General features: G+C 36.1%; 2 protein-coding genes across 2 annotated transcripts; one reads left to right on the top strand and one right to left on the bottom strand.

The window, feature by feature from the left end:
- The first annotated feature begins 6627 nt into the window (after positions 1 to 6627).
- Positions 6628 to 23875, top strand: LOC132548927 (neurexin-4-like). Its single transcript, XM_060212828.1, has 24 exons — positions 6628 to 6700; positions 7734 to 7886; positions 8078 to 8268; positions 9177 to 9318; positions 9750 to 9962; positions 10129 to 10307; positions 10709 to 10882; positions 11129 to 11290; positions 11831 to 11912; positions 12402 to 12557; positions 12723 to 12858; positions 13301 to 13407; positions 13697 to 13822; positions 14984 to 15196; positions 16758 to 17054; positions 18078 to 18263; positions 18543 to 18764; positions 19205 to 19447; positions 19722 to 19907; positions 20329 to 20471; positions 22346 to 22439; positions 22769 to 22891; positions 23349 to 23501; positions 23621 to 23875. Exons 1-24 carry the CDS (start codon positions 6628 to 6630, stop codon positions 23809 to 23811), a joined length of 3945 nt encoding a protein of 1314 aa, XP_060068811.1. The 3' UTR covers positions 23812 to 23875.
- Positions 23876 to 28727: 4852 nt separating this feature from the next.
- On the bottom strand, positions 28728 to 54359 carry LOC132548920 (aspartate--tRNA ligase, cytoplasmic-like). The gene is made up of 15 exons (XM_060212822.1): positions 54227 to 54359; positions 41574 to 41676; positions 41093 to 41255; positions 40108 to 40210; positions 38234 to 38336; positions 37709 to 37786; positions 37347 to 37515; positions 37109 to 37243; positions 36368 to 36515; positions 36018 to 36086; positions 33358 to 33478; positions 32694 to 32774; positions 31731 to 31842; positions 31010 to 31081; positions 28728 to 30556 (listed from the first exon to the last, which is right to left on the bottom strand). The coding sequence occupies exons 1-15, from the start codon at positions 54247 to 54249 to the stop codon at positions 30465 to 30467; spliced, it is 1572 nt and encodes a 523-aa protein (XP_060068805.1). The 5' UTR covers positions 54250 to 54359; the 3' UTR covers positions 28728 to 30464.
- Between the last annotated feature and the right edge of the window lie 3951 nt (positions 54360 to 58310).

The following is a 58310-nucleotide window of genomic DNA, read 5'->3' as shown; positions in this document are numbered from 1 at the left end:
CTTGGAACATGTATCTTTTATGTTTTGTATGAATACATATTTAGCATGTAATTTTTAAGTGTTTTTCATATATGTATACATTTTATGGTTATTTTCTAAATGCTTAAGAGTAGCTAAATGTAGAAATTCAAACAAATGCATGTGTAAATATTGCTTTTATTTCATCATTTATCAATTCTTTTTCTTAAGAATTAACCTTTGAGTAGTTATTGACAAGATCATTAAATTTGGAATGTTTTGTCAGAGTTTGTGTCGGAGATGGGTGTGTAGCATGGGCTTCCAATGGGAAGTTTGAAAGAGAAAGGGGTTATGCTAATATTTAAAAGGTTACTCCTCAATGTGTAAAGATGTATTACTTGTATCCTAATTCAACACAAAATGTCTTGGTGCCAATCAATTATCATTGTATAGAAATGGACGGAATGGATGTGGACAGGCCATGTATAGGAACATTGGAGTGATGAATTATCCCAATATTCAATACAGATAAAGGGAAACAATTCAATAGAAATCAACCAAAATTGAGAATATATGCATTTGCTACCTGGTAATTGTTTATAACATTTGCTTTTAATTAACAATCAACTTGTGAATTTCTTGGGTTAAAATGTGATATTAGTCATGATTCTGTTGAGTATTTTGTTAATTTTCAGTGATATAAGGTGCTATCTGTGATATTTTATTTATTTTGTTAATTAATAAAAACCATTTATTGATAATTTGAATGTGTTTATCATTCATTTCAAAATCCAAATACTGGAAAAAGTTCGGTATCTTTATTCTCACCTCAGTCCATAGAAGTTGTGTCACAGGGCTTTGAGTGCTATTCATGGCAATTATTTTTCAATTCACTTTCACAGTAAAGTGTTATGAAGGACAATCTTTATGTTATTGCCTTGTAGACATGGTGTAGAGAACGAAACATTACAGGTACTTGTGGACTCTATTTCAATAGCACTTAAAAATAACAAACAGCAGCCTTATCAAAAAGGAGTTTTTGAGTCCACAAGTACCTGTGGGATGGACCTAAATTAATGTAATGAATGATTTTGTCAATGAAGTAGAAGACGATAGCCCTTTTGGAATGCCTGGCCGTATTGTAAAAAAAACAATTTGAAGGGTCTGCAATAGATATTGTTTGTTCATATTTTCTCCATTTTATTTACTTTCTTTCCCGCAAAGCACAATTTCATGGTCTTTGAGTTAACTTTAAACATGGTATATGTACATGGCAGTTTTCTGGATCCTTTGTACACTACATACCTGTTAGGTGCCCACGAAGCTGAGGTTTTTACAGAATATCTGTAATTGTAATCCAAAGAATAGTGTTCTACTTTACAGTAATCACTTTCTGGAAGAAGTTTTACATAATAAAGAAACTTTGATTACGACAAGATGTTGGGAAAAGCACTCACATGCGGGCTCTTTATATTATTATTTAGATATTGAACGCATATTTAAAATTTGATATAGAGTACCTCAAACTGGTCCAGATTTAGAGGTCCTCAACAAACGTGTGTTCAACTGCTAACTTACGAAAGGCTAATCATTGCGCTATCCATGATATTGTTTGCCAATACATGTAATAAATACAAAATGTACATAACATATTCCTATTCTTTCTATCGTGCGTGTCCCCGCCCCTCCCACAACAATTAACTAAATCTGGTACATCATATGGCATCTGATAGTGAAAGGAATAAATTACTTTTCACTTACGTCTGGTTCCCTTTCGTATTATTATTGTCTATCTACATTCCAAGATGCTTTTCGTGTTTTATTTTCATTGTAAATTCCTCGGAGCTACAGGAACCGTTTTAAAATGCCTGGTCAGCGTAAAGTGATTCCCTCGTGTACATTTCAATTCTATCAACTCGTGTCAGCATTTGTTGAATCGAATACAAACTTCTTTTATCGAAGTTTTCGGCAAAAATCTGAAATTCTCGTCAATCTTTGCTACAAAAATTAAAGCAGCAGCATCATTCTACTTCTAGATTAGTTTTGAACACAATAGACATAAGTAAATATTTTAATTACTATTAAATTTACTGTTGATATGAAACTCTCCGCCGCCTCCCCCGTTTTGCTGTTTCAGTGATGCAACAGAACTTCTGAGGGTCATTAATACCATTTTGTTTAAGTCCTCGTAATAGACTAACTTTTTCTAGGTAGTTCGATATTTCAACAAGGAAAGGTATGCGCATGCTCACTTCACTTTCTACTGACACCTCAGTTTTGTGGACAAACTTAGCACATGCATGTTTTTTATTAGCATCCTCAGCCCCCAATCGACTGTCAAACTCATCGCTAAACCATAATTTGATTTAAATACAGATCTTATTTTACCACCTCAGCGTTCACTATGTACATTAATGAACGGAAAGTATTGGAGTGGTAAATTAACATCTGCATTTTAACCAGATTTCGCTAAACCCTGACAGAGGGAAAACGAAGGGGAAGTAACTATAGGAGATCATAATGTTGATTGGCAGCTACTGACGAAATGATCTCGCAAAATTATCATAGGCACATTACGCGTTGTACGAAAGCTATACGATAACGCTACCTACCTGTTTCTAGACGAAAAGGAATATGCCCGTCTGCTGACTTACCAAGCTAGTACATTCTAGAACTGCTGACTTACCAAGCTGGGACATTCTAGAACTGCTGACTTACCAAGCTGGGACATTCTAGAACTGCTGACTTACCAAGCTGGGACATTCTAGGACTGCTGACTTACCAAGCTGGTACATTCTAGAACTGCTGACTTACCAAGCTGGTACATTCTAGGACTGCTGACTTACCAAGCTGGTACATTCTAGAACTGCTGACTTACCAAGCTGGTACATTCTAGAACTGCTGACTTACCAAGCTGGTACATTCTAGAACTGCTGACTTACCAAGCTGGTACATTCTAGAACTGCTGACTTACCAAGCTGGTACATTCTAGAACTGCTGACTTACCAAGCTGGGACATTCTAGAACGTCTGACTTACCAAGCTGGTACATTCTAGAACGTCTGACTTACCAAGCTGGTACATTCTAGAATGTCAGACTTACCAAGCTGGTACATTCTAGGACTGCTGACTTACCAAGCTGGTACATTCTAGGACTGCTGACTTACCAAGCTGGTACATTCTAGAACTGCTGACTTACCAAGCTGGTACATTCTAGAACTGCTGACTTACCAAGCTGGGACATTCTAGGACTGCTGACTTACCAAGCTGGTACATTCTAGAACTGCTGACTTACCAAGCTGGTACATTCTAGAATGTCAGACTTACCAAGCTGGGACATTCTAGAACTGCTGACTTACCAAGCTGGTACATTCTAGAACTGCTGACTTACCAAGCTGGTACATTCTAGAACTGCTGACTTACCAAGCTGGTACGTTTTAGAACTGCTGACTTACCAAGCTGGGACTTACCAAGCTGGGACATTCTAGGACTGCTGACTTACCAAGCTGGTACATTCTAGAACTGCTGACTTACCAAGCTGGTACATTCTAGGACTGCTGACTTACCAAGCTGGTACATTCTAGGACTGCTGACTTACCAAGCTGGTACATTCTAGGACTGCTGACTTACCAAGCTGGTACATTCTAGGACTGCTGACTTACCAAGCTGGTACATTCTAGAACTGCTGACTTACCAAGCTGGGACATTCTAGGACTGCTGACTTACCAAGCTGGTACATTGTAGAACTTCTGACTTACCAAGCTGGTACATTCTAGGACTGCTGACTTACCAAGCTGGGACATTCTAGAACTGCTGACTTACCAAGCTGGTACATTCTAGGACTGCTGACTTACCAAGCTAGTACATTGTAGAACTGCTGACTTACCAAGCTGGTACATTCTAGGACTGCTGACTTACCAAGCTAGTACATTGTAGAACTGCTGACTTACCAAGCTGGTACATTCTAGGACTGCTGACTTACCAAGCTGGTACATTCTAGGACTGCTGACTTACCAAGCTGGTACATTCTAGGACTGCTGACTTACCAAGCTGGTACATTCTAGGACTGCTGACTTACCAAGCTGGTACATTCTAGGACTGCTGACTTACCAAGCTGGTACATTCTAGGACTGCTGACTTACCAAGCTGGTACATTCTAGGACTGCTGACTTACCAAGCTAGTACATTCTAGGACTGCTGACTTACCAAGCTGGGACATTCTAGGACTGCTGACTTACCAAGCTGGTACATTCTAGAACTGCTGACTTACCAAGCTGGTACACTTACCAAGCTGGTACATCCTAGAACTTCTGACTTACCAAGCTGGGACATTCTAGAACTGCTGACTTACCAAGCTGGTACATTCTAGGACTGCTGACTTACCAAGCTGGGACATTCTAGGACTGCTGACTTACCAAGCTGGTACATTCTAGGACTGCTGACTTACCAAGCTGGTACATTCTAGGACTGCTGACTTACCAAGCTGGTACATTCTAGGACTGCTGACTTACCAAGCTGGTACATTCTAGAACTGCTGACTTACCAAGCTGGTACATTCTAGAACTGCTGACTTACCAAGCTGGTACATTCTAGAACTGCTGACTTACCAAGCTGGTACATTCTAGAATGTCAGACTTACCAAGCTGGGACATTCTAGGACTGCTGACTTACCAAGCTGGGACATTCTAGGACTGCTGACTTACCAAGCTGGTACATTCTAGAACTGCTGACTTACCAAGCTAGTACATTGTACACTACTGATTACTTTTTAGTTCACATTTGAGATCCCTTTCTCGAACTGGGATCTTTGTTCCAATGCTTACTCCGAAACCGCTTCGGACATACTTTGTTATTCGAGTGGCTTTACCATGGAGACGGTTTCCTTTGGGAAACTTTTTCTCTCGGACTCAAGGAGGAATATTAGGGCGTCCTGTACGGCGTCTTCGTAATCATTGGTTACTATTACAATGCATATATTGGTTCTACATTTTCCATTTTAATGAGAAAACCAGAAATAATATAATTGTAAGAAGGAGTATTGAACTCTGACACTGGTACACAACCACACTGATTCTGTTTCAGTAATGGAATTGGATATTTTTCTCTCGAATGTTCGTAAAATATTGATCATATGATATTGAAACTCTTTACTGAGGCATCGTCCGCTTAACCAAAATGTATGATTTACTCGAGAAACCACCGTACACAAGTTTAATTTATAAAACCATCTCCCATCAACGTTATAAAGTAAACACAATGTACCGACGACTGGTGAGTTAACTGACAATTATATCACACTTTTTTTTTGTAAAAATGGGTCCGGATTAAAAATGTGAAAAAACCGCTCATATCTTTTCTACTTCCATTAGACTCTAGCGGACGTTGAAGCTACATTTTAAAAGCAGCATGATTATTATTTTTAATTAAAATCTAACCCAAGGTATCTAGGAATATCGCATTCCTGTCGAATTCTCCGACACGAATCAAACCCGCGGGTTTCTAGTGTGAGAATGTAAAACTCTTCCGATTGAACCAATGGAAGAGATGAGACTTATCTGGACATTTGTCACTGAAGTTACCATTTGGCTTAATAAATTAAAACTTTTGAATTGTTACTCGCCTTTCACTGAGTATGATTCCTGAAACGGACGTGAATAGGTATGAGGGCATGTGCGCGACCACGTGGCTTTTCCCCGGGTACTCTATTCTCCCCAAACAATAAGACCCCTTCTGCATTTCCATTCGGGCCGACCAGAATGCTTGTTATAAGCTTAAGGTTTGTTCCGCAATTAATGAATGATATTTATATTTTAAATATTTTGGTGTGCGTCATATTGATATACAAATAATTTACTTTGGTGTTGTTCATTTATTGAGAGTTATGCCCGTGTTCGTTGACCTTTCTATGGAAAATCGTGACCTCAAGTAATTGCTTGCTTCTCTAAATACGACAATGCCATCGGTCTGTCGCGTCGCAAAATCGGTCGGTATGAGAAAGTTTGGTTCACGAACAAGACCAGAAGCGCTGAAGTATCGCAACATTTACATTTGATGCCAATTACAATATTACTGAATCAGAACTCGACAGAGGTAGAAATCGACTGCACTGGGAGTACAAAAACCCGACTGCTCACTTCTGTGATCTGACCAGTAACATTTTCAAACTAATTGTGACTCGATTTGTTGTTGGGATCAGGAGCACACAAAAAGCATGCAATATCAAGTCGTGAGCGCATACCAATTATATCAGTACACTTTGTTTTTCTGTCACCCCAATCTGGTGTATACAGCTGTTAGTGAATTCACATGGAGTTTTATCACGTAAAACATATATATTGATGTAGAAGCATTGCTATGTGTTTGTTTATAATATACTATGTTCAATGCTGGATAAAACTTGACATTTAACTAATTGTAAGTGAAGTAACTGCATTATAATTGGATGCTTTATTCCTTAGTTATTAATCATATATAGTTATAAGTAACGGCACAAAAATATGCTTCCAGATATAGATATTAAGATGACAGAGCGACGTGTTAAATTGTTAACATTCTGATAAACTCCATAACTATGTTGAATGACTCACTGAGTTAATCCAATCAAATTGTGTTCCGGGTCACGTGACCCAGGTAAAGGGACGGAATCCACGCAAACACACCTGCGCTGGTCATGGCGCAGATGAAAGGCTTAATTTTAATTCTGGCAATAATTTGCCAAATATGCCACGGATATGTACGAGACAGTAAGTAAAATGTTACGTTATTCTGGTAAATTCCGTGATTTATTAATCAGGAGATGTGCATACCTGGTACAGGTAATTAACACACCTGGGTGTTGACCCGAATTCAACTATGTTCAAAATGGCGGAAAATGTTTTGATTTACAATAATAGCGGAAGTGGATATTTTTACCCGTATATCATATTTTTTGAACGAATCCATTATTCTTAATGAAATAATATGCACACGCATGTTAGCCTTTTCATGACAAAACATTCACGTGTATTCACAGCAGACACTAATTTTGTTGAGAGGAGTGTGTAATACGACCGTGATCAGTTTCGGACCCGGGGTATTGAAATTGTATAATGAATAGGGTTCCCAGATTTTGTGGTCTGAATTAATAAAGAAATAGCATGAAGCCCGACAAGGGTTACTGATAGCGACGGGTGCATGGTGGCCAGGAGATGGAAGATAGGTATTTCTTTCAAGAGTAACTTCTGGTCATGAAATCTGCCAGACACATTTTATAGAATCTCAATGTGCGTACTCATGTTTTATAGAATCTCAATGTGCGTACTCGTACAGTCTAAGTTTTAACTGTGTGTACATATACACTACACAAAAATATTCAATAGACCATTGAAGACAAGAATGTATATTTGAATAGTCAATATGAAATTTAAATTATAACGCCCTCATGTATTTCATATGTCTCCTGCCCAATACCAGACACAAAACATACAGATTTGTCCAGCTGTCCACATCCTTTATAATCGGGACAGCTGTACATATTTGTCCTGCTGTACAGTAAAGTACAGTAAAACGTAGAGTGTTTTTAAACAGTAAAAATTAGAGTGTTTTTAAACAACCTGTACTAGCTATATATATTTAAGTGCCTCCCCCAACCTGCTGCCATGTAGTTTATAAATTGTGATGCATGTAAGCTAGTCTTAACAAATAACTGTATGTGCTGATTTACACATAGGTCCATGCTGTTGCTATATAATTGAGACATGTCAGTAAAACATTTCGCACATTTCTCTACGTTTACAGAGACACCATATCGTGACACAGACTGTCTAGATGGGACTCCAGTGGGTATTGGTGTGGACAGTGGGTCCAGGATCCCTGATGGCAATATGTGGGCTTCATCATCAACCAGCAGTATCAGGCTTCCTGCTAGAGGCCGACTCATGGAAACTGCAGGTAAAGTTTTCATTAGAGAGCTTTTTGGTTGATAAGCTAACAATACTAAGAGAGAAAACATAAATAATGATTTATACATATAGTGAAAAAAAAAGAAAAGAAAATTTACATTCATATGGAATTGCATTAAAGATTTTTAAAGAAAGGTCTTGAATTTCTGTGAGGAAAGCATAATATTTTTGTTTATCCAGGATCCTGGACATCTAAGGTACAGAACTCTGCACAGTACCTTGGAATAGACCTGGGACGGGAATACCTTCTGACACGACTACAGACCCAGGGACGACAGGGCACTGACGAATATGTTACAGAGTTCATGCTTTCCTTCTCTGTCGACCGTAAAACTTGGCGTTTCTACTCCAATGAGTTTGGTATCAGAGAGGTATGTATGATTTTCATACCTTCAGCAGTCAAAATTATATATTTTCAGAACTTCTTGGTCAACCCATTGAATTAATTGGTCATGTGACTGAACCCTTCTTGCCTTTCATATGTGAATCCTCTTGTACTTGGCTAGGGATACACATATTGAGCCATTATATTTCTCGAAAGTTGTGTATTGTACCCGAACTCCCATTATTTTGTCTAACGCTTGCCAGACACAACTGAATCTCCAGATGCCCTGGTTGTCTGTTCAGGGCTTTGTGAGTGATGTTTTGGCTTATGTTTCCAGTACAGCCTTCCCAGTTAGTTGGTAGAGAAGTCTGAGTAAAGAATTATTACCCTCCTTCAACAGGTTCCAGTGTTCTAAATTTCTGATTAGTCATCTCATTTAAAAGAACTTTAGTATCGAAAAGACTACTTAAGGTTGTTACAAGAAAAAATAAGAAAATCTGTTGTTAAAATTTCTTCTACATGTATTTGGTTGTCTGCAGCTGTTCCAAGTCACAGAGATGTTTAATGATTAAAGTTACATGTATTTGGTTGTTTGCAGCTGTTCCAAGTCACAGAGATGTTTAAAGCTAATGCTTAGAAATTTTTTCTGGACAAGAAAGCCAGTTTCCTTAATATTCAGTTCATTTTGTTTTTTCTTTTTTCTTCTTCGAAGTTTGAAACAAGACAAAATAATTTGTGGTTAAATGTAAGAAATACAGACTACATGTTTTTGTTAAATATATGGTTATTTAACCAGGCAGAAGCTTCTGCTATGTAGTTTAATTTACAATAACAAGGATCAGGCTTTATTTATGCTAATTTTATGGTAATTTCATTGTCTTTAGTATAAACATATGTTAAGAACAGAATTTTGTTGTTATATTCTGTTGACTTTCGATTTGATTGTTTTGACAGATGTTTATTGGTAACAGCAATGGTGACATGGTAAAAACAAACACGCTGAAGTACCCAGTGGTGGCACGCTATGTCCGCTTTCACCCGTCCCGTTGGAACATGGTCATCTCTATGAGAGTGGAAGTACAGGGTTGTCCTTACAGTATGTAGTATATCCTCTTCATTTTGACTGAATTCCCTGTAAATCACACATCTCTTTGGGTAGAGAAGATGTAACTTAAGATTATAGATGTTCAGCCACTTAACTGAAATTCCATTACTCTTTATGATTAATTTTTTTAAGTGTTTAATTTTTTTTCAAAGATAAGTATTGACCAACAAATCTAACTAAATTGATTTTAACTGCCCTTCAGTTGGACATATGAATTCATGGAATAAGAATACTTACAAAATCTACATGAATAAACCCCCCAGTACGTCCATATATCACTTATGCTGAAGAACAAAAAAATTCTTCTTGTCAATCCAAAATATATCTGGTTTGACTTGTCTAGGTTTCTTTATTTCATCATCTAGAAATGATTTACATATGAAAGGATTTTCTTTATCAACAAACACTTTTTCTGTTTTTAGATTCACAAACAGTGAGGTTTGATGGTGGCACTAGTTACATTAGTTACGACCTCAGCAGGCAAGTTCCTCCACCAAGCAGTATTGAGGACAACATCAAACTCCGCTTCAAAACTAACAAACAAGATGGTGTCATTCTTTTTGCTGATGGTAACCAGGGTGATTACTTGTCACTTGAACTGGTTGGAGGAACACTGTATTTCCATCTAGATTTAGGTAAAACTGAACTCCTTTTTTTTCTTTTTTCCATATACATATATCTTTTTGTTAAAATTTAGCATGTTTTCAGCAACTTTTGCAGCAATGTTTGTTATGACTTTGGAGACAATGATTTTGGTTGGTCGCTTTGTATATGTAAAGCTGTTTGTGATTTGCTGTTTAGGCTCCACTACAAAAGTTGCTGGGACCACTGACCAGCTCGGAGGTAATATGCTGGATGACAGCCAGTGGCATGATATCATAATACGACGAAATCGAACTACTGTGATGCTGATTGTGGACAGGATGGAGACTCGTTTTGAAAGCAATGGAGCATTCTACCGACTCAATGTTGACAAGAAGGTAGGAGACTTAACAGCAGTTTCAGATGTTGTTTCACCTGAATATATGAACAATTTTAGTTTAAGTCCAAACCTGAATGTGCTTAAAGCTTTCCTGTCATTTCCACTCTATTATATATATATATTTATTTTTTTAACACACTCTGTCATTATTTATCCAACTGTATCACTCATTGTGTGTAGTAATTCTCAGTACTCTGATGATATGCTTTATATCTAAAAAAAATGGAGATGAGTTGTGCTGAACAGATGATATAACATCATCATAACATATAGCAGATTACACAAGCAGAATTACTAGTCCATTGAAGTCTTGGTTTTCAGTTTACCAGATGTCAGACACAAATGTTCAATTCCCATTTTTATGAATTTTTTGTGAAAATTGATGTTTTTTTCTGTCAGATATACATTGGGGGTGTGCCAAGTTTTGATCAACAAGGTTTGACTGTGAAGACCAACTTCGCAGGATGTCTGGAAAATGTTGTGTTCAACAGTCTGAAGATTATTCGCGATGCCCAGGCTGGACAAACTGGTTACCAGATGGTTGGGTCTGTGCCTGATCCCTGGAACTGCAAGGTTTGTTTAAGTTCAAAGGTCACTTCAGTTGCTAGACCCAGCTACCCTTTCATTTTTCTATGTATAGTATATTAATTTGGTATAAAACTGGGGATTGAAAGTGTTATATTTTTATTAATGGCATTTATCATCATAGCAATGTGACTAATTTAATCAGAATATATCAAATTAAATTTGTTCTAGCCTTTTGAACTGATGTTTGTTAAATGATATCTGCTTGTAAAGTTTGAAATGATCTATTTACAGTTCACCGCACCTATCCCAATGACCTTCTTCACATTTGACTCGTTTGCTGTGCTGAAGGGATTCGATGCAGGTGGTGCTATTCGTCTCCAGTTTGATTTCCGTACCCACGACGAGGACGGCATCCTTCTCCATCACGACATGGAGGATGGTGGATCAATAGAGGTAAACAAATGAACAGACATTTAAAATATTGTTACATACAGAGGAAATTAAAGGATGCTTTGTTATGATTATGATTTCGCTAATTTTATATAAGAAATAAACTGGTGAATCCTGTGGAATTTTGTAAGATGAAGCACTGAAGAGTCCCCTTTTCAGCATTTCTTCTAATTCCAAATAGTATTGTGTTTATGGATTGCCACACAGAGATATAATATCCAAACCTAAATACTGATGATTATTCATTATAAAGGCATATCAAAGCAGGTTTGTTCTCAAGACATTTGAATGTGAAAAAGACCTTTTAGATGACCATAATAAACATGCTACAAAGTTTTTCAGCGTTGATGTTAATGATATTTTTCATGTTATGTTCTATTGTAAAATCACAATAAACTTAGGCAGAGTTACATTTCCATGGTTTCAATGAAAACATTTATTTTCTTAACTGATAATACAATTTGTAAACAGAGTAGAATGCCTAGTAATCTGAAAGTGTATGATGATCCTGTTGTACTTTGATGAGATAATTCTGGTTAATAGGTCAAGCTGGATGGTGTAGGTTATGTGACCTATAAACTAGTGACCAAGGATAATCAGATCATCGAGGATATGGTTCGTAACAGTAAGTACCTAGATACTTTTATATGAGCTTTACATGATCTATGGCAAGTCTTGTTAAGTTCTGAATATCAGGCATGTGAACATTGTCACAAAAAAATCCGATTTTTTATTGGAAAAAAATCCGGATTTGTGGTGTCTAACAAGTGTGGAAAACACACTTGATGTTACATAACCTTGAGATAATTTAATAGACTTATAAAAAATACATATGGATTTTTCAACAGATTGTCAAAAAATGTGAAATTTTATTGAGATACTTGTTAGGTGTGAAATTGTCACAGAATAATTAACAAATGTGAAAGGTTTGTTAGTAAATCCTTGAGGGATTGTCATTAAATGTAAAAATTTGTTGATGGTGAATCTGGAGGTTAACAGATAATTAGTACATAGCTGTGTGAAAGAGAATACTTCCTTAAATTTACTGAAGAGATCTTTGATTCTGTACAGTATACCTCATTCATAACATTACTTTTATTGCTTTTGATTTTAGCTGCTCTGGATGCCAAATCTCAAGGCTTTGCTGATGGATTGTGGCACTCTTTTCACCTGCATGCCAATGAACAGATGTTGAACATCACTGTTGACCGAAATGCCAAAGTCTCACGCCGCAGTCTAACTATATCTGCCGGTTCAACTTACTATCTTGGTAATTATTTTGAAGAATGATTCATACTTCAGTTTGAAAACATTTTCCAAAATTTAAAAGTTGAACTTTCAATTTCTATCGAATTGTATTGTTAAAGAAAAGAAAGAGTTTTTCCAAACTGTTGATATAAATTTCCTGATTTTGTAACTTGTATCTCATGGTTAGGTGGATACACTCTGGGGATAAGTTTCCGTGGATGTATGCGATCTATTGAAATTGATGTGACACCAGTTGATTTGAACAGCATATCCTCATCGGACACAAAGGACGTGGAAGTTGGAACATGTGGACTGGTTGACAGGTCAGCATTATCATATAGATGGAAGATTTCCTTAATGAAAGTTAGAAACTAATTTTCCAATGTAAAGCTCAATAGGAACAGACTTGTTTGCAGTATATGTAGATCTTATGTTTAACTAGGTAGATCCTATGTTTAACTAGGTAGATCCTATGTTTAACTAGATAGATCCTGTGTATAACTATGTAGATCCTTTGTTTAACTAGGTAGATCCTATGTATGCCTATGTAGATCCTATGTATAACTAGGTAGATCCTGTGTATAACTATATAGATACTATGTATAACTATGTAGATCCTATGACTAACTATGTGGATCCTATGACTAATTATATAGATCTTATTGTCTAATCAGGCTATAATTGTTTTAAGGATACTTCACAAAGAGAAGTTTGATTGTCCTGATCATGGTTAACTTTAACACAATTTTGTGTTTATACAAACAGATGCACTCCGAACCCTTGTGAACATGATGGTGTATGTACTCAAGACTGGAGCAATTTTAACTGTGACTGCCAGGAATCTGGATACACTGGTGAAGTGTGCCACATCTGTAAGTACAAGATACCAGCTTTATCAGAGAGTTAGCTGAATGATACATTCTCTAAAACAGCATATTAATGTTTAATTCTCTTGAATCTATTGACTGATTTGAATTATTTCATTCTTTACAGTATGCTGATATAGATACTTTGACACATTAATGGCAATGACATTTAACTGACTTTTAATACTACAGGGACAGGATTAAAACCATGCATAATGAACCTGGGCACCTGGTATATTATTGTGATAACATTGTGGTATATGAACATTGTGGTGATATTTTTTCTGTTTAACAGCATCCTACTATCTTTCCTGTGAGATGTACAAGATGTACACTAAAAATGATGGATTGGAGCCAGCTATCATTGACCCTGATGGATCGGGACCTCTCAAACCATTTAAGGTCCAGTGCAATGGCAAAAGTAAGTAACATTTCCATTGCAATGGTAAAAGTAACATGTCTTCTCAAAAAGTCTATATGGAAGGGTGTTAGCAAGTATGTTTAGAGGAGATGTAATTGGCTGCTTTAAGGATTACATGGCATTGAATGCATCGTGGCATTACTAAAGAAACTATTTAAATATTTGCAGAAGTGTCTTTAGTTATGTAAAAAGCTGAATTATACTTGTGTTTGCATTTTATACATATATGAAATTTGTTGCAGGTGGTTTTTTTACCTCACCAGATACTATAAAATGAAAAATTCTAAGACTTAATTCATTTATCCCATAGAAATTAAAAATCATATAAGATTCTCTATATGATAGAGTCTGGTGTTGAAGACTGACTGTATGTAGATGAATAGCCAGATTTCGGAGTAAATAATTCAGATTTCTGTTTGTTCAAATAATGACCTTGGCCCACTTTCAAGGTCACAGTCAGATAAAAATATACAAAGAAATACTCACATATTGATATATAAATGAATCCTTTCAAGGTCACAAAATATACAAACGATATCCATGAGTGCTGATATTGGGCCTGTAAGATGCTTGGAGGAGAGGCTACCAAGTTTGTTCAAATGAATGACCTCAACCCACTTTCTAGGTTTGGCTTGCTTTTTGTCAGATGACCGTTAAGGCCCATGGGCCTCTTGTATACACATATGAAATTTGTTGCAGGTGGTTTTTTTACCTCACCAGATACTATAAAATGAAAAATTCTAAGACTTAATTCATTTATCCCATAGAAATTATATCTAAGATTCTCTATATGATAGAGTCTGGTGTTGAAGACTGACTGTATGTAGATGAATAGCCAGATTTCGGAGTAAATAATTCAGATTTCTGAGTTACTAAGTCAGATAACTGAAATACTCACAGATATATAAGATCCTCAGACAGATATCTGAGATACTCAGACAGATATCTGAGGTACTCAGACAGATATATAAGATACTCAGACAGATATCTGAAATACTCACAGATTTCTGAGGTACTCAGATTTCTGAAATACTCAGAGAGTCAATATTCAGTTTATAATTTTTACCATGTGTAGTCAGATTTCTGAGACCCTTGCAGTATTACAATTTCAGGAGTTTTAACCATAAGTAGATTGAACATGTAAGATTCCTTTGGTTACAGATGAAGTGGGCAAACCTGTGGAAACATGGATTGGCCATGACAGTGAAGAAGATATCCGTGTGGATGGTTATCAGGCACCAAATTATTATGTCCGTAAGATTGGTTACAGCGCCTCATCCATTGATGAATTGACAGAAGTCATTGAGCGATCGGTCAGCTGCCATCAGACCATTGAATACAAGTGTAACAACTCACGTCTTCTTGCCAAACCAAGTAGGTTTACTCACTAGATTAATTTTATGGTGGAAAAATCTACCTTACATAAACTTTATGGCGGTAATTTATTATTCAATTTTTTTTCTTCCTGATATATTTATCAATAAAGAGAAGATTAGGGAGAGCAGCAGTGTTAAATTGCAGAAGAATTTAGCTTAAAACCACAATGGAAAGCTTAACATTTAGATTGTCCACTATCATCACATTTTTAGCAAACCATCATCAGATGGTGGGCTATTCAAATTGCTCTACGTGGGACTATTCAGGCCAAACAGACCATTTTGGATTTCACTCCTTAAAGCTTGTTATCACTAATTCTTAGAAATTACTGCTGACATTTTTTCAGATTCCATCATTAGGTTCCCCTTGATACTTCATTGTGTCTGTTTGATTTTGGCACTGATCAGAGAAAACAATGGTTGTGCACGACTCTCTTGGATTGTTATCGCTATTTCTGCAAAGAAATGTTCAAATCATTAAGAGCAAATATAGAGAAGAGATGAGAAAAGAATGGAAGAGATCTAACATTCAAAGAGCAAACAATGTTGGCGACCAAGATCCCTCTGTAATCTATTGTCAGGATTATGAAGTTGTCACCTATGTCTTCTGTCCATCAACATGATATTATTATTATTCCCATGCCAGTGAAACCAGAGGGGATTATAGTGTTTGTCTCCCTTTATCTGTCCGTTCATCGGTCTGTCCATCTGTTGGTTTCCAGACGATAACATGAGAAAAGATGGATGGGTTTAAATGAAAATTCATATATCGATAGGTTATGAGGTAATACAGAGTGGGGTTAAGATTTGGGTCTAAAGGTCAACTAAAAAAGTCACTGTTACTAAAATTAGACTTTTATCATCATATTTTGACTTCTAGATGATAATTTGTGATAGGGTTGACTGAATGTATTGAAACTTGTTGCAATGTAATATTATTAGAAAATACATAGGATGGGATTGAGTTAGTGGTCAAAAGGTCAACTGTAAAGGCTGTGAAGGTCACTTACCGAAATAGATATTTATCATCATATTTAGGGCCCCGCATCAAAAATGCAGGAAGCAAAGTTTGTCAGAATAACGCTACTGACCAATGTTCATGGTAACTGTGTCTAAAGGTCAATGTCAAATTTTACACTTTTTCATGTGTATTCTGTCAATGTTTTTAGAATGGTTAAATTTACCCTTAATGGTCAGACACAAAGCCATGTCCTTTCTGACATGTTAGTGTTTTAGTTTGTTTTCCAGATAATAACTTGATTAAAACTTCTTACAGTATCAAGTAAAAGGGAGTGCACATAAAGATTCTTTCCCTGTTATTTTCTGGTTTTTGTGTCCTTCCTGTCAAGACTCTGGTTTTTGGAGGGAAGACTTTCATTAGTTAAAATGAGACATTTGCTAATTGCTATGAAGGTCTATGTTGCAGGAGCAAGTGATGCATGCAACACTAACTGTGAGCTTGTTTCTGAGGAACTGCAGGGCAGAATTTTCCCACATTTTGAAGGAATGATATTGATGTAAACAATATATTTTATTGTTCCAAACTTTTATTTTCACAGATGATTCCCCAGATTTGCACTACGCTTGGTGGGTAGGAAGGACATTCCAACCCATGTATTACTGGGGAGGAGCAGCTCCAGGGTCAGACAAATGCTACTGTGGATTGACTGAGAAGGGCTGCACTGGTGGGCTGGCCACATGTAACTGTGACTCTGGTCTGTCCACCTCTGATAGTGGTCAGTTAGTCCACAAAGAGTACCTACCAGTGATGGAACTTCACTTTGGTGACACAGGAACGACCACTGACAGTAGACTAGGGTTTCATAAGGTTGGACCCCTCATCTGTCAGGGAGACAGTAAGTATAAAGTAACAATAGACTTGGGCTCAGAACCTGATACTTAGCTAGGATTTCACAGTGCTGGATCCTTCATCTGTCTAAAAGACAGTATGTATAAAGTAGTAATAGACACTGACCTGATTCTACAGCAAAAATGTTTCTGTTGTCTTGGGAAATATATTTTTGGATCAACATTTTTTTTGCCCATGCATGAAGTCTTATCCAGTTTGGTAAAGGATGCACATACATGAACACAGATATTTCACTACTGTAAATCCTCAGATAGCCAGCATTGAAGCTTGTAAGGATTCTTACATTGATAAGTTTCCAGCATGTAAACAAATATGTAGTGTGGCTTGATTTGTATCTACTGTATTTATCCTTCTGTCACGTCTGTAATGTCAGGAGGCCATCACATTACCTCTGACTCAGAACCCCAGAGAGCTAATATATTACTTCTAACTTAAAGGCTGGAATGGGCTTATTATAGGACCCAAGGGGGTTAGTACATTTCTCCTGACTCAAATACATGGGTGAGCTTATTTTAGGAGCCAAGGGGGTTGGTACATTTCTCCTGACTCAAATACATGGGTGGGCTTATTTTAGGAGCCAAGGGGGTTGGTACATTTCCCCTGACTCAAATACAAGGGTGGGCTTATTATAGGACCCAAGGGGGTTAGTACGTTTCCCCTGACTCAAATACATGGGTGGGCTTATTATAGGACCCAAGGGGGTTAGTACATTTCCCCTGACTCAAATACAAGGGTGGGCTTATTTTAGGACCCAAGAATGTTGGTACATTTCCCCTGACTCAAATACAAGTGTGGGCTTATTATAGGACCCAAAGGGGTTAGTACATTTCCTCTGACTCAAAGTCAGAGGGTGGGCTAATTACAGGACCCCCTGGGGCTTGCACATATACTCTGACTCAAAAGTTTTCAATATTTCAAGGCGACATAAATATAGAATTGTTTGTTATGTTTTCATCTGTAATTAAGCAGTTATGTCTCTGATATGTAATGTGGCCATGCTTTATTCCAGATCTCCTTGACAATGTGATTACATTCCGCAAGGCAGATGCTACCATCAAACTGGCTACATTCGAGGCAGAACCATCGGGAGATATCTGGTTCCAGTTCAAGACGACAGCCATGGATGGCGTTATCATCCACAACATTGGAAACTCCTTGGATGGAAGTGCTGACTTCATCCAAGTCAGATTATTTAGTATGTATAGCAAAAATTCATTATTATGTCTGAATGTCTTCTCTAGTATGGTATTAAGTCCATTTTGATTCCAAATTGTGTCCATTTGACATTTGTACTAAAACTGAAGTTATGATATCCCTCTACGCGATATGTGCCATATTTAGTGGTAAAAACAAGAGGGAATGCTTATTTTGTTGTTACTGTAGAGGAAGACCTTATGTTATAGACTGAATATGATTGATACAAACTGGCGTATTTTCCAAATTCATCTGTCATATTGCTTGACTTGAATTTCAGACGGTGATACAATTGGGTTCAGCTACAACAATGGTAATGGTATTAAGGTGCTGGAGTACAAGTCGACCAACGCCCTCAACAACAATTTCTGGCACACAGTCCATGTAGAGAGAAATAGGAAGCAAGCTTGGCTTCGTGTAGATAACTTCCCTGAGAAATACCTTAACGAAGGTCAAGATGAGGTCACACGTGCCCTTGACCTAATGGGATATCTTGTTGTTGGTAAGGCTAAAGCAAGTGCTTTAATGTTGATAGTTTTTCCATTCACCTGGTAACAATTCCAACAGCTTTTATGCCCCTTCCATTTGATTGAGGGAGTGTGGGGTGTACATATTGTTACCATGTCTGTCTGTCCACCTATCCCATTGCGTTGTGTCCCATTCACAATCAATGTTATATCTGGAGAACCTTATTTAGTTCACATTCACTCCATAGTATCTTTACATCAAGTTTGTCAACTAAGGGTCAAAGGTCACAGACAATACAAATTTTGCAGATTCTTCAATGATAGATGCATGGGAGCAGTAGCATTGGGGTCTTAAAGTTTCTTGTTTTAGTTGTGAGATTTGCACTGAATGATGAAGAATGAAATGTGATTTATGTGCTTTTCAAAAATTTTTGTGACCTTCTGTCTAAAGTTGCTTTCACTGAAATTTTAACAGGTGCTACAGTGGAGGACAAAAATGGCTTTGTTGGCTGCATAAGAGGTCTGAGAGTGAATGGTGTGCTGCAGGACCTCCGTGGGCTGGTGGAGCGTGGCGACTTCTACTATGGCGTGTCTGTCAACTGTAACGGAAAGTGTAACAGTAATCCATGCATGAATGGAGGCACATGTATAGAGGGATATTCTGGCTACACCTGCGACTGTGCATACACACCATGGAGAGGATGGATGTGTGGTAGAGGTATGTAACACTTAAAGTTTGAAAATGCCCCAAAATGTCAAAAAATTGTTAAAAAATTGCTTAGTATATTCACAGTGAAAAATATATAAGAAATCCAATATAAGCCAGGAATGGCGGGTAGTCAATGATGAAACTATTTGTGTTGTTACACACCGTCACATATCACCATTGGGTATTAATATAACACACTACCTTATTAAAAATAATGTGTATTTGGTATGTAATTATCACATACTTGACAATGTACAACTATAGGCTTTATTGTACCTTTCAGAGGTTGGAGTAAATCTTCAGACCAACTACCAGATAAAATATACATTTGACAAAAGCCAGGGATTGTCTGCCACAGACTTCATGAAAATTCGTGTTGGTTTTACCACTAAGAAAAAGCAAGGCATTCTTCTTCAGCTCCGGGATGCTGAGAACACAGAGTATGTGTCACTGGAGATCAACAACAGTGGTAAGTAAACACTATAGTTAGCGTTAAAGAGGATGAAATTCTAAGCACACTTTACATTTCTCTGTCCTAATTCAAAATTGTCAGGCATTGAACTTGAATTTTCTTTTGTGCCAATTTTAAAGTGTACCATGTCTCTTGTAGTACTGAAAGAAAAAAATTGTTGAAGAAAAAATGTCTGAAAAGAATTTTTTATAAAATAATATCACAAATTTATAAATTCCTTTACTTTTTCTTGGAACTGAGAGATTTTGCAAGTTTAAATTACCTTGTTACATTTCCTTCTCAACTTATGAATAAATTTTAATTACAACAATAACTTCTTGTGGTCTTTGGTATTCTTTACTTGTGGTTAATATTTTGAGTATTTGATATCAGACACCATCTTATCGTGGATTTAATTTCACATGTTTCTATCACTCAGGTGGAATAAAATTTGTTGTTGATGTTGGTTCTGAACGATGGGAGTTGAACACCCCTAATCATGGAATAGACTATACTAATGGACAGCAACATGAGGCCAAGATGAAGAGAGAAGGTCCAGGTGGCAGGAATGTCCACTTACAGGTAAGGTATACAGGTTGATATAGATTTGCTCCCTTGATGGAAAACTTCTGTATCAGGTTTCCTTAAACGTACCTTGGTATATGCTACAGTTAATTAATACTGTTTGTTTGGTTTCATTTGGTCCTTTATTTTACCAAAAGCTTGAAGGGAAAGATTATTTATCTTGGAAGTCATGGAAATTTTTTTTTAAAATTGATTCCATTTTTAAAGCATCCAGCTATCACAGTGACATGCAACCCTCAAAAATAGTGATCAGTACTCCAGAGTTCTTGATAGGGTGCATATCTACGTAAAACAACACATTTGAAATAGACTAGGAGGGTACTTTACAGTGTCAGGTATGTAATAAGATGTCAAGAAGTTACAAGGTTCTTGGGTAATGTTGAATTGAGACATAGTAAGGCTCAATCAATTGTGGAAGTACTTGAATAACAGAACATTGACGTAACTAAAATGGTGCCACTCACCGCTGACTGAGCATCATGGTAAGAAGACGGGCGTAGGAGTTCAATTAAAGTCAAAGTATTCACCATTTGTGGAACAGATTCATTGCATACATTTGAGCAGTATCAGATGCTATCAAGAAACTTCCCTTGATCAGAGATGTGATACATGTCCCATTACTTTCCCTTGATCAGAGATGTGATACATGTCCCATTACTTTCCCTTGATCAGAGATGGGATACATGTCCCATTACTTTCCCTTGATCAGAGATGGGATACCTGTCCCATTACTTTCCCTTGATCAGAGATGGGATACATGTCCCATTACTTTGCCTTGATCAGAGATGGGATACATGTCCCATTACTTTCCCTTGATCAGAGATGGGATACATGTCCCATTACTTTCCCTTGATCAGAGATGGGATACATGTCCCATTACTTTCCCTTGATCAGAGATGGGATACATGTCCCATTACTTTCCCTTGATCAGAGATGGGATACATGTCCCATTTCTTTCCCTTGATCAGAGATGGGATATGTGTCCCATTACTTTCCCTTGATCAGAGATGGGATATGTGTCCCATTACTTTCCCTTGATCAGAGATGGGATATGTGTCCCATTACTTTGCCTTGATCAGAGATGTGATACATGTCCCATTACTTTCCCTTGATCAGAGATGGGATACATGTCCCATTTCTTTCCCTTGATCAGAGATGAGATACGTGCCCCATTACTTTCCCTTGATCAGAGATGGGATACATGTCCCATTACTTTCCCTTGATCAGAGATGGGATACGTGTCCCATTACTTTCCCTTGATCAGAGATGGGATACATGTCCCATTACTTTCCCTTGATCAGAGATGGGATACATGTCCCATTACTTTCCCTTGATCAGAGATGGGATACATGTCCCTTTACTTTCCCTTGATCAGAGATGGGATATGTGTCCCATTACTTTCCCATGATCAGAGATGTGATACGTGTCCCGTTACTTTGCCTTGACCAGAGATGTGATACATGTCCCATTACTTTCCCTTGATCAGAGATGGGATACATGTCCCGTTACTTTTCCTTGATCAGAGATGAGATATGTGTCCCATTACTTTCCCTTGATCAGAGATGAGATACGTGTCCTATTACTTTCCCTTGATCAGAGATGAGATACATGTCCCATAACCTTCCATAATCAATGATGTGATATATGATAGATTGAACCATTGCTTTCCTGACAAACTTTAAATATTTTGGCAAAGTGGTCTACTGATGGTCATTAGGTGATACTTTCAATGATATAGTTCAACATGTATGCTACATAATATGTTGATTTCCTCCTCCAGACAATTCTGGAAGCAGTGGATTTTGTCTGTTTTTACTATGATCACGTGACTGTATTATAACATTTATACCTGTCATTATTTTCTTTCCAAGGTGGACAACTATCCTGAGGCAATTGACACTCTGGGTGCTTCTCTCAGTGACAGCATCCTCAACAACCCCAAATATCTATTTGTTGGAAGTAATGGTAAGCATGTTCTGTCTAGTACTCCAGTACAGCATGTACTGTCTGTAGAGTGGAAAAGTGCTGGATGTTGTAGCTCTACCCAGATCAATTCTTTGTTTTTGTTCTACACCAATAAGGATTACTGTCTGGGGGATGGTTATGCAAGGGTTCCATAACATTAATTTTAATGAACCAAATGGCCAAAATCTTAAATAAAAATATTTTAGACTGTGAAGAAAATTGAAAAAAAGGAAGATTTTAACAAGAAATGTTAATTAACTAATAGCCTAAAGAGTTAGTTCCAAATTTTTCCAATCTTTACAAAAAAAAAATTTTTTTATCGTTTTTAGACACCAAAAACAGTGCTAAGGGATTTGAAGGCTGTATCTACCGGATGCAGGTTGACAACATTTACCCACTGAAACGTGCCTTCCAGGATCCTAGGCCATCTTTTGTACAGCTGAACCCAACAGGTGATAGAATTAATAGAATTAGGTCGAGATCACAATTTATATTACCATGAATTTGTTTATTGTTTTTTAAGTGTTAATTTGTGAGCCAGTTGGAAGTCACTGTAACAGATTAGATAAAAATGATGATTATCATTTCCAAGAGCATTACATTTTGTCATCTCCTTTCTGATTTAAGCTCTAGACTACTCTTTCTAAAATCTGGTTGTTAATAAGGGCTTTCATAGCAAAATAGGAGCACTTAGAATATACCTGTCTTCACAAAGTGTGTTCATGAAAGGTACCCATACTTGAGTTGATTTTGTTTTATTCATACAACTGAAAATTACAGGAATTTCTCTGATTAACTTGTTAACTAAATTTAGAGCAATCAACGTACCAGTAATTTGTCATTTGTTCTTATTGAAAGGACCATTGCATGTTCTTTTAAAGACCAAGATGTCTTCATCCATTTTATTAGGGAAAGTACGAGAGGACATGTGTGGATTTGAAGAGATCACAAAGCCCCCAGATCCGATTGAGACGAGACCTGTTGCTGGAGGTCCATATACAAACATCACTTTCCCCTATAGCGATGACGGCCTCACCGCTACAGAAAGGGGCATCATTGGAGGTAAGTATCAAGGTCAGAATATTTAAATTGAATAACATAACGTTCATAAGAAATAAAAAAAATAAAAGAAACTGTAAGAGAGATTTCTAAATCTGTGACTCGTCATTCTGTCATTGTAGGTGTTGTTGCTCTGATCTTCCTCATCATCATCATCCTGGCCATCATTGGTTTCATCTACTTCCGTGAAAAGGGTGATTACAGCACAAAAGAAGCCAAAGGTCAAGATCTTGCTGATAACCCCGACACTGCTGTTGTCTACAATCAGACAGGAGTGCCAGACATCGCCAAGCGGCGAGAATGGTTTATATAAATACTTACAGCAACAAAATCTTTAAATCTTCAAGTACTTCATGTCCATAGGCATACAGAGGTCATATCAGTGTGTTACATATCAACAGTTAGGCAAGCAATAAAACATATCAACAGTTAGGTAAGATGTGATACATATCAACAGTTAGGTAAGATGTAATACATATCAACAGTTAGGTAAGATGTGATACATATCAACAGTTAGGTAAGATGTGATACATATCAATAGTTAGGCAAGCTATAAAACATATCAACAGTTAGGCAATATGTGATACATATCAACAGTTAGGTAAGATGTGATACATATCAACAGTTAGGTAAGATGTGATACATATCAACAGTTAGGTAAGATGTGATACATATCAATAGTTAGGCAAGCAATAAAACATATCAACAGTTAGGCAAGATATGGTACTGTATCAAAAGTTAGGCAAGCAATAAAACATATCAACAGTTAGGCAAGATATGGTACTGTATCAAAAGTTAGGCAAAATGTGGTACATACAGTTAAGCAGTATATCATGTAGCAGGTAGGATTGTCATCAGATGGTTTACATTACTGTTGTGTGACAGTAAGCACTCTTACTGTTATACTGATTGATATAACATAGATATACAAAACTTACTGGAACAAAACAATGGCTTGTGTGCCAGGCATTTATATGGCAAAGCATTCCATAAACAATTTTAAAAATGTCATGTTGAACAATGTAAACTATTCCACTACATTCCCTACTGATAAAAGAAATCTCAATTCATACATTCCATTTTTCTTCATGTTTTACCGTCACACATTTGTGGTTTTTATGTAAATTATAAACCTTTGTCAGTTATCCATTTCAGTCATGAAAGGATGTGCTTAGCTTATATGAAACATATTGCCATTTTTTACTTGTGATACACATATATATCAGAGATGTCATATTAAGATCATCTGAATAATTTGTAATAACAGGAGGAATATTGTAAGATAAATTGTATATTGTTAGATATTGATTTGTATATTTTGTATATAAACGTTTTGTATAAAAAAAACCCACACACATTGTAAAAACATCCATGTCAGTGATTGCTCTTTTTTTTCCATTTCATTAATCATCGTGTATATCTTCTTTTTTTCATCCCTTAAAGGAATGGATTACAGACCATTGTTAGATTTTACTTTAAATTGAGTACATGTTTTACAGGGATTGCATGAAATGCTGGGAAGTTGTATAGTTAAGAAATGATAGTTGATTTATTGGAAGTAGAGGAAGAAATAAAATAGTTCCAAGTCACTTTTTACCTATTTGTATTAGAAATTCTAACGTTGGCAATCTTTTTGATGTATTTGAAATTTTAATTCAGAAATAATTTCTTTTTGCAGAAAGCCTTGATTGTCTCTCGAATTGTTTTTTCAATATTTTCAAATTGACAGAATTGAATATCATTTCCTCTGTCCTCTTGTTTATATAATACTAAGGTGTATCTTTATATATTTTTGTTAATTGGCCTTAATTAATTTCTGTAATGTTAAGCTATTGGGATGCTGACTTGTTGTGTTGGAGAGATGAGGTTGTGATTTTCTGAAAGAATTGTGTTAGTATAAAGAAGACTCTCAACCGTCCATTCAACATAAAATGAGAATGTGCAACTATCAGTTTGTCTCCCTTCATATTAAATGGAACAACCAGTTTTTCCACTTTTGATTTTTAGCTTAAGGTTGGTACCCCTGTAAATATTAATTCATATCTTTGAAAGAGCTCTAGATATTTCCTCCTATTTATTTATATATTAATATTGGCCCGAGCAGTCAAATTATTCGGAACTCAAGTTTATTTTCCAACAAAATTTACACATGGCAAAATTTGTGGACTGTTGGTCCCTGTATATGGAAATTATTGCTTTCATGCAACCAATAAAACATTCCTAGTACTTACTGTATATTATTGTCAGATAAATGTAATCACAGAATTTTTTAAGTCAATTAGCATGATCTTTAGTCAGGAAAAAAGAGCACCGCATGAAAGGAACAGGATGTGTGTTGTATGTATGTGTGAAAGTGCAGTAGGCATTATTTTTATACATGATTTATATTTGATACAAATGTATAGGCTTTAAAGCAATGAATAAAATAAATCAGATGTACTAACATTTAGGTCTCTGGATTGTTTGTTGTCACATGTATCAGTAATCTAAAACTCGGAAATACTCTCTGAATATGGCACATTACTGGTATACAGAATGTCTTTTGATTTATAGTATAACTGTTTAAGAAGTTTGCATAGAAATTATTTTGCTTTACTGGTCACCTTGAAATTAAGTAAGGCTGAAGTTTAAACACTAGTTACAAGAATGCAGCAAAGTGCTTCTTCATGTAAAGAAATTGCAAACAATTGTGGCTGTAAAAATACCCAATCTATCGTCAGCTATGCTAATTTTCTGATCAACAGTTTGGGTGGGAATTAATGCATTTAGATTTTAATTTATTAAAGATAAAGGATTTTTTAAACAAGAATATAATGTTGAGCCAGTCTAGCTGACTTGATCTCCATCTAAAGTTTTGTGAAGTAACCAAGATTATGGTCCCCTAGCCAGCGAACTACTTAAAATGGCTCAGACTGTTTATACATTTTGAATACCTTCAAAGTAATTAAAGGTAAATTCAATACAAACACACTTTATGGTTTGTCATCTGTATATACACTACAGGCAAAATTTGATACCTGTGACCTTGAACAGTTTTTAAGAAGGTCAAGGACAAATTTGATAACCTTTGATCTTAGTATGACACTGACCAAATATCCTTAACCTGGGGTTTTGATTGCTTGGTTTATTAGAAGTTATTCGAAATAACCCAAATAATTTATCTTCATCTGATGTTCACAGGTAAAAAAAATCATGCTATCTGTATTGTGTACAATACACTGATAACTTTTTGTGAACATTATCTGCTGATTTCTTTGTGTTTTCAATGTTGGAGAGCTTAAATGTTATTTGCCCTGATAACATAAATGTATGTCGAAGTGATTTGAACAAAGTTAATGCATCTTCTTTTTTTCAAATCGCCCTATGTCCATGATTCATTTTCTGTCTGTAACAATTCTTGTTATCACTATTTCTCCAAAAGTCCTGGATGGATCTTCTGTAACTTCATTTGAGGATTTTCCTTGGTCCCTAAGTTATGACCATTCAGTTTTGTGACTGACCAGAAAAACAATGACAGAGAGATGGCTATCTTAGATTTTGACAACCAAAGTTTGTTATCACCATTTCTTGAGAGATACTGGATGGATCTATCTTAAATTTAATTTGTAGGTTTCCCTTTGTCCCTAGCTGTGCCTGTTCATTTTTTGGTCTGATAAGAAAAGCAGTGGCTGACAGCCAGCCATCTTGGATTTGACAATCAAAGATATTATACTATTTCATGGGCAGCACTAGATGGATCATTCTCAGATTCTGTTTGTAGGTTGCACTTGGTCCCTAGTTGTGATTGTTTGATTTTGGAACTGATCACAAAAAAACATGATGACTGACAGTCTGCAACATTTGTATCTTTGATTTTGCCAATGAAAATCGTTGTTGATATTTATTGAGTGGTACTGGTTGGATCACTCGCAAATTTCATATGTAGGTTCCCCTTGGTCCCTAGTTGTGCCATTTTGATTTTTTGATCGATTTGAAGAACAAAAATGCCCGACCGGTGACTATCTTTGACACTTAAATATTATTAATGCTAGTCCTTAAGAGTTTTTTAAATTTCATTTACTGTATTAAAGAGCAGATACAGAGGAAAAAGTAAATCTCTTTTGAATAATTATTACTACTCATTATACCAGACACATTTCAAGGTTCACATACTGAATTTGTTGGATCTGCTGAATTCCACAGAAGTTGCTCAAGAAGACCTTGACAGCAACATCATGTAGCAACATGGACACTGTGGGAGCCTTAGTAATTTTTTGATAAAGTTGAAAATTTAGACCACTTTGTTAGCTTCCTTTCCCCAACATCTACACAAATTTTCAGTTCAATAGGGCTGAAAACTGGTATCAAGAGGCCCACAGGCTTTAACAGTCATCCAACTACAAAAACTTTCAGCAGGGAAAAGGGTTATATTTTCTACTTTAATGAAATCTTACAAAGCCGTTTTCCATGAGGCAGATGGCAGTTTTGGTGAAGAGTAACTGCAACAAGAATTACCTTTCTCTTGACAGTAAAGTTAAAGCTTAATCCAACTGTTGAAAGTTGAAGTTTGAAATAGGTGTTGCACAGGAAAACCATGACTGCAGAATCATGTTGCAAAATGGCCTACCTTGTTGCTAGTTTAAAGTTTTGACAAGGTCGAAAAATAACAACACTGTTGGCTACCTTTATTTAACACTTCCACCAATTTCTTGCTCAGTGGCACAATTGGAACTGGAGAGAAAGTTTAAAATATGTTTTTCAAGATGGCAGCCATCTTGGATTTCAGATCGATCTGAACATTAACAACAGTTGGTCAGGACCATCTAAGGATCATTTAACACAAGTTTGAGTTCAATACCAGTGTTGGAACTTGAGAAGATGTTAAAAATGTCAAAAGTTTACGCATGGGAGATGACGACGGACAAAGCATAATGGCTATAGGTCATCATGACCCGAAATGTATTTTTCATGGTAGTAGCCATCTTTGAACCAGCATGGAAAATAAGAAAACTTACTCAGGCCCATCCCATGATCATTCCTGGTAAGTTTCAACTGAAACCCACCAATAGAACTACAGAAGATAAATACCTGTATGTGAAGCGACTACATACAAAACTAGAGAGTTATTTCACCTACATTTGTAAGTTGACATTCTTTATCCTATACAAGAGACTAATAGAAGATTCAATCTGAACCGATTTGTAAACTTCATGGCTACTCGTTTAGAAAAAACAACAAAAAACATCTTGGTAATCTTAATATATACTTTATATAAAATAATATGATATTTTTCTAGATACTTCATTTCACAAAACAGGTAAGAGGTAATATTGGGGAAACAAAAAATTAATTGCACAGTGAAGTCTTCATGCCCTCATCACTGCTAAGACGGAGATTCAATGCTGGTATACTATACTTCAATATGAAGGTTGGAAGGGCGTTCAGTCTTTCGCCCTAAAATTCATTGAATGCTAAATACAATTATATTCATGCATAGAACATACTTACACTGGCGTTTTTGTAAGATTATATTTTAAACTGTTGATGTCAGAAACTTTAAAAAAGACGTTTTCTAATTTTTCTACAGGTAAAGTAGGTAAAACTTGACATCACTGAGTCCTTTTTTTTTCAAGCCATAGAGCTAGTTTTTCACCGCCTTTAATTAAGGGAAATAACACTCGGCGGCGAAGTGTCTTTATCAATCCTACATCAAATTTAAGGGTTCATCATTGTACATAACTGCCCCATTGCCTCATATGAGAAAATATTGCATTTTACATAAAATTATATATATTATATGTTATAATAGCACGTGCAAAATCAACTATAAAAATGTAAGTAATCTGTTATTACAAAAAATATAATAATTAAAAATTGAGAACCTAAAATTCACTGGATACCATTAAACCCAATAATTTGCTGAAGTTTGAACTTACTTAGAATAAAAAACATGAAAGATATGTCACAACAACAAAATTGTGTTATATCCCTCTCAATATAGAAATATTAATTGTGAACACTTTTGTGGGGTTTTACTGCCGGTACCATGTAAATTGAAAATATCTATATCTTATGATATCTTGAGACTTTTTCTTCCAAGTTTAGAAATTACAAGATCATTTCTGATCAAAAGGAGAATGAAAGTATCATCTGAATGATGGTTTCCTTCTAATGCGATAACAGTAATGAAATTCCTTACATAATTATGAACGTAAAAATGTAACACAAAAAGTTTATAAACGATCGCTAACAAAATGCATTTCTGTTGAAATGGAAAAACTGTAAGTAACACTATGTGATTATCTGTTAGTGATAGAGCGGTGGTTGATTAATAAAGACATGATTCACGTATATAAAAATGATACCAGATTTCCCATACACCAACACTTGTATGATTCCAGCCTAATGAAGGCAGATTTTATTTATTACAATACTGATCATGGCTTAATTTCTTCAGAGTGAATTGAATATTTGAAACAAGCTTGGAATCAACAAAGTTCCAAAAGATTACTATTTCTTCATCATCATTCATTACTTAGATGATTTTTCCATTTATTTTTCTGCAATGTCAAACAGAGCTAAATTAAGATGGCAAATCTTTCATTTATTAATTAATGTCAAATAGAAACTACATGTAAAAAGAAACATATTTTTAAGAGTATGATGACAACCACCTGTTGTAGAAATAGTTCTATTGAACTAAAGTTCAATTATTGTACCTGTAACACACGATACAAAATTGAGAAAGAAAAAGAATGTCTAGTACCCCTAATTATTTGACAAAACAAACACATATACATATCCCTTACATTGTTGTCTTTAGCACTATATTGTAGTATTTACCGGGTAAACCTTTTAACTAAAACATTAATGACAAAAACAGCCGGTTGAAAATTTTTTACGCAAAACAACTGCTGATTGGTCAACTTTGTTTCCCATAATTCACTGAGAATGTTAACAGCAGCTGATTGGCTGAGTATATCTAACTCATGGTGTGAGTCTCTTGGGGTCACGTGGGAACATGGACGTTTTCCTGATATTGTCTAGGCCGAGGTACAGCATACAAACTCTCTCCATACCTGAGGAAAAGAAACAAGCAACTAAAATCACCCATGATTTGGTTGAATTATGATTATTGAAATTTCTTTTCCATGTGTTTTATTTTTTGTCTTAGATAGTTAAGCATGCATATTCAGTTTTCTATCACAATAATTTAAACTTGAACTACATGGAGAATCTATATTAAATTAAAGTGAATGTTTTTTCTAAAAGAATCAATTTTCATCTGTAATCAATTGAAGTACAAAGTAATTTGGAAGAAAATTATGATGTTGATGATGAATAAGCTAATTAACAATGTGTAGGACTGAATTTGAACATACTTTGAATCCTTCCTGTGTAGAACAATTGGGAATATGACAATTAACATTTTAAGAGAACCTTATCCTTAAATGGAAACAGAGCTCAACCAAACATTGAGATGTCTTCTGTAACCAATATATGAAGTAATTTGTGATCCCTAATTAACTTACCTATACCACCACCAGCGTGAGGTGGTGCTCCGTATTTGAAGGAATCAATGTAGGCCTTTATTTTCTCTAAATCTGAGGAAGAGAAGATTCATGTCAAGCAAATTATGTTATGCCAGTGGGAAGTCATTGTTTAACTAGAAATATTTACTGTATTTTAGTCTTCCCCTACACTTGCCAAGAGAGTGACCATTAATCTAATTCTACACAAAAGGAAAAGAAAAAAATAAGCAAAGTTGATTAATATATCCTATAGTCACTTATTAGAATTTCTACTTCACTGACAAAGAAACTGTTACTTTCTAAACTTATGATATCTGGCCAGTTAACAGACAAACTGCTAATTGGATATTCAAACTTTACAATCAACGACTCATTATAGCGCTTCAGGGAGTTTGAGGCCACATCATGACATATCTCTGGAAAGCTTTGTGGAGCTTGTAACTAGATGACAAACTTAAATTATGGTATCAATAAATATTTCAACTGAAACCCAGCTTTAATAAATATTTTCAAGGCTTCTAACAAAGTTTTTGTATGCCTGCGATGTCACTGGATTTATGATAGTGAGCTCCATTGGGATTAGGACTAGTTTTTCATGATTCCTCTAACAAGAACGCATCATTCCTATATGCAAAATGGTAAAGATCTCCATGGGGCATGCTATCAGGAGAATGATAGCTTTATCACTATCACTGCAGCAAGTGTTACAACTAAGACTTACCTATTCCATGATGTTTGGCTCTCTCAGACAAGAAGCTGGGGTCGTGGACCCTTTGGGCACCCGACAGGATCTCCTCTCCTCGCATGAACATGTCATAAGAATTGGACCATTTCTAGTAAACAAACCGAGACAATGACGTAAAGACAATCTAAGATTGAATACATATCAGGCAAAATGTTCTCTGATAGCTGAATATGTGAACCAACTCATTACAAGATATCAGTACAATTTTTCATCCTCTTGAAGGTAAGATAATGAAATTTCACGCAGATAAAATAGCATGGACGTGCTAATCCAAACTGGGGAAAATATGAACTTAAAAAAAGATTTACATGGAGACTTTTGAAAAGGTATGAGGATAAGAAAAGACCAGGTGTTCCAGAAGAGTAAGGTCTTCTGCTTGATTGACAACACTTGCCATGTTAATCTAATGAGAACAAGGTATACAACAACAGAACCAACCATGAAACTGACAAGCACCAAACACGTCCTGCTTCATATCACACAAAGAAATACAGTTTTAGTATGTGCTGTAAACATACATATTTCAGCAGTCCTTTCAGGTGCTGTATGTTGTAAACATAGCAATTAAATTGAATTGTAAGTTCATCATTACGCTAATTTCACCCTAATTGATATGTTGTTGAAATTTGATAGTACTAAAATAAGTATGTTTACATTATTTACTTTGATATTTTCACTGTGTATCTACAAAATCTAGTAACCGTTGATGTTTGAACATCTTAATTGACTTCCTTACAGGTATCATGTATCACATCAAAACTATTCACCTATAGTGGTAACTGTACTACTGTACTGCCTTGTAAATCACACCATTATTCCAGCCCAGCAGACCTGATATATACATGTAACTACAACACTAGCTGTATTCTTTGATATCTTCTGCTAATCAGCTTTTAGTTTTTTGGTTGTTGATGATATAATCTGGTATGATGACTGTACCTTGTTGTGCGGGTCTGGCATTGTGTAAAATGGACGAACTGCCAGAGGGAACTTGTCCAAGATGTAGAAGTCGGTATCATACTGTAACAAAAAACATTAAAACCAGAGATAAACTTTCTGTAAAACAAGAAATAACAAAAAATGTTATCCCAATATCCACCTTTAAATAAACACAATATTGTGAAAGTTAATTAGTCAGCCCTCTTGCCTGTGTGGCCAGGATACATATAAAACTTTTACAAAAGCAATGTCTGGGGTATAGGAAATTTCTACTGGTAACTTCCATGCCACGACTCAAAGGTCACTATGGAAACTTAAGAATGATACAGAAATTAATAAGTCTTGAGACCAAAGATCTAGTAAGAAAATAGGATTTTATTTAGTATCTATGCTTTGCAAGTAAATATCTGTTGTATTTCCTAAGAGAATTTTGTTATGACTGAGGACATGTGTTCTACTTAACAGTATTTAGGCTGAACTACAGGCTAAAAACTACACACTTTAGTTTTATCATCAAGAGCAGAAGTCATAATTACTGTATTATTTTGGTTCTCTGCTACAACATCTGAACAGGAAGAACTTACTTTAAACCAAATTTCATTTTGGGTTGATAATTATTTTAGAGAATGGGTTATATCAATATGTGAGATAACTAAAATGTTACCTTTGCTTTAACAAGTCTTCCAAGGAATTTCTCATTGGGTGTACTTAAATCGTCCTCATCGTCCATCTCAATGCCATTGTCCCTCAGCATCTGGACTGCTTCCACGTACTCCAGGCGCAGACTAGATGTATGTAAGATTTACTTTATGTAAGTGTATTTCAAATACATACAGGTGTAAAGGAACCACTTTTATCTGTCAATTAACTATATAGATATTTCAGCAGTGTGCATCTCATTTTTGGTTTAATACTTTTAGGATTCATTTGGTTACTTGTAATAGCAAACATATTTCACCATAAAAATGTGTGAAAATTTAAAAAATAAAAATCTGTGGAATTCTATTACTGTAAACATAGAAGTTTACACTAAATGTATAGAAGTCGATCATCTGCTTAAATTTCATCTATTCAGAATGTTGTTATTGTCTGTGTCCCACAGAGGTGAAGAAAAATCTCTGACAGAATGTTCTGTCATTGTCTGTGTTCGACAGGGGTGATAAAAGATCTCTGACAGAATGTTCTGTCATTGTCTGTGACCCACAGAGGTGATAAAAGATCTCTGACAGAATATTCTGTCATTGTCTGTGTCCCACAGAGGTGATAAAAGATCTCTGACAGAATGTTCTGTCATTGTCTGTGTCCCACAGAGGTGATGATAGATCTCTTGACAGAATGTTCTGTCATTGTCTGTGTTCGACAGGGGTGATAAAAGATCTCTGACAAATGTTCTGTCATTGTCTGTGTCCCACAGAGGTGATGAAAGATCTCTGACAGAATGTTCTGTCATTGTGTCCCACAGAGGTGAAGAAAGATCCCTGACAGAATGTTCTGTCATTGTCTGTGTCCCACAGAGGTGATAAAAGATCTCTGACAGAATATTCTGTCATTGTCTGTGTCCCATAGAGGTGATAAAAGATCTCTGACAGAATGTTCTATCATTGTCTGTGTCCCACAGAGGTGATGAAAGATCCCTGACAGAATGTTCTGTCATTGTCTGTGTCCCACAGAGGTGATAAAAGATCTCTGACAGAATGTTCTGTCATTGTCTGTGTCCCACAGAGGTGATGAAAGATCCCTGACAGAATGTTCTGTCATTGTCTGTGTCCCACAGAGGTGATGAAAGATCCCTGACAGAATGTTCTGTCATGGTCTGTGTCCCACAGAGGTGATGAAAGATCACTGACAGAATGTTCTGTCATTGTCTGTGTCCCACAGAGGTGATGAAAGATCACTGACAGAATGTTCTGTCATTGTCTGTGACCCACAGAGGTGATGGAAGATCCTTGACAGAATGTTCTGTCATTGTCTGTGTCCCACAGGGGTGATGAAAGATCCCTGACAGAATGTTCTGTCATTGTCTGTGTCCCACAGAGGTGATAAAAGATCTCTGACAGAATGTTCTGTCATTGTCTGTGTCCCACAGAGGTGATAAAAGATCTCTGACAGAATGTTCTGTCATTGTCTGTGTCCCACAGGGGTGATGAAAGATCCCTGACAGAATGTTCTGTCATTGTCTGTGTCCCACAGAGGTGATAAAAGATCTCTGACAGAATGTTCTGTCATTGTCTGTGTCCCACAGGGGTGATGAAAGATCACTGACAGAATGTTCTGTCATTGTCTGTGACCCACAGAGGTGATGGAAGATCCCTGACAGAATGTTCTGTCATTGTCTGTGACCCACAGAGGTGATGGAAGATCCCTGACAGAATGTTCTGTCATTGTCTGTGTCCCACAGAGGTGATGGAAGATCCCTGACAGAATGTTCTGTCATTGTCTGTGACCCACAGAGGTGATGGAAGATCCCTGACAGAATGTTCTGTCATTGTCTGTGACCCACAGAGGTGATGGAAGATCCCTGACAGAATGTTCTGTCATTGTCTGTGACCCACAGAGGTGATGGAAGATCCCTGACAGAATGTTCTGTCATTGTCTGTGACCCACAGAGGTGATGGAAGATCCCTGACAGAATGTTCTGTCATTGTCTGTGACCCACAGAGGTGATGGAAGATCCCTGACAGAATGTTCTGTCATTGTCTGTGACCCACAGAGGTGATGGAAGATCCCTGACAGAATGTTCTGTCATTGTCTGTGTCCCACAGAGGTGATGGAAGATCCCTGACAGAATGTTCTGTCATTGTCTGTGACCCACAGAGGTGATGGAAGATCCCTGACAGAATGTTCTGTCATTGTCTGTGACCCACAGAGGTGATGTCCCTGACAGAATGTTCTGTCATTGTCTGTGTCCCACAGAGGTGATGGAAGATCCCTGACAGAATGTTCTGTCATTGTCTGTGACCCACAGAGGTGATGGAAGATCCCTGACAGAATGTTCTGTCATTGTCTGTGTCCCACAGAGGTGATGGAAGATCCCTGACAGAATGTTCTGTCATTGTCTGTGTCCCACAGAGGTGATGGAAGATCCCTGACAGAATGTTCTGTCATTGTCTGTGTCCCACAGAGGTGATGGAAGATCCCTGACAGAATGTTCTGTCATTGTCTGTGACCCACAGAGGTGATGGAAGATCCCTGACAGAATGTTCTGTCATTGTCTGTGTCCCACAGGGGTGATGAAAGATCACTGACAGAATGTTCTCTCATTGTCGGTATACCACAAAGTTTTCACTGTATTTTTTCTCTGCAATATATTCTTTATCCACTTACCTTGGTTCCAGAAATTTAAACGGCTCTGCAGGAAACTGTTTATTGATGGTTGCTATCTCTTCCTGAAAGCTAAAATAAAGATCATGTAAATTTCAAACGGCAGCATTAACAACATTATATTTTGCATTAAAACAGATTTTCTTATTAAGTAACAGATACAATATATAGGATAAGTAGGGTAGGATACAAAATCTGTCAGCCCAGCACAAATAAATATAAACATAAACAATGTTTTTGCTTCATAAACACTGACAGGTGTGCATTAACTGAAGTAAATCTAACCAAACCCCCACTCCCATCAACTTCATGAAAATTGATCACAATTCTGAGAAAAATCAACTGTTGCTTACTTGTCACGGAGACCTTTGAAGATAGAGACAAACATGTTTCCTATAACATCGATGACTTCATGGTAATGATACTTAAAGGCCATCTCCATGTCCAGTCCCACAAACTCTGTCAAGTGACGATGGGTGTTGGAATCCTCCGCTCGGAACACTTAACACAAGAAGTAAAATCTTTCAAAATCCTGATTTTGAATCTTTGTTCCATAGACTGGTATATTGAACAATAAGCCTATGTCGGGTAATAAGCCCATATATTGCTGTTTAGTACAATAATACCTTATAAACCCAACCCGTGTCACTAAAACGGGAGCAATATAATGGACCCTTTGACTTGTCCTGTAATAAGCCCATCTCATGACATTTTAAATAGAAGCAAAATGATGGACCCCTTGACATTTGTCCTGCAATAAGGCAAACCCCTATCATTGAGATTGAAGCAACATCACTGGCCCCAGGACTCGCTGTCCTGTAATAAGCCCAACCCCTAACACTAAGATTGATGCAATATAAAGGGCCCGAGGATTTACTGTCCTGTAATAAATCTACCCCGGACATTGAGACAGAAACAATATGATGAACTCCTGGGCTTATTGTAGGATAAACGCCATCTCTTAAATCTTTCTTTTCTTTGCTGGCACTGACGGTTGTGTATAAGGTTTCAAATGTAAGAAAGGTTCCATAGGAAACCCAGGTATAATGGCAAATACCTATAAAAAAAGAACCCAAACTCATATATATATTTACCTGCTCCGACTGTGAAGACCTTGTCGAAGTCAGAACAAATGGCCATTTGTTTGTAGAGCTGAGGTGACTGTGCTAGGTATGCATTGTTCTTGAAGTAGGAGACAGTGAAAACATTTGCGCCCCCTTCTGATGCAGCTGTAAGTAATACACACAGAAATGATTGACACTTCACGAAACTTAAAATTCTATTTTGTTGTCATTGGGGTAAATATGTCACAAAGAAAATCATAGCACTTACCTGATATAATTTTGGGTGTGTGGATCTCCACAAATCCCTGCTTTGTCAGCGAGTCCCTAAAGAATTTACAGATTCCAGCCTCCACTCTAAAGATGGCCTGGTTTGTAGTGGTGCGTAGGTCGATCACACGATTATCTAGACGAGTATCTTGTTTTACTGTAGCTAATTCCTGTAGTATAAAACTTCACAGTAAAACCTATCCATTTCAAAGTTACAAAGTTCTTCAAAAAACAAATGAGACACTGAATTAATTCTATTTTAACTTGTTTCTATTAGACAAAGATTATAAACAAGTAAATTTTATGTATAATAATAATGATTAAATTTATATGGAAATAACACAAGAGATAGCAGTGACTCACATCGTCAGGGTTGTCTGCTCTTGAGGCGTCCTCTACTAGTAGTGGTAGCCGTGGTAGAGCTGAGCTGACTACCCACACCTGTAAACAAACAAATAGATACCCTATCAAACAAGGGTAAAAGTTTCATTACCTAACAAATAATAATCTACTGGAACCCTTATTTTGAATTGACTCTCTTTGCTTCAAAAATATATCTCACACAGAATATTCAACCATTATGCTGGAATATTTTTTTTGAAAATTCATTAAGTTCAACTGTTGTTATTTTAAAATAGGATATTTCCCACAGGATAAAAGTTTTGCTTTGAATCTATCATTCAAAAAGCCACTCTGTTATTTCTAAATGAAAAAGTGAGTTTCCTGTATCAAAGCCAGACAGTCTTGATCATTATCTGCCAATAGTACATATTATCTGGAAAATTTTCTAATTAAAGAATAATACCTTTGAATCATTTTTCTGTACTGTGCAGACAAATAGTTTTAGATCATTTCAATTTAGAGTGAGATGTAAGGGATGTTACTGACCTGTTGACAGTGTAATTCTACTTCCTGTTGAGAACAGGAAGTGACTTTCTGGGAGACAGTCCTCACATATGCTTCCACATCTATGATAGATTCCTTCGTAACTCTACATCAACAAGTAAAATACAAGTCATCAGGCATTAAAGTCTACTGTGAATAATCATATTTGCAAACTTTGGGACTCACTTGTCTCTCTCAGATATAACACAGCACCACAAAACAATTCTATACAACTTTCAGTTTATCCGTTTAAAGGGTTATTTACTAGAATACAATGATTCATCAGGTAAGGATATAAACAGCATCAGAGTTAAGCATCATCAGCTTTCAAAATCAACAAAGCTCAGCATCCTCAGAGATCAGCATCCTCTGAGTTCAGCATCATCAGCTTTCAGTATCATCAGAGTTCAGCATCCTCTGTGTTCAGCATCATCAGCTTTCAGTATCATCAGAGTTCAGCATCCTCTGTGTTCAGCATCATCAGCTTTCAGCATCATCAGCATTCAGCATCATCAGTATTCAGCATCATCAGTATTCAGCATCATCAGCTTTCAGTATCATCAGAGTTCAGCATCCTCTGAGTTCAGCATCATCAGAGTTCAGTATCATCAGAGTTCAGCATCCTCTGAGTTCAGCATCATCAACGTTCAGTATCATCAGAGTTCAGCATCCTCTGTGTTCAGCATCATCAACGTTCAGTATCATCAGAGTTCAGCATCCTCTGTGTTCAGCATCACCAGCTTTCAGTATCATCAGAGTTCAGCATCCTCTGAGTTCAGCATCATCAGCTTTAAAAATCAACAGAGCGCAACATCCTCAGAGATTAGCATACCCGGAGTTCAGCATCATCAGCCTTCAACATCATCAGCATTCAGCATCATCAGCCTTCAGCATCCTCAGAGATCAGCATCCTCTGAGTTCAGCATCCTCTGTGTTCAGCATCATCAGCCTTCAGCATCAACTCTCTCTGATGCTGTCATAATGGATACTTTTACCTGATTTCTCTACAGCATACTTCACAGATAAAGAGTAAAGGGGCCTAATATCCTACCTAAATCCATGTATGATTCATAATGGATACTTTTACCCAATTTCTCTACAGCATACTTCACAGCTAAAGAGTAAAGGGGCCTAATATCCTACCTAAATCCATGTATGATTCATTTGGTTATTATTTTGTATATTTCAATCAATTCTCTAATTTAATATGAACAAGCAAGTCTCTAAATACATATGTATTCAGGTTTTCAAATATAAACAGGTATGTTATCACATATAATTTAATCAGACTAAATTGTTTCTCTTGATATAAAATCTCTCCAGCATCATTTCAAACCATAAGCATAAAATCTTAGTTAAATACTACCTAAGAAATTAACTTTACTCTCCAAACTTCTTGTAAATGCACTTCAAAGTGAACTCACTGAGTAGTAAAATGACCTTGTTACCTTTGGCCTGTTGTTAACTTGACCTGTCATCTCAACATGGCATATATTTCACACTGTGAACTAATCTTGCAGTAAACTTGATCCTGCAACTTCAGCCTTAATGAAGTTAACCTTGCATGTGACTTCATTCTTTGGTAAGCTTGATCTTGTGAACCAGTCTTGCAGTAAACATAACTAGGTGAACTCACTCTGTAGTAAACCTGACCCTGGGATCTCAATCTGCAGTATACTAAACCTTAGTGACCTCGTCCTTTAAGTACCTTGATCCTGTGACCTCAACCTACGGTTTACTTGACCTTGTGAACTCACCCAGCAGTAAACTTGACCCTGGAGCCTCAACCTACAGTATACTTGACCTTGTGAACTCACCCGGCAGTAAACTTGACCCTGGGGCCTCAACCTACAGTATACTTGTCCTTGTGAACTCACCCGGCAGTAAACTTGACCATCTGTTTGCTGACGTTGTCCCCAACATAAACGAGTGCCTGGACCGTCCACTTACTCTGTCTCAGCACAAAGAAGCATTGTTTACCTGTATAATAAATTAATGTTCAGTTATTAGAGTATTTAATACAGGTAGGTCTCGCATGGAATAATCAAGTTGGCACATCAGTCAGCTAATGACACAAGTATTCTACACAATTTGTCTGAAGATATCTGGGGAAGATAAATCATTTTAGCTAATTAAGTCCTACACTTCAACAATGAAGTCTTGTGGACAGCATGTGAAATGTCCCTTTTTGATTGCCTTGGCAAAGTTAGGTCAGTCACAAGGTAAGTGAATATTTAAATAAGAGTGAAAATTTCCGATTTACATGACCATGCTGATCAATCTTGTTTGGATATTTATTCTTTTGAATCAATGAGTTAAAACAATGAAATCTTTTCATTTCAATAAAAACAAGGCTGTCAGACAGGTTATGCTCCCTGAATGGGACAAAATTTAAGTATGAAAAATAACAAAAGGAAATAAATTATGCAAAAGAGAGTGATGGTTCTGGCACTGCACTTCTCCTTGCTGTGATCTATCTACCTATGATGTTTTATGTTGATATCACTTATAGTTTTTGCGTTATGAAGACAGCTTGCAATGATTTTCCTTATCTTATTTTATGGTGACCACCTCAGATTTCTTAAAAAGTATTGTAACATGGTAGGCATGAGGCCAGAATAATTAAGTTGGGTTTATAATGTATAAAGTAATATTATATAAGTTCAAACTGATCTAGTGGAGTACAGAATCAGTCTAAAATGTTTCATCCGACCAAAATAAAGATGTCTATTGTCATATACTCCTAATTGATCTCTAAACTTTCACATTAAAGAGCAAAAAAAATACCCATGCTCAAAACAATCTATAAGGTCAAAGTTAGAGAAGTTGGATGTTAACATTATGAGTTGTCTGATACCTTACCTTTACTCCTGCTTGTCTGTAGCCTTGCCCTAACCCAGACTTTCTGGTCACTAAGGTCAGGGGTCAGCTGTTTGAGGTCAACGATACGGCGGTCCGGCTTGCTTGCAGACTGGATCATTTCCATCATGCCATACTGTCCTTTAGACACATCCTCTCCTTCCTCCTGTACAACAGGAGATTTTTTTACATTGACAACAGAAATAACAAACTGAAGTTAAAACAAAGAAAGAAACCCCCATGTCCTGTGAGTTTTACCTTCTGGCCATGTTAACTAAATCTTGGAAACTTAAGCTTATAAAGCTAGACAACACTATTGTAACTTGACAACACAACATACTTCTGGTATTCAAAATTAATTGATATGTTTACCGTTGCAATTAAAATATTGTGTGCTACAAACATCATTTTAAAAGGAATCAACATATATTCAAAAGAGTCATTTTCTTAAATGTCAATTTCATTTCAGAGTATGTTAACGCACCTCATCCTGCTGCTGCTGTTGTTGTTGTTGTTGTTTATACTCTGCCTTCTTGGCTGCTTTCTCTGCATCCTTCTGGGCCTTCTTCAGAGCCTTCTTAGAAGGTCTGTAACAAAAAGGATTTAATCTCAGGAAGCTGAGAAATGGACCAGCCTGTGCTGATATGGATGTCTCATTAGGCAAACACTTTATCCTGATTGCTCTGGATGACATACAACTGTCCTCCCTTATGCTGTTCAGTGTGGAAGCCACCAGCTATTACAAGGAGACTGTCTGAAAATGACCCTGACTGTTCACAATAAGATTAACCCAACAAACAACTTGTTACCATCACATTCCAATTAAAATCACGTCTTTTCATAAAAAATGAGTCATGATATCAGGCAAGTTCTCACTGTATTCCAACGACATTTTCTTCAGGTTGGTAAGAACCATTGAATAAAGGCGTAGAATGTGTTTCAAATCACATATCTATATATTTAAATCTCAATTACAGTTTGTAATTTGTTATGATCGTCTGACTTTGTGAATATCTGCTGAAGATAACGTGATCATATATAGTGAATGACAAAAGAACATCCATTGGTTATGCATAATTACCTAGCATTTAGTCAAACTTTGTTATTTTGAAGTTGTTCGGGCCATTGGAAAACTTCAATTTATCCCAGTATTTGGTCTAAGTCAGACCGAATGTCAGGTGAAAAATTTGCTGGGACAGAATGAAAAGGGTTTTCAAATCACTTGAATTAGAGGTAAAGAGATTTAACTGTGTATATATACAGTTATCTATTAGAGCAGAAACAAAACAGAACTAGCCTTTCAGATTGGAAAATACATGAAATTAATGGTAACAATATCTCAATTTAAACTCCAAATCCAACAAATGAAGGCAAAAATAGGAAGTAAAGAATGTTTTACTTGGGGAACCCTGAAAAAACAACAAGAATAAGACCAGGTGTTCCAAAAGGGACGATAAAAGTATCTTTTAACTTCACATTTGGTTGAATATCTGTACAAGAACTTAGTCCGGTTAATTTTGGCTATTGATAAAAGGTAGATAACTCCTACAGAAACTGCGGAGGAAAAAACCTGTGAGCATACATCATTGTAAGTTGTCCAGTAAAGATTTGATTAACAAATGTTCAGACAGAAAAAATGACAGATTTAATGTGAAACAGGCAAACGGACAGACAATCGGAATTGGACAGATTTACACAGTAAAGGCAGATGGATGGACAATCTGACTCCTGTTTGCATTATTTCACTGCAAACAAGTAACGTAGATTTGGTAATAGGATACTGATACTGGAAATATCACCTGAGGTCATATAGTGTACGTCTGAATCAAGACCTTCTTATGGCTGTGTAGACAAGTTATAAACCCTTACCTACACATTGATGATTTATTTTTCTGTAAAAGCTAATGTTACATTAGGTAAGGAAGAAGTGGCTGATAGTCTTTTCTTACAATCATGAAACAGGCATAGTAGTCACTATTAATACCCCAGTATCAGCAGGGCAAGAATGTGTATCAATCTCTTTTGCTCATGAGATAGTATCAGTTGTTAGACTTAAATTGTGGCATAAGCATTTTTCACACCATTTTGTGTTACATTCTTTTTTCAACTGACTGCGATCAAATTCCAATTCAATGCACAATACACATCCCCCTTTTTTACACTAATATATATACCTGGTATTCTAAGTGCAGCATCTAATTCGAAGTAATTTGTTCTGGTCATAGAATGAAATTCATAGCAGCACTGTATAAAATGCCTTGGGACCTATCCACACGTGTCATCCATGAGTCTTTGTTAGAAATACTGTTAATTAGATTTTATATTTATTGCCAAGGAAATTTAAAATGTTCATTTCCTCAGGAATAACAAGATGGAGATTAAAAGATAGAATCCATCAAAAATCAAATGTCCCGTTTGACACTTAATTTTTTTTTCAATAAATTTGAGGGGAAAAAATCAGTTAATGATGCTGATTAAAGTTTTATTAAAACATTATAAGCACTTTAACTTGTCATGGCTGACTGACCATATAAAGTACCTGTGAACAGCAACAATTGATACTTTCCAACGGCACGTGTACCCTGTACAATCAAGAAATCTGACACTGGCATACACAATAGAGTTAGCTTTCTTGGAATTCTCTATTAACTCTCATTCTATGGATCAATTGACCTAACAAACCCCTGGATGTTTGTATTTAAAGTTTCACCAGTATACAGCATATTTTGATTCTTTATTAAACCAGGATATTCCCACAAAAAGAAAGATAACAATAACTATCATATTACTGTCTACTGTCTAAGATTTTTATTGAGTTGCCTATTTCTACATAAGATATAATTTAATGTATAAAGACTCTTAAAACTTGAGTTGAATGAGGTAGTTATATTCAAACTAACCTGAAATTAAAATCTTCAATGATTGCCGTACAATGACAAGAATGTAGGATTCACAATAATATATTATATTATTTACTTTACATTTAACTCCTAATGTCTCAAATCAGTTGGGTTGATTGTTTCCTGCTTGCTCACCAAAATGAATCTGTTCAGCTCCTTAAAATAATTGGGCAGTTCACAAAAGTTAGATATACACAATAATGTGCCAAACTTTTAACAAACAATGAAAGTTTGTCTTCAACCTTTTCAAGATATGATACCATATTATAATTCTTCCTTTTATAAAAGTATGAAAAAGCTGTGAATAACTAAAGAATCATTTTTCATCATTTTCAGATACCTTGGTGTAAGACATTCAACAGCCAGAAGTAAAGAACAATTAGTGTTCCTACAGATGTGTGTCTTCAATTAGTGTTCTTACAGACATGTGTCTTAAATAAGTGTTCCTAAAGACATATGTCTTCAATTTGTGTTCCTACAGACATGTGTCTTCAATTAGTGTTCCTACAGACAAATGTCTTTATCAAATTTCTCTTGCAGTTTCCCGCCATAAGTCAAACTCCACCTATACATCAACACCTTACAGGGTAAACAGCACCACACAAAATAATAAACTGTTAAACTTGTCTTTGATGTAATGAAACATTTTCTCACCAGGTGTCCGAGGTTCATTTCGGGTATCTGATCCTCATTAGAATTTCATCATTAAAGCCCCAGCATTTAAACTGTACCAGAATACCTAGGGTATCATTAATAGCTTACACAATGAACCAAATCAAGATCTTCATTTTACCTTTACAAGATCATACAAACAAAAAATCCAATAAAGAAAGGATGGATGTAGGCAACTATGAAGTGATCGCTAAATGTAGACCCATATTGCTACCCATCCGGAACCATAAGCACATTGGACAATGAAACACATTTATAAAGTAGAAATTTAAAAGTCTGTACTGAGACTAAATATACCAGACACACCATGGCAGGTAACAATTATGTGAACCAACGCGTTATATGACTCTAGAGAGCGATACACATTAAATAGGAAATCATATATATATGACGGAGACGTTCTTGAAACATCTAAGGAAAAACACGTGACAAAGGCGCGACTGACGACATTTAAAATAAAATGTGTTCTTATATCATTAACTCCCACCAGTACATCCAATCTACCAATCAAAATACACCGATTCTGGCATGTGACTATAAAAATGCAAAATGCAATGTACCTGCTATTGTCCGTGGTCTACCTGTCAGGTATACTGACACCTGGGGCTTTCTCACCTGCAACAAGCCATGTGGATGGTCTTAACCAGGTGTTAATACACTTTTAAACAGGAGCCTGATGTTCAAGGAGGCGGGCTTTTTTTTCTACTCTTATCTAGATACAACGTACGGAGATGTATGTGCAGTTGTTTACCATCTGACATACGAAACTCAAGTGTCTTGTCCAACGCACATAAACGGCAGCACGTCCTCGTGTAAAATCTGATCTTGTGTCAACTGAATGGGAAACTCACCTGCACTGGGTATATATATACTCGTCAGCACTACAAGATTGTAATCCAGTTTTACTGTCATTAAAAATTATCATATTTGATCCTCGTGCCAGTCTGACTTTCAACAAAAATGTTGACTTTAACTCATAAAAGTTTAAGATAAAAAAAATTTACAATAATTATCATGATAATATATTTCAGCTGTTCAGCCTCTCGTCACATGGTATATTTTTCAGCCGTCCATTACAAAACCTGCTGAGGTATTTACACCCTGCAAGATTGCCATCCTATAATGAAATGATATGCAAAGTAGATACAACTGATCAGGTGACAAAAACAAATTAATATGATTTATATGCACAGTCATTGTAACATTTTTCAGACAAAGTACTGATATTAAGAAAAATGTGTTTCACTTTAAAAAATGCTTTTGATCATCTAACAACATTCCATCATTAATACTTTAGGGCTAAAATGAACATAACAGCTTGTCTTCTCTCTGATAACATAATTATTCTGAGGACTCTGTTGTTCTGAAGTCTAGTATTTCCTTTTCTCTAGCAACTTTTTTTTAAATTTGCAAAATACATACAAACATTAAAGCCCACAAAATTTATAGATTTCCGATTATAAAATGTGAATATTCTTAAATACCAGTATATGGAATCAATCTCCACGAAAAAAAAAAAATCTTATTTACATAGAATTTTATTCATATAATGCTTTTAAGTACAATTTCATTGCCCGAATCTTTCAAATGGCAGATGAATAAAAAACATATATCACCAATTGTGAAGTTCAGCTCTTGCTTGTTAACCATTATCATACAGTTCCTATATTTTGATTGAATTTCCTGCCCAGCATTTATCATCTGGTCTAACTTTTTGTTGATGCTACTAAATGTCTGAATTTACATGATCATTCCTGAAATGTGGTAAAGTTCAATGAAAGTTTTTTTATTGTTTTGTTTTTGTTGTAATTATCAGTTGCCAAGATATTTTTCTATCAGTATTTAGACTTGCTTTACATCATATTATCCCTGTGGAATATGCTAGCTTGCTTGGCATTACCCAATGGGATCTTGTATTGCATGACATATAACCCCCAAGTACTTTTTCATTTCAGCTGTGGGTTGACCTGAACATTATCAAGATAAAGTAAATTTACTAGTACAATGATGGACAAAGGGGAACAGCAATGGGTCAATTGAGACCACTAAATGGCCAATGATGGCTCAATCTACCATTTGTCTGGACAAAACCTTAGTTGAAGATCCCAAGTGCATGGTTCAACACACCTTGCCCATGGCAGCTTATGTTTCTCAATAAGCCGAGAAATGGACCAGTATGTGCTAACTTGACTTTGCCCATCACATGCTGTCCAGAGCAATTAGAGTTAATGACCTTGAGCCTTTTATATGTTGTTCACTGAGGTAGCCATCAGGTACTTGAAGGAAACCCTGTCTTAAAATGACCCAGGCTGTTAAAAGGCAACAAACCCAGAAAACCTACATATAAAATGTACTGATGCCCTCTTTTTGATATTTATAATGAAAATATATTTATTTTATTATACTAATTAATTTGACCTTTGTGCACTTTGAATATTTGGTACACGCTACTGAATGATCTTAATTGGTTTTAGGCAAATTTTTAGCACTGGATGATAATTAAGTCCATTGAACTGTCAGGTATAGGCTTTAGATATATGGAAGCAGGTAGTGAGATGCTCTTGTGTATATTGAACTGAAATGCTAGTTTTGTATTAAGGTTAAAAAGGCTACCAACCCTTGATTTTTTCTTTATTTTTTTTCTTTCACATTCTGGCAAAAAAATGACTCTAAATCTCAATTTTGATTTTTGGTCATGTCTTGTTTGTTGGTGATACCCAAGAAGTACCAGTATCCACAGGCAAATTCACTTAGGCACTTAACATATATTTATACAAATTGACGACATCAAACAACTTTCTTGGAAGAGGAGAGCCACCAAAAGTTATTTATATACATACTTCTCGCAATGCGGTACTTTAGAAGCAGGAGTAAAAATCAAGGAAAAATTACTGAGAAAACAACTGAAATCACAGAGGGATCTTCACTGACACCCATATTGATTTAATCTTCATTTGATCTTTAAAAGATGATTCTCTTTTCTGTTTTTTTCTCATCTTTCCTCTGCTTTTGCTCTTAATTTGAATATGGTCAAATAGGCCCAAGATTCGCGCCATAAAATTAGAATTTCTACTTCCAACTGGAGTTAATAATCGACGACAATCTTAAATAGAAAGAAAAGCAGAATGAGGAACTAAATGAAAAGTGCAATAAACTTAGAAAGTAAGTATTGCCTCAGTGGTAACTTGAGATGTACCGACTGACAGGTATATCTGACCAGACCTGTATGTAGTAGCAACATCATCTCTCGTTCAAGTGGGTAGCAGGTTTGGAGTTGGTTGATCCAGTGTTGTTCCTTCCTTGCTGGTCATCCCAACTCCTGCAGTGGTCAATGGGTATCACCTGCATGTCATGTCATGAATTACTTAGTATATTGAAATGACTTGTTACAAGCACATCCGGGTGTTTCTGATTGATAGAACATCTGTGATTGTTGATCCTGAGATTAAGTGGTGTTTTGGTCTTGGTCTCCCTCACAAACTGCAAATGGCACTTGGCACACATAATCAAGTATATTACATTGGCCGATGTGCAGGATACTGACTGCAGGATGTAGTAGTTCTGGCTGTGGACCTCACATTTGAATGTACTGGCGTTGGGAGTATATAGATAAAGTTTGGACCTCTTACTGTTACATGTTTTGGAACGGTAGTGTGGGAAGTTGTTGGTAGTGCACCACTCACCTACCAGGCTTTTGATGTTTTTCCGTCTGTGATAATATGGTATTGGTGGTTCTGGGAAAAAGTTCTTAAGTTTACTTGATGACAGTAGAATTTGCCAGTGTTTCTGGAAGATTGTTGACAATGGTGGTATGCTAGGGTGAAAGGTCATCCCACAAGGTACTCTCCCAGTTTTTGGTTGGAATTGGTAACCAAGTATACTAGACCTGTCTAGTTCTTTAACTCTATCGATTTCGCAGTCGATCAGAGCTGCTTTAGATCCTGTTGAGTACATGGGACTTTAGTTCTAAGCAACGGCATCTAACGGAGTTGTCAGAAACAAGTATGGAATGCCCCTTCTGGTATGGGGTGAGTGACAACTACATGGGCGACGGTACTGGTAAGTGTCCGTGGGTTTACTGTATAAATCCGTGTTTATTTCTCCATTGGTGAATGTGTAACAAGTGTCCAAGAAAGTGTATATATATGACATAAGGAAGACTTCCAAAATAACAGATGTATAGTAAACTAATGACAATACTGTCCATGGACACCTCACAAACCTAAGTTTTAAAATCAGTAAAGTTTGGTTTACCAGCTCATGCCTTGACAGAACTGTAAAGTTTTTTTCATTATTTCAAGCTTTTTTAATGATTTTACCACAGCTTTGAAGCAAAATGAATGCACAGTATTTTTCACAGAAATTATGAAACAGAACACAATTTTCTCAAATGAATGTTCAAATTTTCCTAATTTTGTCTTATAAAAACAATAAACCTAACAGTAAACAAATGACTATAAGTGAAAAATATCTTTTTAATTTCAATAACTATCTAATTATTTTTTTTTATTGAAACTGATCACAAAACTTAAGAACAGCTTTGATATTGGTAAGATATTCACCAGAATAAATTTTACATAAAATTTTCAAGTGACAATTTTTCTACTAAATAAAATAAGAAAAAAAATATATATAAGTGATACATTCCTGACATATTTGTTGTTTTTTATGAGAATAATAAGATGTAATATAGAAGTAACATTTTTATCTGAATATCATGACCTAATTATCAAAACATAATTGACCTTTGACCCCAAAGAAATTTTTTATTGTTTGGCATGATCATAAATTATATTATGCACACAAAAGCTCATACACATACTGTATAAAACTGTTCTGCGTGACTCAACAGCAGCTCAACCGTGAACATGAATGTTTCATTTCTTTCCTTACCAACACACATTCCTTCATGATAGTAATTTAAAAGTCAGCACACATGTATGAACACTTAGGCCAGCAGTCAATTACAGAACACATAACATAAAATATCATGTGTATTCCAGATTTACCCTCATGCATCCAGAAATGGGACCCTTTCCCAATGGAAAATTTCCCTTGATTTTCAGTTTTGATGGATACTTCCCCCTTCAGCATTTTTTTGTTTCTGTGTTTTATTATTTATTTTTGAATTTTGGGTGTTATTATTTATTTTTGAATTTTGTTTTTCTTTCCTTTTTTTATAAGACTTTTTGGATCATGTTGATTGTGGAAAATGAAAGAATTTTGAGGGGAAAAAATGAATAAATGAATTTTGCAAGATATGGGTATCAAATGTCGCAATGGACAAATGTATCAAGTGTTGGTAGTTTAGAGGTTTTACCATTATGTTGGAAAGTCAGGTCCAAGTTTTTGTACTTTATGATCAATAATACAATCTCTGTATTGGACATTTTATGCAGAATTCCATATGGATGTTGTTAAAGAACTTGTAGATCAGAAAACTGGACAAGTTCTGTCCTATAAAATGTTATTCTTAGTTTAGGATTACCCAAGGCAAGGTCTGCTATAACTGATCCACTGACAAAATTGACGTCTATTGGGAAATCAATTCAAAAATCTCAAACATTAGGTAAAAAGAATACAAAGTTTTCGCCAAAATATTATGGACATTTATCTATCTAAAACAGTGTAATTGTAAACTCTAATCAAATCTTGTTTACTGCACAGTAATGTCCCTGATATTCTGATATCAGAACTATTTCGTGACTGTACCATTTAGTGACCAATATCTGTACCATTTAATGACTGATATCTGTACCATTTAGAGACTGATATCTGTACCATTTAGTGACTGATATCTGTACCATTAAGAGACTGATATCTGTACCATTAAGTGTCTGATATCTGTACCACTTAATGACTGATATCTTTACCATTTAATGACTGATATCTGTACCATTAAGAGACAGATATCTGTACCATTTAGTGACCAATATCTGTACCATTTAATGACGTGATATCTGTACCATTAAGAGACTGATATCTGTACCATTTAATGACTGATATCTGTACCATTTAATGACGTGATATCTGTACCATTTAATGACGTGATATCTGTACCACTTAATGACGTGATATCTGTGCCATTTAGTGACTGATATCTGTACCATTTAATGACTGATATCTGTACCATTTAATGACTGATATCTGTACCATTTAATGACTGATATATTTACCATTTAATGACTGATATCAGTACCATTTTATGACTGATATCTGTACCATTAAGTGATCGCCATCTTAACCATTTAGTGACTGATATCTGTACCATTAAGTGACTGATATCTGTACCATTTAGTGACTGATATCTGTACCATTAAGTGACTGATATCTGTACCATTTAGTGACTGATATCTGTACCATTAAGTGATCGATATTTGAACCATTTAATGACCGATATCTGTACCATTAAGTGATCGATATCTTTACCATTTAGTAACTGATATCTGTATCATTTAGTGTCTGATATCTGTGCCATTGAGTGTCTTATATCTGTACCATTTAGTGACTGATATCTGTACCATTAAGTGTCTGATATCTGTAACATTAAGTGACTGATATCTGTACCATTTAATGACTGATATCTGTACCATTAAGTGATCAATATCTGAACCATTTAGTAACTGATATCTGTACCATTTCAGGGTTTTCCATGAGAGCCGGTTGCCGGCCAATTTGACCGGCTACTTTGATCATTTGGCCACCTACACTGATCCAGTTCCATAATAATGTTCCGTACATGACTACACGTACACGGCAGGCCAGCCTCATACTTTCACTACACAGCCTACTACTAACAAAATTATGGAAAACCCTGCATTTAATGACTGATATCTGTACCATTTAATGACTGATATCTGTACCATTAAGTGATCAATATCTGAACCATTTAGTGACTGATATCTGTACCATTAAGTGACTGATATCTGTACCATTTAGTGACTGATATCTGTACCATTAAGTGAACGATATCTGAACCATTTGGTGACTGATATCTGTATGATTAAGTGACTGATATCTGTACCATTTAGTGACTGATATCTGTACCATTTAATGACTGATATCTGTATGATTAAGTGACTGATATCTGTACCATTTAGTGACTGATATCTGTACCATTAAGAGACTGATATCTGTACCATTAAGTGACTGATATCTGTACCATTAGGTGCCTGATATCTGTACCATTAAGTGTCTGATATCTGTACCACTTAATGACTGATATCTTTACCATTTAATGACTGATATCTGTACCATTAAGAGACGGATATCTGTACCATTTAGTGACCAATATCTGTACCATTTAGTGACTGATATCTGTACCATTTAATGACTGATATCTGTACCATTAAGAGACTGATATATGTACCATTAAGTGACTGATATCTGTACCATTTAGTGACTGATATCTGTACCATTAGGTGCCTGATATCTGTACCATTAAGTGTCTGATATTTGTACCACTTAATGACTGATATCTTTACCATTTAATGACTGATATCTGTACCATTAAGAGACGGATATCTGTACCATTTAGTGACCAATATCTGTACCATTTAATGACTGATATCTGTACCATTTAGAGACTGATATCTGTACCATTTAGTGACTGATATCTGTACCATTAAGAGACTGATATCTGTACCATTAAGTGTCTGATATCTGTACCACTTAATGACTGATATCTGTACCATTTAATGACTGATATCTGTACCATTAAGAGACAGATATCTGTACCATTTAGTGACCAATATCTGTACCATTTAATGACTGATATCTGTACCATTTAGAGACTGATATCTGTACCATTTAATGACCGATATCTGTACCATTTAGTGACCAATATCTTTACCATTTAATGACTGATATCTGTACCATTAAGAGACTGATATCAGTACCATTCAGCTTTGTTGTTTCAACTTCATTGTCTGATACTCTTTCGTTTATATGAGAATATGTAGACATTAAATGTTTGATTCTTTTGCTTTCAGACACATTTATCGGCTAGACTTCATCATTTTCCCTTGATATTTTGTGGTGCTTTGACAAGTGTTATCTCTTCTTAACTCCAGAGTATGAGATTCAAAGAAGATAAAAATCTACCTACAATTGTGGTAACTCATATTCAAAGATTCTCTAAGCATCAACTCTAAAGACTTTAAGTTATGGGGTGTATCTGTAATGCATGCTCAGTAAGTTCCTTCTCACCTCACACATGGCAATTTACCACTATAAAACACTACCTAACAAATAAGGACTTCTAATTTTTGTCACAAATTACTAATCTTATTTATTTTGTGCAGATTTTCACTCAATTTTTCCATACTGAACTCACATTGTAAAAATTGAAGAGCAGTACAATGACTTCTTAATCGTGATGTCACTTTTAAGCAAAAGATGATGCAATTTTTTCAAGGGCTGTTTTCTCTATATGTGCCTTCGCACATATTGTTTAGTCATGAGTGGTTGGAAACCTATATTTCTGGGTTGGACACCTTAGACATAGATTCTGGTCATAGAATTAACAAAGACATGATAATATCTAAGAGGTCATGCAACTAGAATCAAATCAGAACTGACTATAATGAAAAATGTGTTTCTTGTTACCTAGAAATTATTGCAGCAGCCTTAAAGACTGTATCATCTTTAAGCCTGCATCGCATCAGATGAAATACTGATCATGTAAGATTAAGCTGGATAGATTTCCAACTAATACAACATGTATAAAAATTTGATATTTCTGTAAAAGTATCTTGTACTGAAACACTGTTAAATGTGTTGGAACTTCCTGATATGTCATGTGCCATGCTCACAGATGAACCTTGGCATCTAAACTCACTTAACTGTTACTTTGCAAAATTATGACACTATCTGTTACAAAAAAAATCCTTACAATATTCCTAAAAATGGAAAATGAGAAAATGTGCAAGATCACAGGACATTTTACACAAACACTAGATCCAACTATTGTAATATTTATGTAGGTTACATACATGTACTGAACAATTCAAGATGTTGATGTTTCTTCTAAAGAAATCTGAAAATTTGTTTTCATGCAAAATACAACTATACAATCTCAGAGTTTCACTGAATTCCAGTTTACACATATTTGACATGTACTTTGTACTTTCTATCTCGTTCGATGCCGAATATGATATTTCATGCCAGCTTCAGCACAAGGATTTTTAGCCCCCCCACCCCCACCCCCCAAGCACCCTTCCATCTCGTACACACTAACCACACTGCACACACATTCACAAGGCACAGGGTTCACCACCTATGTCCCTCCCACCATCACCCCGCCCTGCGACGCACAACTGCCCTATATCCTAAACAACTTGTGTTTAATACCGAAGGTAAAACGGCCTGTTTCGTTTTCTCTACAAAATATATAAGGAATTGTCCACGTTGAACTATTTCATCATCCTATGTCATTATCATAAAGTTGGCATGGATTTCAATATTTCTCTTGTCTCTACAACTTCAAAATGTGATATAATTAAAGATAACGTTCGTCCGATGCACGTGGTTCTATTTACGAGTGTAACGATACAAATAAACTCACCCGGTTTGTTCTGAGTTCTCCATGTGGCTGTATGTGTGTGTGACAACTTCCGTGGATTTCGCCACACACAACCTTTACACAGGTATATATAGGTGATAGGTCTGCTTATATGTATATACGTAAACCTGTCTCTCTCACGCAAGCACCTGACAATACGTGAAATATCCGGTCTCGTGCACACGTGCTAACACAATCCCAGCATGCAGTTGACAACATGGAGAAGACGACGGTGGTGGGAGACGAGGCTCACTCAGCTGTGTATGTGTTTACCTGACTTTAATCCTTCCCTCGTGCCTCAGATCTGTCACCACAACAAATCAAAATGCCGAAGTCGTCGAGAAGAAAACAATCAAAGCCTCAACACATTTGTAGTAAGTATATTTATTGAGATCGTTATTTACGCTTAGTGGCAAAAAGTTGTCTGCTTCGTGTTGGGTGTGATCTGCTTTGCCATGCATGTAGTTTACGCGTGCGCGCATGACGTGATGGTAGAAACTGGTTGCTGGAAATACAACAAATTTCTCCATAGTTTCAGATTGATTTTTAGATCGATTTTTCGTCCACCACTTGACACTTCATTGTTGCTAAATGCGCGCGATCGCAAGCCGCACCGTGCATGTTTGCAGTGTGTCGCTCACATGAACGAGGTCAGCGGTGACAACATTCTAGGTCATTGGTTGTCAGCCGTGTGGCGAGGACTGTTACCTACCTGTGTGCCAAGCTCAGTGTAGTCTCATTCATGATCATGCCAACGTGACAACAATGCAAACGTGCATACGCACGCCTCGAAATGCTAATTCAATACACGTATGGATTTTTAGTGTGAAACCACAGAAACGAATCTATTTATAAACCAGTTCCAGCGATTAGCAAATTCGCTTCAATAATATCAGATAAAGCATTGAGGTTGTTGTAGAACCACTTTGCAATTTCTTTATGTAATTAAATGATCAAGTGTTAATTTAGATAACGGTTAATTACACTTTTATTTTATGTGGAAATAGATAAATAAGCGTCGTTATTTCATACACCTATTAAGAAAATGAAAAACAAATTAGGAATGGAAATGTCAAAGAATTTAAAATGAAACAAATTATAAATCAAAACAAAAATGATTTTTATATATTATGTATCAAATTTCGAACTTGTTTTTATGTTTTGTTTTTGTTAACTGTCAAAATCAACAGGTGTTTTCACTCAAGAAGAGTAACTCTGTTCCTATATACCTACCATTTTTCATACTTGGACAAAATGACACATTTGAAAATAAAAAATTTAGATTTTTGTTTGTTTCCTCTGACGAAAAGTTATCTTTGGTTTATAAAAAATAATATCAGAGCCAGAGATTGTTAGGTAGACTTCACAAAATGTTTCCCAAACTTTACTGATGCCATAGGAATTTTCACTGTCTAACACACACCTAAATGGAATGAACGCATATGCATACACATGTGGCACTATCCATTCACATGCAGTGGTATTATCACAGGAGTAATGTTATCACCTCAACTTGTACATGTGGAAAGAGATCAGGTGGGATGCAGGTGCACTCGTTGATAAGGTGATGAGATAAAACTCTGTGTGGTCCTGTTGCTAGTGCTGACAGTTATAAATAAAAGTCATCAAAAATAGATATTTATATTTTTTTAAAAGTTGAGCTTCATTGCAGTGTTGCAACTGTCCATCTACTCAAACTCAACTCATAGTGAAATTTCATATTAATTGACAAATACAGACAGAAGGTAACTAAATGTAAGGAGCATTAATAAGTTGTTAAAATACATGGCCTTGAGGATTACTAACTTTCATTCATTCAAGGTCACAATAATTATAGCTAATATTTGGTTGTGTTAATTTTAACAGTTTAGATAAAGAGATAAATCAAATTACTAAAACTACTGTTTGGAAGTCTAATCCTCTTAGCACAGCTTAATATACAAACTAGAGCAGTGACTTAAAATAACTTACAAAGTATTTTTATTATGATCCTTACTCCAGAAGGAGGAGGTAAGGGCCCCAAACAGGTCAAGCACACGTTTTGTTACTGTATATTAAGGTCAAAACTCAGTATTGATAATGTCCAGTACTTCCTAAGCATTTCGCTTGAAATCTGTTTTCAATTTCATTTTTGTGCAGTAAACATGAAAACTATGTTTCCAATCATTTGGAATTTTTTAAGTTCGAAGTATGAAAGTTTGGTCTTTTGAAAGGAAAAAAAAGAGAGAAAAAAAACAGTGATAGTGATATAAAATAAGGGCATAAATCATTAAATGTGTTTAAAAATAAGTCATATCTGTAAGATATGATTAGGTACTCATTAAAATTGCTGGGCTCCTTATTTTATCCCTAGTTACAGATCTAAAAGGATAATTGCCGATGTTCATTAATGACAGTCTATCTGTTTGTCCGTCCTAAATTTCTGCTATACATCAAAAGTTCTGTTTGTAAATTTCTTGAGGACTTCATCTGAGGGTTTTTAAGTCAAATTCAGGGTCACTTACTATTAATAGAAAATCAGCAACTGTAACAAGTGATTCAGTGATATGACCACAGCCACTTCTTTTCTGATACTTTAAAGTTCAATGACATCACTTTAAAGGGTGCAACAATGCTCTGTGAAGCATCCTGGAGAATCATGCTAAGTTCAACAGCTTCAATTTGATTCTTGATTTATTGTTCTGTTGTTCAGTTTTCAAAACTGACCTGGCTATTTTTGACCTAACTGCACTGAGTACTACAGTCAATCTGTTTGGTTCTTTTGGCAACTGACATTTTGGTATACTTGAGTTACAAGGTCTGAATGATAATTTGTGAACCTTGTATTGCAGAAGTTAAGCAGGGATGTCCTTTTTCAGCTTTACTCTTCCCAGACTATTTAAGGGTGTGCACCGGAAGACTGGTGTCACCAAGTCTGTTTACCTCAAAGAGGTGGTACTGTATAAAGGGAACAAGGCAAGTGACTTTTGAAAAATGTACAAAATCACTGAAAGAGCAGTGATTCACATATTTGCATAAGAAAGGTCTAGCACCTGAGGATATCCATTCTGATATGGTAGCAACACTAGGGAATGATGCCTCTTCATATGCTACCATGAAAAGATGCAGAGGTCTGGAAGAATATTTTAAACCACTAGGCACAGGACTAGTCGGCTGAAAAATTTACTCGTCCGTATTGGAAATTTACTCATCTAAATTCAGCTATGAAATTACGACTTAATCAGTGAGGATGTGACTTGTGACTTTTTTCTATTTTTGTTGAAACCCTCTCACCCATTTTCTCTCATATAATCGTCTTTTCTCCCTCTCTGTACTTTCTGACTGTTTGTTTCTTTTTTCACAGCCAGTGGTCTGTCATTTTTTTTTTCTTCCACGTGATTGTCCATATGAAGTACAAGGCTCATTATCAGTCTTTGACTTATCAGCTTTGTTTGGCAAATTAAAGTTATATGTTTTGGATTCTTTGTCATCATTTTCATCATCCTTTTTAGTTTTAGTGAAAAAATTGACGCAGTGGTGGCTGCTTTGCGTCAGACATTGTGTGCGACTTAGGCCTAGCCGTAGTTAGTGTTTGTTTACATCCGACTGACTAGGTGCTGCTAAATACAGACTGTTACATGTTGGTATTGCCCGAGAGCACCTGACATCAATATGACAGCGGGAAAATGACTAAGGTATTCCGAATGCTGTATTTGACGTCATAGGAGTTCCAGTATAATCAAAAGTTCGATAGCAGACTGGAATATTTTGTTTTCGAAGTACCGTAGACACATTTCTTTGTTTTAAATTCTCTTAATATTTTTATTGAAATCTGCCTTTTGCAAATTTAAGTTGTAACATTAATATCATTGGAAAAAAAGTACTCGTCCAACAGACGACTGACAAAGATAAATCTGGTTGTCCGAGACAATTTTCACTCGTCCGTGACGACCGGACGATTGCTTTTCCAGACCCCTGAGATGGGTTGTGGAATTAAAGCGTGGCAGACAGAACCTTTGGAATGACACCCGTCCTGGATGGCCTGTCACTTTTGCAACCCCAGAAGAGTACATTCCATTCTTATGGAAGATCTTGCAATAAGAAAGCT

Source organism: Ylistrum balloti, unplaced genomic scaffold, assembly GCF_031769215.1.
Source record: "Ylistrum balloti isolate Yb309-2 unplaced genomic scaffold, AGI_CSIRO_Ybal_v1 Utg370036, whole genome shotgun sequence".
Taxonomy (NCBI): domain Eukaryota; kingdom Metazoa; phylum Mollusca; class Bivalvia; order Pectinida; family Pectinidae; genus Ylistrum; species Ylistrum balloti.
The sequence above is the reverse complement of the archived record's forward strand: the minus strand, read 5'-3'. Positions and strand labels throughout refer to the sequence as shown.

Excerpts from the sequence above, each read along its gene's own strand:
- LOC132548927 (XM_060212828.1), top strand. The coding sequence starts at position 6,628 with ATGGCGCAGATGAAAGGCTTAATTTTAATTCTGGCAATAATTTGCCAA. Across the intron at positions 10,308-10,708 it reads GACTCAATGTTGACAAGAAG|ATATACATTGGGGGTGTGCC; the intron begins GTAGGAGACTTA and ends TTTTTCTGTCAG. Across the intron at positions 19,908-20,328 it reads ACTGGAGATCAACAACAGTG|GTGGAATAAAATTTGTTGTT; the intron begins GTAAGTAAACAC and ends TCTATCACTCAG.
- LOC132548920 (XM_060212822.1), bottom strand. The coding sequence starts at position 54,249 with ATGGAGAACTCAGAACAAACCGG. Across the intron at positions 36,087-36,367 it reads TTCAAAGGTCTCCGTGACAA|CTTTCAGGAAGAGATAGCAA; the intron begins GTAAGCAACAGT and ends TCTTTATTTTAG. Across the intron at positions 31,843-32,693 it reads TGCCAGACCCGCACAACAAG|AAATGGTCCAATTCTTATGA; the intron begins GTACAGTCATCA and ends TTTGTTTACTAG.